Source organism: Hyperolius riggenbachi, chromosome 3 (assembly GCF_040937935.1).
Source record: "Hyperolius riggenbachi isolate aHypRig1 chromosome 3, aHypRig1.pri, whole genome shotgun sequence".
NCBI lineage: Eukaryota > Metazoa > Chordata > Amphibia > Anura > Hyperoliidae > Hyperolius > Hyperolius riggenbachi.
The window spans coordinates 289,147,428-289,219,516 of NC_090648.1; positions in this window are offsets into that span (position 1 = coordinate 289,147,428).

Sequence of the window (72,089 nt, forward strand, 5' to 3'; positions counted from 1 at the left end):
GTGATGGAATAAGAACAATATTAATTTAACCAACACATTCCCTATTTTTGCTGTGCAGGTAAACAAATCATGCACAATTTAACCACTTCTGTGCCAGGGGGTGGTTTGCCTGATCGGTGCTGCGTGGGCTCTCCAGCCCGCAGCAACGATCAGATAGCAGCCAGGGCGATCAGACTACCCCCCTTTTTTCCCCACTAGGGGGATGTCCTGCTGGGGGGGTCTGATCGCCGCCGGCTGTTCGCTCTTCAAAGCCCCCCTCCGCAGCGCTTCCTGGCCTCCTTCCCCTTCCCTCCCTCTCCCTCCCCCTGTGAGCGGCGCAGGACGGAATTCCGTCCTGCGCCGGATAGGACAGGCTTCAGCCTATCAGGTGCCGGCGATCCCCGGCCAATCAGAGGCCGGGGATCGCCGATCTCCGCTACGGCGCTGCTGCCGAACGAGTGGCCGTTTCCATGGAATCCACTTCAGGATTCAGGGGCGTACTTAAGCGTACGCAGAATCCTGAAGTGGTTAAACTTTTTATGAAAGCTCTTAACATGCATACTGTAATCTACATGGTAGTGCAACAATGTTTAAGTTAATTTAATGCAGCAACAATAAACATTGTTTTTCAGGTCTCTGCTTTAAATAGAAGTTAATATTGAACAGTAATTTCCTCCTTATGACACTTTATTAGTATCTTGAATTATTTTACAGTTCTAGCTCTACAGTGTTAATCTTTAAACAGCATTAAGGCCTAGTAAACACCATGTTTAAATGTCCCTAAAATGTTCTGACGTGATACATCCCTTTCATAGCAATGTGCCAGAACACACTAAAGGTGTTTTACAATGCGACATTTGATGGCATCCAAGTAAATGTGGTAAACCTTATCCACGGATCATTAGTCAGAAGAGACTCTGGCCAATATGCAATTAACTTTTTCTCCTTAGTTTTCTCCTAGGTGATATTTTCAAAATTGTCAATAAAATGCCTTTTAAACCACCAGCAAGCAAGAAAATATTCAAAATAGTTTTGGTAGTACTTTCTCAACTACTTTTTGGTACTTTTTCAGTAGCAACATTTTGAAATGTTATTTTAAATAGAGATGAAAAATTATCTTGTAAGAGAAAACTCAGGAGAAAAAGTTAATTGCATATGGGCTTCTGGTTCATATGCAATTAACTTTTTGTCCTGACTTTTCTCCTAGGTGATATTTTCACACCTTATCAATAAAATGCCTTTTAAGCCACCATCAAGCAAGAAAATACTTAATTTTGACAGTACTCTTTCACTTACTTTTAAATATTTTTTTCACTTGTAAAATGTTTAAAAGTTATTTTAAAGAGAAGATGAAAATTATCCCCTATGAGATAACTCGAGAGAAAAGGTGAATTCAATTTATTACCTGAGTTTTCTCCTAGGTAATTTTCCAGAACTTGTTGATAAAATACCTTTTAAGTCAACAGCAAGCAAACAAATACTCAAAATAATTTTGACAGTAATCTTTCACCTACTTTTTAGTACTGTTTTCCTTTGCAAAATACTAAAAAGTTAATCCAAACTGAAGATGAAAAATAATGTCCTGGGAGAAAACTTAGGTGAAAACATGAATTGCATATAGGCCTATGTATCCAAATGTATCCAAATGATCATTTAACCTGAAAAATGAGCAAAAATACATATAAACATGTGTGACAGACAATATGCCCATTAGACCAGAGACTGGTGGGAGTGTCTGAGGGCTGGAACTTGGGAGGGCTAAAGAATCATCAATCAGGAAGCAGGGTAAGGGAGGATATTACATCACAATTGGCTTCATACAAGACAGTCAAACATGGAATCTGCTATGAGCTGTCAGGAGCATCAATCTCTGCAAATACTATATAAAAATTCTGTGAAATCCAAACGTGGACAGTGAAATGCATATGTAATGTAAGTACAGCCAATATTTAGCTACTGATATATGTGGTTTTTTTTTCTCTAAGACCCTATACCTAACAGCTCCTCTTTAAAAAATGCCTGGATAAATGGATACAGAGGAAATAAACATTTATTTACACAATTTAAGAAGCCTTTACAAATTAAGCCTAATTATTTGTGGCCCTAGTAAAATAGTTATTCCATGACAATAGAGATTTACAACTTTATAGAGCATCACCAAAGTTTCAAGTGACTGTCTTTACAAGACAAAAAAAGACTTATTAACTCTTCAGGTTTAGTGTATATTGATAAAGTAGTGAAGTAGATCCATTGACACTGGAAGAAAGCACTTTCTCTTTAACAGAGCTGTCAAATGAAGGCTATGGGGGTCAATAATGTTCTGCAATGGCAAGCAATCAATGATGAATGATCAATGTGATACCAAGTTATCCACTTGATAATAAAATACAGTTTGGCAGAATACATTGCAGTGCAATGCATGCATTGATTAGCCACCAGTCCTCCCCTGCCTGCCAAACTGAGATTTGCCAACATGCCTAAACACCCATTCAATCAATAATCTTCTAAACATCAATCAAACGTTGACTAACTGGGCATTCTGAGGGGCATACATGTCCAGTAAATTCTAAAAAAGTGATTAAATTGAAATGAAAAATGTATCTATGTAAGGCACTAAACATATATAAGATAGTAAATGTTATTTTGTCTTTATAGGAAGTACTGAAGCTGAGACTCTTTTTTTCTAATGGAGGCACTAAACACTATGAGGTTGAAAAGAGGCACTTTCCCTAAGGCCTCTTTCACAGTGGGACGTTGCGTTTGATGCAACGTTAAGGTCGCATAACGTGCCCCTAATGCAACGCATTGAAAGACTATAACTTGGAAGTTATAGGACTTTAGCCCTGCGTCTGGTGCGCCGTTTTCGTCGCACAGTGATGGAATGAAAACGGCGCATGCCCTACATTAAAAAAAAACAGTACTGAGCATGTGCAACACACACAACGCAGCAGATTTATTGCTAAACGCACAGCATGCAGCACTTTCTAAATATTGCTACACGTTACAATGCAACGTGTGCACTGTGAATGTTACACAGACTTAATATTGCTGTGCGTTAGTCCACGTTAAAACATTTTCTAACATGCGACTTTAACGTCGCACTGTGAAAGAGGCCTTAACCATTTACCGCCATCCTAACGTATTAAAACGTCATGCTTACCGCTATTAACAGCAACATGACGTTTTAATACGTCGCGCATTCCCGCCGCTGCTACCGCCGTGTGTCCGCCGCTACCGCCGCCATTACCGTCAGGATCCCGTGCTGGGTGATTGGGGAAGAGGACCGAACAGTCCTCTACCCAATCGCAGTGCCTGGAGTGAATGGACGTGACCGCGAACAGCGGCTACGTCCATTCACATAAACAGGAAATGTAACAGTTTAATAAAGTGTAAAAAAAAAAAAAAAAGTGAACACGTACTATGAGTGTTCACTAGCGCCATCTTGTGGCCAAAAAGTATATTACACCTACAAAATACATACATTTTCAAGTATATACACATCATTAATAAAATTACACTTCCAACCCTCCCCCCCCCAAAAAAAACACTTGTAAAAAAAAAAATCAGCTTAAAAAAAAAAAAAAATAGTTGCCTTAGGGACTCAGCTTTTTTTATTCTATATTTTATGGGGGAAAATTAATTTTAATTTATTACATAGGGGCTTGTAATTATGGCCAGAACAAACAGAAAAATAACCACTTATATTTCAAAATAATATACTGTCGCCATACATTGTGGTAGGGACATAATCTAAACGGTTTAATTATCGGGACCACTGGGCAAATAAAACGTGTTTGTTTTATCCACAGGAGATTGTTTAATTTTAAAACTATAAAGGCTGAACACTGAGAAATAATGATTTTTTTTCTTTTTTTTCTGTTTTTTTCATTAAAATGCATTTAGAATAAAAAAATTCTTAGCAAAATGTACTATCCACAGAAAGCCTAATTGGTGGCGAAAAAAACGAGGTATAGATCATTTTCTTGTGATAAGTAGTAATAAAGTTATTAGGGAATAAAAGGGAGGAGCGCTGACAACTGAAAATTGCTCTGGTCCGTTAGGATAAAAACCCTTGGGGGTGAACTGGTTAATAGATGCACTTCTATATTGGTGGTGATTCCAAGAAGTATATTATTTTATGTGGCACAAAATCATTAGTGGTGCATGACTCTCTGGGCCTGATACAATTCACTTTTTCTCCAAGTTTTCTCCTAGGTGATAATTTTACATCTTATAAATAAGATGCCTTTTAAGCCACCAGCAAGCAATAGCAGTGCAGAAAAGCTTTTTTAACTTTTAAACAGAAGATGGAAAAATATCTCCTAGGAGAAAAAGTCAGTTAGATCAGGCACTATTGGGTTGTGTTTTGCAAGTGAGTATACTATAGTGCTGTATCACACACTTTAAGGGACTCCGAGCTCAGCTTTAATCGCGCATGCGCAGTACTTTCACGCCGGCCGCCGTGATGACGCGAGGCGGCCGGCGTGTGACGTAATCCGCGTCATATGCGGAAGGAGCAGCCCGACACTCGGGAGAGTGTCGCCCGGGCTGCGGCCTGTCAGCCATTCTGGAGCGGGGAGAAGGAGAGGAGCCAGGACGCCGGCTTGGGACCTCCCAACCAGCACTGGGCTGGAGAAAGCCCCAGGTGAGTACAACTTTCATTTTTTTGATGAGCTCGGAGTCACTTTAGGAGCTGATTCAGTTATCAAATTAAAACTTTAGATGGCTGGGTGATTCTAACTCACTTCTTGTAGTAAAATGATTGCCCTGTTGTTCACCCACCCAGATTTTTAATTCTTTGCACAGACTAATAGGAGACTATGCCATTACACAGTTTTCATATTTGATGCATCTGTTCCAGGAAAATTATTTTTGGAAATGTCAGTCGGATGAGCCAGAGATCTGCCAGTAGAGATCTGCCAGTAGAAGTGGGCGATTATTTTGCAGCACGTAGCATCACCTGACCTTGCTCTCCTCCTTCCTCTGATCCCTCTTGTGGACCACAGATGCAGGGTCAGCTCTGTGTTCATAGTAAAAGTCTGTATGGTGCCCTCCCAAAATACTTCATGATTGCCTCATGTGGGTAATGATTGGATTGATAGCAGTTTAGAACACTTTTAGATTGCTTCTTGGTTTAGCCAAACAGCATCTGACATTAGCAAAGTCAGCACTGCAAATCCAGGCAGCCAAGAAATAAAAATAAATAGTGCAAAATGGTTTATGTGTGAGATTACCGTAGTCTTTGAGGATGATGCTAGACCTATTAATACCAGGAATCTAGGGTCTGATTCAATTCACCTTTTCTCCTAAGTTTACTCCAATGTGATATATTCACACCTTATCAATAAAGTGCCTTTTAAGCCACCAGTAAGCAAGAAAATACTCAGAATAATTTTGACAGTAATTTATCACCTGCTTTTTGGCCATTTTTTATTTGCTGAAAAATTACTTTAACCATTACTGGTTAAACTTGTCAGCAGTTAGCATTTGAAAAGTACTACAAACTAACTACATAAAAAGTACTGCCACACTTACTTTGGGTATTTTTTTGTTTGCTGGGGACTGTATTTTATTGATAAGGTGTAAAAATATATTTTGAGAGAAAAATCAGGAGAAAGGTCACACTTATTTTGTGCTTAGAGATTCTGTAGTAACAAAAAAGTCCCCTGGGGGGTACTTACCTCGGGAGGGGGAAGCCTCAGGGTCACAATGAGGCTTCCTCCTCCCCTGTAGCTACAGGCAATTCAGCGCTGGCTCCTCCGAATGCTCCCAGAATCCTCCCCCGACAAGCCTGACAAGGCTTGATATATTTACCTCTCTGGTATCCAGCACAGGTGCAGTAGGGGCTCTTCATTTGGGCTAGGCGGAAGTAGCCGAGTCCAATTGTATTAACTCTATTGTGCAGGCGCAAAAGGAGTCGCAGTCGCGCATTAGAGCGGATCGATCAGGTTCAGCCATTTCCGCCTTAACCCTAACGGAGATCCGCTACTGCGCCTGCACCGGATCTCAGAAGGTAAATATTTACATTGCCGACTTGGGGGGGACTGCAGCTGGACGACGGAGGGAGGGAGGAGAACAGGGGAAGCCTCGTTAGGATCCAGAGGCTTCCCCCTCCCGAGGTAAGTACCCCCCAGGGGACTTTTTTTAATTGCAGGATTTCTTTAATCATTTGCTCCATCTGCAGAGGTGCTGAGTTTAAATGGGGGTCATATTTTTCTCTCTCCCTGGCCAATCTTTACATGGCATTGTCAAAGGACCTCTGTATCTTTGGGAAGAAAAACTCAATCTTTCATTGATTCAATTGTATAGTATTGAAGTTACATCAATCATTTAGAAATCCTTTGGGGGTTTCACGGAAACATGTTGTTCAGTATTCACCACCTACAGAGTAGAATACCAAGATGTAATAGATAGTAATTGGAGATTTTTGCCGCGTACGTTAAAAAAGGGCGCCGGGAAAAAAGGGCGCAGGGTTTTAAAAGATAATCATGAATAATGTTTGAAAAAAATTTGTGTTATATTTCGTTTAAAAATAATGTTTTATAAAGTTATAAATCATTAAATAATGTGTATAAAATCGGCAATTTTAAAAACGTTAATCTTCCCTGTTTAAGAATTGAAATTTATAATAACGTTTTATAAAACATTAATAAGAATTTTACTAAAGCTATACCTAACCCTACTCTCACACAGAACCCTCCCTGTACCTATCCCTAACCCCTAGACCCCCCTGTTGGTGCCTAACCCTAAGACCCCCCTGTTGGTGCCTAAACCTAAGACCCCCCTGTTGGTGCCTAACCCTAAGACCCCCCTGGTGGTGCCTAACCCTAAGACCCCCCTGGTGGTGCCTAAACCTAAGACCCCCCTGTTGGTGCCTAAACCTAAGACCCCCCCTGTTGGTGCCTAAACCTAAGACCCCCCTGTTGGTGCCTAACCCTAAGACCCCCCTGTTGGTGCCTAAACCTAAGACCCCCCTGGTGGTGCCTAAACCTAAGACCCCCCTGTGATAAGCATTAATAACGTTTTAAAAAAAAATATGGTGCGGTTTTTCGTTTAAAAATGTGAAAAAAAAATGTAAGTACGGTTTTTCGTTTAAAAGTAATGTTTTAAAAAATATTGTACTGTTTTTCGTTTAAAAATAATGTTTAAAAAATTATAAATCATTAAATAATGTGTAATTATAAGAAACAGTTATAAAACATTAAAAGTCTCCGGGCGCCGCTTTTAAAACGTTATTTTTCTCCGGCGCCCTTTTTTCCTGTTGGGCGCCGATTAAACGATATTTATTATGGGAGTGAATGGCGGCGCCCTTTTTGTCCACCTGCCTCTTGCGCCCAAATTTCCTGCTTCCATTTTTGCCAGCTCTGGTGGTTGATGACTAATTACAAAAAAGATACAGGTTTATCTGTAGGCAATTTTGGGCCACATGCTCTCCCTCAAGCAGTGGCATAGCTAAGGAGCTGTGGGCCCCGATGCAAGTCTTACATTGGGGCCCCCCAAGCACTCTATACATAATATTTGATAGGGCGCACCAAAACCTGCCAATGGCAACTACAGTGTCAGAGGTGCAAGAAGGGAATGGGGAGCAGTTTGTTAATGATTACCACTATTCAAAGGATCTATAGAAGTGATTATTATGAGCACAGGACCAATAGAGAGCTAATACTGCAATTGAGGGAGGACCCTTTGGGGCCCCTCTGGCCCAAGGGCCCCGATGCGGTGGCAACCTCTGCAATCCCTATTGCTATGCCCCTGCTCTCAAGGGTGACAACTATTTGTTGAGGAAGGTTCTACAGCTGTGGTATAGCTACCTGTAAATATTGAAGTGGTCAGGTGTCTTCTCAGAAGGTTACATCCTTGTAGAGTTGGGCCTTTGTCTGTCATCAACTGGTATATTACCTGTATGTACTGTATGTAATATGGAATGTAATTTTTGTAGATTAGTAGATTACAGTAAATACATTGTACAATTAGGCCATTCAGGCTTAGGTATATCAAAACTCTTCAGGGGTTTGTCCTGGGTGACTACCTATGTGTCCAACATTGCCAAACACTTTTTCTTCAGACCACAAAGGCTATTACTCCTCCTTTACTTCCAGGGCATAACCACTTACAGATCTTTGGTACGTATATATACGCCCCTGTCATGGGCATCCGCAGAAAAGTTTCCAGGGGGGGGCAAAAATGAGTGGGGGGTAAATGGTGCAGCCGCTCCAAAAAGCGGGGGCACGTTGTGCGGCGCGCATAGAGCGCCGTGCCAAAAAATGGGTGTGGTCATTGGTCCGAATGTGGATGTGGTCACGGGTGGAGCCAAATTTACATGAAATTAGCAATGGTGGGATGTTAGACTAGGACAGTGGTGGCGAACCTTTTGGAGGCTGAATGTCCAAACTGCAACCCAAAACTCACTTATCTATTGCAAAGTGCCAACACGGCAATTTAAATTAAATACAAACGTTTTAACTCGTACTCCTAAAAAATGTATTCATCTTTTTATAACCTCCCAGTTTTAATTTTCTGTTTTAAAAAGCTAAAAAAAAGTAGGTTTAATGCTATTGTCTCATATGATGATGATTCAGCTTTTCCCATAGTCTCGCAGTTAGCAATCATGTGACTCCCAAAAAAGACAAATTCACCAATCATGAGACCCTCAACAAGACAAATTCAGCAATCATGAGGCCCCCAACAAGACAAATTCAGCAATCATGAGTCCCCCAACAAGACAAATTCAGCAATCATGAGGCCCCCAACAAGACAAATTCAGCAATCATGAGGCCCCCAACAAATCATGAGGCCCCCAAATAGACAAATCCAGCAATCATGATGTCCCCAACAAATCATAAGGCCCCCAACAATACAAATTCAGCAATCATGAGGCCCCCAACAAGACAAATTCAGTAACCATTAGGCCCCCAACAAGACAAATTCAGCAGTCATGAGGCACATAAATAGACAGCATTTCACATAAATAGGCAGAATCCCCCCTTAATATGGTAGGCACCTCTCACCTGGCTTCTTATTCTGAATTCTCCTCTACTGGCTGCTGTGCTTGGCTGGCCTGGCAATACTGTTTTTGGCTGGCTTGGGGATGATGTGAGGGCCAAAAGGCCTGGCAGTGATGCTGTGGCCTGGCTGGCGGTGATGCTGGACTGGCCTGGCTGGCAGTGATGCTGGGCTGGCCTGGCTGGCGGTGATGCTGGGCTGGCCTAGCTGGCGGTGATGCTGGGCTGGCTGGCCTGGATAGGTTAGGTAGTGACAGGTGCCCTCCAGTTTAGGTAGTGACAGGGCCCCCCAGTTTAGGTAGTGACAGGGCCCCCCAGTTCAGGTATTGACAGGGACCCCACAGTTTAGGAAGTGACAGGAGCCCACCAGTTCAGGTAGTGACAGGGACCCCACAGTTAAGTTAGTGACAGGAGCCCCCCAGTTCAAGTAGTGATAGGGACCCCACAGTTTAGGTAGTGACACGAGCCCCCCAGTTCAGGTAGTGACAGGAGCCCTCTAGTTTAGGTAGTGACAGGAGCCCCCAAGTTCAGGTAGTGACAGGGACCCCACAGTTTAGGTAGTGACAGGAGCCCCCCAGTTCAGGTAGTGACAGGAGCCCCCCAGTTCAGGTAGTGACAGGGACCCCCCAGTTCAGATAGTGACAGGAGCCCACCAGTTCAGGTAGTGACAGGGACCCCCCCAGTTCAGGTAGTGATAGGGACCCCCCAGTTTAGGTAGTGACAGGAGCCCCCCCAGTTCAGGTAGTGACAGGGACCCCCCCAGTTCAGGTAGTGACAGGGACCCCCCAGTTTAGGTAGTGACAGGAGTACTTGCATCAAAGAGCCACATGACACCCAGTACCTGCACCCCTTCACCCTATAGCTGGCTCCCAGTACTCACTCCCATATGGCACAGTGCTAGCACTCAGCCCCAACATGGCACCCACTGCTCACTCACACCTGCACACAGCCTCCACATGGCACCCACTATCTGCACCCACATAACCAGTACTAACACCCAAAGTACCTGCACTCAGAACCCACATGACACACAATGCCCACCCATAGCTAACACCCAGTGCAGGCATGGCACCAAGTATTTGCATCTATGTGATACCCAGTACCTGCACCCAGCACCTACATGTTTGCTCTGCACCCACGCTTTGCCCAGCACCCACACCAAGCACTCACATGACATCCAGTACATGCACCCAGAACTCACAAGGGACTGAGTACCTGCAGTCAACACCCATATTATGCTTGATACCTACCCATACAGCCGGAATCCACATGACACCCTGTGCCAGTACACAGAACCAACATGGCACCCAGCCTCTGCATTTAGCACCCACATGACAACAAATACCACACTACTCAACACCTATCACCCATATGGCAGCATGTACTCACTCTCAGTACCCACTTGGCACTCAGTATTTGGACCTAGGACCCACAAGACACCCTATACCCCCATAATCAACACTCACATGGGACAGTACTCACATGGCACAAATTTCCCAAGCCATTCATGGCCAGCACCCAAATAGCACCCAGTAGTCAGTACCCACCCTTGGTAACCCATATGAGATTCATTACTCTCCCATGGCACACATCCAGACCAAACAGAGCACTCCCTACTCAATCATGTCCTGCCTACTGCACCTACATGCACCCAGTAGCCACTCTTGTCCTGTACCCAGTATTCAAAAGGTACCCTGTACCAATTAGCACTCACATGACACCCACTATTGTTTATCACCATCTGCTACTCATTCAGCACCCAATACTGCTTAGCACACACTGCAAATAAACACCCAATACAAACTGGACCTTGGTACCCACTGCAGCTTGACACAGACTGTACTTTGGCACCTCAGCACCCACTGTAACTTAGCACAAACTGGATCTTTGCATCTTAACACTCACTTTCTAATGCTTAGCAACCACTGCATATTGGCAACCACTTCTTCTTTGCCTGAAAAGCACCACAGCACTGAAACTGCCCTCATCCAAATATGCAACCAGTGGCGTAGCTAAGGAGCTGTGGGCCCCGATGCAAGTTTTACATGGGGCCCCCCCAAGCACTCTATACATAACAATTAATACGGCGCACCAAAATCTGCCAATGGCAACTACAGTGTCAGAGGTGCAAGAAGGGGATGGGGAACAGTCTGTTAATGATTACCACTATTCAATGTATCTATAGAAGTGATTATTATGAGCACAGGACCACTAGAGAGCTAATACTGCAGTTGAGGGAGGGCCCTTCAGGGCCCCTGTGGCCCAAGGGCCCCGATGCGGTCGCAACCTCTGCAACCCCTATTGCTACGCCCCTGTATGCAACCACCTGCTCATGGCAAGAGACAGAGGAGAGTGCTCGATCCTCATACTGCTAGACCTTTCTGCAGCCTTTGACACAGTTGACCATGACATCTTGATAAACAGGCTACAGGAATACTGCGGCATTGATGGCATAGTACTTCAGTGGTTCCAATCAGTGGTGCTCAGCAGAGCTCGAATATTCGAGTAGCTCGAATATTCGAGCTCTTTTCCAGCTATTCGAGCTCGGTATTCGAGCTCCGAATAGCTGTAGCTATTCAAATGGGCTATTCGCGTACACTCGAATAGCCCATTCACTATTCGAGCTATTCGAGCAAACGGCGCTATTCGAGCTCGGTACCGAGCTCGAATAGCGTCATAGCCCAGATTGATGTCCTTAGAGCCAATCAGAGGGCTCCCAGGCCCTCTGACGGCAGCCAATCACAGAGGGGGACCCTGGCCAGCCCCTACCCTATAAATAGCGGCCGCCATGTTACGTTTCTCCGTCCTTGCCTGAGACTTGCATAGAGAGAGAGTTGCTCCTTTGTGCTTTGGCTTAGCAAGAGCTTTATTGTGGTCATTTACCTAGCGTTTTTGCTCACATACACCTCCTATACACACCTATATTGTTGTTAGTTAGTTAGACATTGTATTTTAGTTAGTAGCTTTTGTGTTACATAGAGACAGGCCAGCTGCTGCAGGCTTACAGCTTTAGGCCTCAGGGCCTTGCCTGTGTGGGCAGCTGTCCTCCTGTCCTCTGTTTATTTCTCTCTATTCTATACCAGTATTTCTGCTGTCCTTTACTACTGATTGTATTAGTATTGTAGTTATATATATACTGTAACTGTACTAGGACACTCACTGTCACTGTTCATAGGCTACTAGCTGCTCCTGCGTGTGTGCACTCACTGTCTGTGTACACACTACACACACTCTATTTCCTTCTGATAACTGATTGATTATTGTAATTGAATATTGTAATTATTTAGTTGTACTTACTGTTACTACTTACTGTACTAGGAGTCTAGGACACTCAGTCACTGTTCATAGGCTACTAGCTCCTGCGTGTGTGCACTCACTGTCTGTGTACACACTACACACACTCTATTTCCTTCTGATAACTGATTGATTATTGTAATTAGTTAGTTGTACTTACTGTTACTACTTACTGTACTAGGAGTCTAGGACACTCAGTCACTGTTCATAGGCTACTAGCTCCTGCGTGTGTGCACTCACTGTCTGTGTACACACACTACACACACTCTATTTCCTTCTGATAACTGATTGCTTATTGTAATTAGTTAGTTGTACTTACTGTTACTACTTACTCTTACTGTACTAGGAGTCTAGGACACTCAGTCACTGTTCATAGTCTACTAGCTCCTGCGTGTGTGCACTCACTGTCTGTGTACACACACTACACACACTCTATTTCCTTCTGATAACTGATTGCTTATTGTAATTAGTTAGTTGTACTTACTGTTACTACTTACTCTTACTGTACTAGGAGTCTCTAGGACACTCAGTCACTGTTCATAGGCTACTAGCTCCTGCGTGTGTGCACTCACTGTCTGTGTACACACACTACACACACTCTATTTCCTTCTGATAACTGATTGCTTATTGTAATTAGTTAGTTGTACTTACTGTTACTACTTACTCTTACTGTACTAGGAGTCTAGGACACTCAGTCACTGTTCATAGTCTACTAGCTCCTGCGTGTGTGCACTCACTGTCTGTGTACACACACTACACACACTCTATTTCCTTCTGATAACTGATTGATTATTGTAATTAGTTAGTTGTACTTACTGTTACTACTTACTCTTACTGTACTAGGAGTCTAGGACACTCAGTCACTGTTTATAGTCTACTAGCTCCTGCATGTGTGCACTCACTGTCTGTGTACACACACTACACACACTCTATTTCCTTCTGATAACTGATTGCTTATTGTAATTAGTTAGTTGTACACTTACTGTTACTACTTACTCTTACTGTACTAGGAGTCTAGGACACTCAGTCACTGTTCATAGGCTACTAGCTCCTGCGTGTGTGCACTCACTGTCTGTGTACACACACTACACACACTCTATTTCCTTCTGATAACTGATTGCTTATTGTAATTAGTTAGTTGTACTTACTGTTACTACTTACTCTTACTGTACTAGGAGTCTAGGACACTCAGTCACTGTTCAAAGTCTACTAGCTCCTGCGTGTGTGCACTCACTGTCTGTGTACACACACTACACACACTCTATTTCCTTCTGATAACTGATTGATTATTGTAATTAGTTAGTTGTACTTACTGTTACTACTTACTCTTACTGTACTAGGAGTCTAGGACACTCAGTCACTGTTCATAGGCTACTAGCTCCTGCGTGTGTGCACTCACTGTCTGTGTACACACACTACACACACTCTATTTCCTTCTGATAACTGATTGATTATTGTAATTAGTTAGTTGTACTTACTGACTGTTACTACTTACTTACTTACTGTACTAGGGACACTCACTCAGTCACTGTTCATAGGCTAGCTCCTGCGCGTGTTTGCGCGTGCGTGCACTCACTGTCTGTAGTGTACACACACTAAATTTACTTGTGATTACTACTGATTATTGTAACTGCTAGTTGTACTTCCTGACTGTTACTACTTACTTACTGTACTAGGGACACTCACTCAGTCACCTCACCCACCAACCCACTCCATTAAAGTACCCCACTTTTCACCCGCCCTTTTAAAAAACTTTTGTCTATACGCCCAAAACATCGAAGATGTCTGGAAGTGGCAGCCAGCGCGGTTTGGGCAAGGGGAAGGGCAGCAAGGGAATCAGGAGGAGAGGGAGCAGCATTGTGGCAGGCCGCGGCCGCGCCACCATGCACAGTTCCGCAGCAGCAGCGTCAGTGGCTAACATTCCTCCCATAGCCACTGGCCGTGGACGCCTTGGGCGCCGCCCAGCAGGAGCATCTGCAACTCACGCTGCAGAGACACAGCAGCAGCAGCGTGTAGCACCTGCTCCGATTTTCCTCCAGCCGGGTCGGAAACGTCCCATTGAGGAAAAACATGCAGACACTGTGGTGCAACTCATGACGGAGGATGAGCAGCCCTCCATCAGCTCTGCATCCGAGGCCTCCACCCTCACCACCACCCCTGTTCGCAGCAGCCGCCCAGCAGGGCCTGGGGAGGAGGCCAGTTCACCGTCAGTTGGCGACCTGTCATTCAGCAGTCTTTTGACCCCAGGCATCATGAGTCAATTGTCTGCTGTTGTTGGCGATTTTGAGGAGGAGATGCTGATGGGCACTTTGGGGGATGAGGGATTGGACAGCAAGACTGTGGCGACAGTCAAGCAGCCCATCCATGCATCAGGAGAGGAGTTTTGGGGGTCCTCATCCCAGCAGGACATGTTTCAGGAGGGGGAGGATGATGATGACCTGGTGACAGACAGAGACTGGGTGCCACCACCTCCAGGGGATGTCGTCCTCAGCAGCTCTGAGGAGGAGGATGCTCTTGTGGGCCTTGCAAGGAGGCGCATCATTGATCATTGCAAACATTGGCAGCAGCAGTAGGCAGGTCCCACAGCCTGCTGGTGTCTCAGGCTCAGCAGCAGCAGCAGCAGCATCTGCCAGTACCACCACCAGCCGCACCCAAGCCCCCCAAGCCCCCCCCCAACCACCACAGGGAGACAGGCAGCAGCGCTTCCATGCCGTAGGGGGATGTTTCTGTCACCAATCTGGCGATATTTCACCATGCCCACTGTGTACAGCAAGTACGCCACTTGCAACCACTGTCAGCGGAAGTTGAGCAGAGGTGCAGACCCCTTAAAGTTCAGCACCAGCTCGCTCATCATCCACCTTGCTGCGAAACATTTCCACCAGCATGAGGAGTTCCAGAGGCTGAAGGCATCTGGTGCTGGCAGTGGCACCACACCCATCACTGCACAGCCTTCAGCAGCAGCAGCAACAGCAGCCACCCGCCCTCCTGCTCCTCCAGCAGCACCAGCAGGAGTGCGGAAACGCACTGCTCCTCCCCCCTCTGCAACTCCTGCCGCCGACACTGAGGCCTGTTCTGGCAGCCAGTCCTCAGTGGCCTCCTCCGCTGTGTCTGTTGATACCCGTGCCAGCAAAAGGCCACGCCAGAGCCTTTTGAGCGAGTCCTTCCAGGGGGTGGTTAGGGCTCTGCCTCCCAGCAGCCGTCGCGTGCGGCAGCTGAACGGCTTGCTGGCATGGGCCATGTGCTCCCAACTCCTGCCGTACACGCTCGTGCAGGAGGGGAGCGACATTCGTGCGCTGCTTGCTTGCGCAGCCCCAGACTGGCAGCTCCCCAGCAGACACTTTTTCTCCCGCAAGGCCATTCCTGCACTGCACCGCTTTGTGATGGCCAATGTGGAGCGAGGGCTGGAGCACGCGGTTGGTGAAAGGGTCCACGTCACCATGGACTCCTGGAGCAGCCGCTTCGGGACAGGCCGCTACCTGTCCTTCACTGTCCACTGGGTCAGCTTGGTGGAAGGGGGTGAGGATGGGAGAGCAGCAGCGGGCACAGCAGCAGCAGCAACACAGTGGGTGGTGCCACCCCGCAGGGTCAGGGGAACTGCAGCAGGTTCCTCCGATCCTCTGCCATCCTCCGGCACACCTGGCCAAACCCCCCGCCTCAGCAGCAGCGTGAAGGCCCGCCACTGCCAAGCGCTGCTGCACTTGGTCAGCCTTGGGAAGACCAAGCTGACGGCAACCCATGTGTTGGCCAAACTCCAGGAGCAGGAGAGGATTTGGCTGACCCCCAGAGGCCTCAGAGTCGGAGAGGTGGTGGCCGACAATGGGGCCAATCTGGTTGCCGCAATAGACAGGGGAAACCTGACCCACATCCCCTGTCTTGCCCACGTGCTGAACCTGGTAGTGCAGAAGTTCTTGCGCACCTACCAGGGGATGGGCGAACTGCTGGAAACGGCAAGGAACGTTGTGCGTCACTTCCGGCGCTCGGCTGCAGCCTGTGCGAGCCTGGAAGACGTGCAAAAGGAGCTGGATCTGCCATGCCATCAGCTGATCCTTGACGTTCCGACTCGCTGGAACTCCACCCTGGCGATGTTGGAGCGTCTGGTTGAACAGAAGCACGCTGTCAACCAGTACCTTGCCCTGGCCACTGTTTCCGCCGCTCAGAGAAGGGACAAGACCAGCAACATCCCGTCCATCGTCCCCGATGATGACTGGAGGCACATGCAGCAGGTGTGCTTAGTGCTGGCTCCCTTTCTGCAGGCCACTAACATGGTGAGCAGGGACCATGCTATGGTCTGCGAGTGGGTGCCCCTGGTTTGTCTGCTGAACAGGGCCCTCGATGCTTTGCTGGAACAGGGAGCGGCAGCCTTGGACCAGCAGGAGCGGCAAGCAGCTGCACAGTCCACCTCTGAGGGGGAGGAGGAGGAGGACTTGGTGGAGGTCCCTGACCTTGCTGCTGATGAGGGGGAGCAGCACAGTGCAGCTGAGTTGGTGCAGGGGTGGAGAGAGGATGAGGCTGACGAGGCAGAGGAGGAGGATGAGGACAGCAGCACTGCCGTCGATGTGCCAGCAGACGTGGCCCGCCTCTTCCCAATGGCAGCGCACATGCTGACGTGCCTGCGCAGAGACCCCAGGGTGATCCAGATGAAGCAGAGGGAGGACATCTGGATCAGCATGATGTTGGACCCACGCCTCAAGGGGAAGTTGAGCCAGTTCCTGCCGCCTGCAGGAGGAGACCCAGCGCAACAAATAAGGAGCTTGCAGCAGGCCCTTGTTGAGCGCTTGGAGGAAGCCTTCCCCCAGCCTTCCACCCCCACTGTCCAGCAGCCAGCACAGAGGCAGCAGCAGGTGCCTGCATCCAGCAGCAAGCGCCCCACAGACCTGCTGTCTCTCAGCCACGAGCTCTACAGGACTGTAGAGGCTCCGGCAGCAGTGACTAGAGAGGAGGTGCATGCAGCAGCATCCTCCACCGGTCACAGCCAGCGCCTGACCCGCATGGTGGCTGACTACATGGGGTCCTACAGCGGGCTTGACAGCGATGCCCCTGTTGATCCCATGGAGTATTGGGTCAAGTGCCTGGAGATCTGGAGCGAGCTGGCGCAGTACGCCCTGGAAGTGCTGTCCTGCCCCCCTTCCAGCGTGCTGTCCGAGCGCTGCTTCAGTGCAGCTGGTGGTGTGGTCACCGAGAAACGCTCACGTCTGTCTCACAAGTCTGTGGACAGACTGACGTTTCTCAAGATGAACCAGGCGTGGGTGGAAGGCGAGTTCCTGGCCCCTGTTGTCGGCGAGAGGGGGACATGAACTGGCTAAGAACCATCGTTAATGTGCCTTACCACCCTTTACCACCTCCTGGCTCCTGCTCACTAAGCCAGCCTGGTTCACTTTGACTATTACGTCGCCTGCAGCCACACATTTTACACCTACAGTGGGCTGCTGTGTACTGCCCTTCTGCTGTCCGTCTGTGTTTCCCACTGCCAGGGTACACAGATTTACCTTCTGCTGCCACTCTTCCACCAGCTATTATGTCAAACAATAGCTATATATCTGTGTAATTTGTTTTACAAACAAAACCAAAAAACCATAAAAAAAAATAAAAAAAAGGTTTAATTTTTCTGAGGTGCCCGGGTTGAAAACTGTGTTGTCCCAGTTGTGTATTGGACACGATGTGGGCTGCATGACCGCTGTCTGGGACCTCCTGTTGTGTTCATTTACGGCCTGGTATCACCGCTAGGTACCAGGGCTATTATGCCACGCTGCCTGCCTGCTGCCACACTCACACTACTCCTCCATTCCTCCTGCTGATGCTGCTGTCTGTCTGTGTTTCCCACTGCCAGGGTACACAGATTTACCTTCTGCTGCCACTCTGCCACCAGCTATTACGTCAAAAAATAGCTATATCTGTGTAATTGGTTGTAAAACCAAAACTACAAAACCAAAAAAAAAAAAAAAAGGTTTAATTTTTCTGAGGTGCCCGGGTTGAAAACTGTGTTGTCCCAGTTGTGTATTGGACACAATGTGGGCTACACGACCGCTGTCTGGGACCTCCTGCCTGCTGTGTTTATTTACAGCCCTGGTATCACCGCTAGGTACCAGGGCTATTATGCCACGCTGCCTGCCTGCTGCCACACTCACACTACTCCTCCATTCCTCCTGCTGATGCTGCTGTCTGTCTGTGTTTCCCAACGCCAGGGTACACAGATTTACCTTCTGCTGCCACTCTGCCACCAGCTAATACGTCAAAAAATAGCTATATCTGTGTAATTGGTTGTAAAACCAAAACTACAAAACCATAAAAAAAAAAAAAGGTTTAATTTTTCTGAGGTGCCCGGGTTGAAAACTGTGTTGTCCCAGTTGTGTATTGGACACAATGTGGGCTACACGACCGCTGTCTGGGACCTCCTGCCTGCTGTGTTTATTTACAGCCCTGGTATCACCGCTAGGTACCAGGGCTATTATGTCACGCTGCCTGCCTGCTGCCACACTCACACTACTCCTCCATTCCTCCTGCTGATGCTGCTGTCTGTCTGTGTTTCCCAACGCCAGGGTACACAGATTTACCTTCTGCTGCCACTCTGCCACCAGCTATTACGTCAAAAAATAGCTATATCTGTGTAATTGGTTGTAAAACCAAAACTACAAAACCATAAAAAAAAAAAAAAAGGTTTAATTTTTCTGAGGTGCCCGGGTTGAAAACTGTGTTGTCCCAGTTGTGTATTGGACACAATGTGGGCTACACGACCGCTGTCTGGGACCTCCTGCCTGCTGTGTTTATTTACAGCCCTGGTATCACCGCTAGGTACCAGGGCTATTATGTCACGCTGCCTGCCTGCTGCCACACTCACACTACTCCTCCATTCCTCCTGCTGATGCTGCTGTCTGTCTGTGTTTCCCAACGCCAGGGTACACAGATTTACCTTCTGCTGCCACTCTGCCACCAGCTATTACGTCAAAAAATAGCTATATCTGTGTAATTGGTTGTAAAACCAAAACTACAAAACCATAAAAAAAAAAAAAAGGTTTAATTTTTCTGAGGTGCCCGGGTTGAAAACTGTGTTGTCCCAGTTGTGTATTGGACACAATGTGGGCTACACGACTGCTGTCTGGGACCTCCTGCCTGCTGTGTTTATTTACAGCCCTGGTATCACCGCTAGGTACCAGGGCTATTATGTCACGCTGCCTGCCTGCTGCCACACTCACACTACTCCTCCATTCCTCCTGCTGATGCTGCTGTCTGTCTGTGTTTCCCACTGCCAGGGTACACAGAATTAGCTTCTGCTGCCACTCTGCCACCAGCTATTACGTCAAACAATAGCTGCTCACATTACTCCTCCATTCCTCCTGCTGCTGCTGCTGCTGTCTGTCTGTCTGTGTTTCCCAATGCCAGGGTACACAGATTTACCTTCTGCTGCCACTCTGCCACCAGCTATTACGTCAAAAAATAGCTATATCTGTCTGTGTAATTTGTTGTAAAAACAAAACTACAAAACCATAAAAAAAAAAAAAGGTTTAATTTTTCTGAGGTGCCCGGGTTGAAAACTGTGTTGTCCCAGTTGTGTATTGGACACAATGTGGGCTGCACGACCGCTGTCTGGGACCTCCTGCCTGCTGTGTTTATTTACAGCCCTGGTATCACCGCTAGGTACCAGGGCTATTATGTCACGCTGCCTTCCTGCTGCCACACTCACACTACTCCTCCATTCCTCCTGCTGATGCTGCTGTCTGTCTGTGTTTCCCAACGCCAGGGTACACAGATTTACCTTCTGCTGCCACTCTGCCACCAGCTATTACGTCAAAAAATAGCTATATCTGTGTAATTGGTTGTAAAACCAAAACTACAAAACCATAAAAAAAAAAAAAAGTTTAATTTTTCTGAGGTGCCCGGGTTGAAAACTGTGTTGTCCCAGTTGTGTATTGGACACAATGTGGGCTACACGACCGCTGTCTGGGACCTCCTGCCTGCTGTGTTTATTTACAGCCCTGGTATCACCGCTAGGTACCAGGGCTATTATGTCACGCTGCCTGCCTGCTGCCACACTCACACTACTCCTCCATTCCTCCTGCTGATGCTGCTGTCTGTCTGTGTTTCCCACTGCCAGGGTACACAGAATTAGCTTCTGCTGCCACTCTGCCACCAGCTATTACGTCAAACAATAGCTGCTCACATTACTCCTCCATTCCTCCTGCTGCTGCTGCTGCTGTCTGTCTGTCTGTGTTTCCCAACGCCAGAGTACACAGATTTACCTTCTGCTGCCACTCTGCCACCAGCTATTACGTCAAAAAATAGCTATATCTGTCTGTGTAATTTGTTGTAAAAACAAAACTACAAAACCATAAAAAAAAAAAAAAGGTTTAATTTTTCTGAGGTGCCCGGGTTGAAAACTGTGTTGTCCCAGTTGTGTATTGGACACAATGTGGGCTGCACGACCGCTGTCTGGGACCTCCTGCCTGCTGTGTTTATTTACAGCCCTGGTATCACCGCTAGGTACCAGGGCTATTATGTCACGCTGCCTGCCTCATTGACTGCCTGCTGCCACACACTCATCCTCCTCCTCCTGCTGCTGAATTTACCTCCTGCTGTCTGTGTGTTTCCACTGCCAGGGAGCACATACAATGGCGCTTCCAACATGCGTGCGCCACCAGCTATTTGTTACGCTCAAAAATAGCTGCATTTCTTTAAAAAAAAAATTTGAAAAGAGAAATAAGTGAAGAAGAAGACGATATAGAAGAAGATGAAGAAGATGAAGAAGAAGAAGATGAAGAAGAAGAAGATGAAGAAGAAGAAGAAGAAGAAGAAGAAGAAGAAGAAGAAGAAGAAGAAGAAGGAGAAGAAGATGAAGATGAAGAAGAAGAAGATGAAGAAGAAGAAGATGAAGAAGATGAAGAAGATGAAGATGAAGAAGATGAAGAAGATGAAGAAGAAGAAGATGAAGAAGAAGAAGATGAAGAAGAAGAAGATGAAGATGATGAAGAAGAAGAAGATGAAGAAGAAGATGAAGATGATGAAGAAGAAGAAGATGAAGAAGATGAAGAAGATGAAGATGAAGAAGATGAAGAAGATGAAGAAGAAGAAGATGATGAAGAAGAAGAAGAAGATGAAGAAGAAGATGAAGAAGATGAAGAAGATGATGAAGAAGAAGAAGATGAAGAAGATGAAGATGAAGAAGATGAAGAAGATGAAGAAGAAGAAGATGAAGATGATGAAGAAGAAGAAGATGAAGAAGAAGATGAAGATGATGAAGAAGAAGAAGATGAAGAAGATGAAGAAGATGAAGATGAAGAAGATGAAGAAGATGAAGAAGAAGAAGATGATGAAGAAGAAGAAGAAGATGAAGAAGAAGATGAAGAAGATGAAGAAGATGAAGAAGAAGAAGAAGATGAAGAAGATGAAGATGAAGAAGATGAAGAAGAAGAAGAAGAAGAAGAAGAAGATGAAGAAGATGAAGAAGATGAAGAAGAAGATGAAGAAGATGAAGAAGAAGATGAAGAAGAAGATGAAGAAGATGAAGAAAAAGAAGATGAAGAAGAAGAAGATGATGATGAAGAAGATGAAGAAGAAGAAGAAGAAGACAATATAAAAGAAGAAGAAGATATAGAAGAAGATATAGAAGAAGAAGATATAGAAGAAGAAGATATAGAAGATAAAGAAGAAGAAGAAGTATATACAGTACTGAACAAATTTCTGGACACAACTTCTCTTTTCAACTTTTTTTTTTAAAGGAACATCCCCACATAATCACTTGCTGTTGTTACTTGGAAAAAAAGAGGTTTCTTGCATCATTCACCCTCAAAACAAGTGTTGGAAGCTATTTAAGGCCATTTCGAATAGTCAGCTCGAATAATGAGCTCGAATACCGACTCGAATAGTGAGCTCGAATTCCGAGGTCGAATCGAATAGTAAAAATTATTCGACTCGAATATTCGACTGATCTCGAATAATTTACTATTCGAATTCGACCTAACTCGAATTTTGAAAAGGGGTATTTGAGCATCACTGGTTCCAATCCTTCTTGAGTGGCAGAACCCACAAAGTGTCTATGGGGCCCTTCCTGTCCACCCCTGTAACACTTAAGTATGGGGTGCCCCAGGGCTCAATACTCTCTCCCCTGCTTTTCACGATTTACATGCTACCGTTGGGAAAACTAATCCAAAAACATGGCCTGACATACCACTGCTATGCAGACGACACCCAACTATATCTTTCCTTCAAGCCTGGTGTGACAGACCCAACTCTAACTATAAACGCCTGCTTACGTGAACTACAGCAATGGATGAATGACAACTGGCTGAAACTAAATGCAGACAAAACTGAAGTCCTTCTGATTGGAGGGCAGAGCATGATAACAAAACAACTTAATTTGCAGTCTTCACCACTGGGAATAGGAGGCACGGATCTACGCAGCTCTGATCATGTGCGTAGCCTGGGAGTTCTAATTGATGGGGATTTAAACTTCAGAACTCAAATCTCTGCTGTGGTGAAATCATCCTATTTTCACCTGAAGAACATTGCAAAAATCAAGCACCTCATACCCCCAGAAGATCTGCCAACCTTAGTCCACGCCTTCATCACATCCCGACTGGACTACTGCAATGCTCTCTACACTGGCCTTCCAAAAAAGGCCTTGTACCGCCTACAGCTGATACAGAATACTGCTGCCAGACTGCTAACCAACCAACCCCGTCACTGCCACATAACGCCAGTCCTGCATTCCCTTCACTGGCTACCTATAGAATGGAGGGTCCTATTCAAGATCGGCCTACTGACATTTAAATCCCTGAATAATCTAGGCCCTGGATACATGAAAGATATGTTACAGCTGCGTAGCAATCCCCGCATTCTCAGATCCACAGGTTCTAATAATCTAGTCATACCCAGAGTCCACTTAGAAACTTTTGGTCCCAGAGCCTTCTGTCATGCTGCCCCTACGTTTTGGAACTCTTTACCTCAACAGATCAGGACAGCCCCATCCCTGGACGTGTTTAAATCCAGACTGAAAACCCACCTGTTCAGTCTGGCATTTGCAGAAATGTAACTTTTGTTGTGTGAATACTTCATCCTACTAATTACTGAATCTGAGAGAGCCTAAGCGCTTTGAGTCCTATGGGAGAAAAGCGCTATAGAAATGTTATTGTATTGTATTGTATTGAAAAGAAGCTTGGGTGCTAATCAAAAGGAACAGAGTTCCCAGCAATGAAAGGTGAGTTTGTGCCTACATCAGGCTCCACTGTGCCCACTCTAACAGTGGGCACCTATCACTGCTGATTTGAGGGTGGGGGCGCCACAACACTTGGTTAGAAGGAGACACACTGTTTGCCTGATAATGCTATAAAGGAAAGGAGGGGGAGCTAAGACTGCCGAATACTGCATTCTGGTGAGGAGGTATTACATACACAATTTAGCAAGATTGCTTGATTGATTAGGGGGGCCTCCTTTTTAAATTTGAGCACCACCCCTTGAGGATCCTCTGCATGGCCCTGCTGCACTTTTGAATGACAGAGTGTGGCTTTCCACATTACAATGCACCACTGTGAACGTAGCCAATGGTGCCTATTAATGGTACAAACCCGCAATCGTGGTAATCGTTTGGAAATTATGCGTTAGCCCTACTAAAGGCCACATTTAATGGGGCTAATCAATTGGATCAGATCAATGGAGTCAATCTGTTTTTCTGATAAATTCCATTGATCTGAGCAAATTGATTAGCGGGATTTTGGTAGTTAATGGGCCCAACTGAACGGCCTTCGGATTGTACCGTTAATGGTCATCTTTAAGCTACACAGATCCAGCACAGATCTGAGTTCAGGCAGAGCAGTCCACTTAAATTGTATGGACAGATTCAAAGATTTTTCTAGCTCCACTGCAAAAGGCAAAATGAAAATATATATTTAAAAAAAACATTTCTGTTTTACTCCCCCAAAATACATTTCTAAAATCACAACTGTATTATGTCAGTAGAGTTCAGAAAAAGTCTTCATGAGAGCGCCAGCCTTCCTCTCTCGCCCTTTTCTCTCCTCCTCCCACCTGATTGCTTCTCAAAGACTTAGTACAGGTGCAGATGCAGAAAGAGTTTAGACAAGAGAGAACACTTAGATAAGATGTTAGCAGTGTATCTGTTTGACCTGAACTTATCTGAAGGGGCAAAGGCAGCTGTAGGGGTCAGGCAGCAGGACGGGGAACATTAATACAGCACTGTGAGAATCAAAATTTCAGGACAAACTATTTCAAACAATAACAGGCTAATGACTCCCACTCCCAGCATGGCCATGTAGAAAGCAAAGCTATCCTATTTGTGTGACTAAAGGTAACACTGAGGGCCTTTTTACACTAAGGGCTCTTTTCCACTATGAAATGCGATCGCGATTGCGTTCGCGATTCCAATCGCAATCGCAATCGCGTTTCAATTTCCCCCATGCGATTGCGATTACGATTGAGCTACTATACTCATTATAGTACAGCTCAATCGCCTGGAAAACGCGGCAGAACGACGATTGCGATTTGACCAAAATCGCATCGCAATCGGATCGCACTAATGGAAATTGCTGCTGCAGTTTCCATTAGTTTAATGTACCTTGCAATTTGCGATCAGAATCAAATCGCAAATCGCAGGCTAGTGGAAAAGGCCCTTACTGCATTTTGTCGCGTTGTACAAAAATGCTGCATCCTTTTGCAGAACCAGTGATAGCCCTATGGGTCTACCCACTGAACGCGGTGCGGTGAGTCCCATTGTGATGACTCAAGAGTAACTATGCATTGTGCACGTCTCACCCGGAAGCAAGTCATACTTTCATTGGAAAGTATGACTCAGGGCCCTTTTCCACTAGCAATCACAATCACAAATCACAAACGCCAGTGATTGCGATTTTTCATTCATTTTGTTATGCGATTGCGAATTTTCATTTGCATTGCATTATCCCTCTTAAAAGGGATAATCAAATCACTATAGTGGAAAACACTTTTCATGATTTCCATGATAAAGTAGCAACCCTAGCGATTTAAAAATCACTAGCGATTTGCGATTTTGCGATTCAGCTGTGCAGTGGAAAAGGGCCCTCACTGTATGGTCACACTGCAGGGTTCATCTGTGGTGCAATCTTTTGGAACATTTGCGGTGCACTGCTATGGAATGCATCAAGTGTGAAAGGGGCAGCGTTTTGGGATAGCCGACAATCGCTGTTAATTCCCAAAAATGCTTTGCCATTGAAACTGAGTGAGGGGGAACCCATTAGTGCGATTGTGATTAGAGGTTATCACAATCGCAGGACATGCAGCATTTTGAGCATGTTAGCGCTCGATGCAAAGTATATAAGCACTGCATAAACCGATTATCAAAGCTATTATGCAGCGCTTTGGGGGGCTGACCAATCACGTTTTAAATAAAGCTTTAAATACTTACCCAGTGTCTTGATTTCCTTCTTCTGTTAATAGCTCCGCCCCTAAAGGAAGAGGTAACAGGGGCTTCTCTGATTGGTCCTAAAGAAATACTTATGACCTATTCCTTTAGGGCGGGGCTACAGATGGAAGATAGACACCAGGTAAGTATAATAAAATTTTATTAAAAAAAGAACCGCAAATCAGAAGCAATGTACAATTTAATGTAGATTGTAGATCAGATTATCTGATGATGCCTGCACAGTGTGTAACTGTGTAAGTGCACCTAGTATCAGACCCTTAAATACGGAGACAGTGAGGAGTAGGGGGTCCTCAAAAGGAACAGAGATAATTAAGAGGTGCTCATATAATATATACAGTGCTACCTAACCCTCAGCACAGTTACACACTGTGCAGGCATCATCAGGTAATCTGTCGACCCATACGGCTGATGCAAGTTCTGTTTAGGTGTGTGGGACCTATATGGGGATAGCCACACCACGCTCAATCAGTTACTAGTGTGCGTTGGGGGATGGGCAAAGACCCCCAATTGGTAAATAGGCTCAACACTATTAGATTCACTCAGTAACGAACAGTGACCTGTTTGCTATTTTATATGATTACAGTGGGCTCTCTATAGAGTGTAGTTCCTGTACTTACATTTTAATTTATCTAATAAAAGTACCTCTTTTATCTTCTTACATATGTACTTATGGGGCCTGTCTTTAATTAGACAACAGTGTATGAATTGTTTCCCCGGTACCCATTCGGAAAGTGTATATTTATAATTTTAAACTTGTCAATAAAATGACAATTGACCTACCAGAAAGCAAGACAATACTTAAAATAATTTTGATAGTACTTTTTCACCTACTTTTCAGTACTTTTTCAGTTGAAAAGTTCTGGAAAGTTATTTAAAATAGGAGATGAAACTTTATAGGAGAAAACTCAGCAGAAGTTAATTGCATATGGCCCCATGTGTGTCTGTATGTGTGAAAATAAGCACGTTTTATCCCAGAAGCTAGTGTAATTGATAGAGAAAATGTGTGCAGTCTGTCTGTTTTTTATGTTTTTATCTGCATGGGGATAACACATTCAAGTGTGCACTGGGCAATTGGGCAATTGAATAACATTGGTCCTGGTTCTCAGTTTACCTCAGTTTTGGGGGACCCAAAATTTTGCAGTGGGGCCCAGTGATTTCTAGTTACGCCGCTGTATGTTGACTATTGAATATGATATGCAATCATGATTGTTCAATCTTAAACCACATAAATTATATTTACCCAGTTTACCTTTCTACTACTGCATAGATTGGTAAGATAATCGATTGTACAATGACTACTGTACCACTGATGGGCAATTTAAAGAGTACCTCAAGTGAGATAAAAAAAAAGGAATAGATACTTATCTCCGTAGTGGGAAGCCTCTGCATATTCCAGAAGCCAGCCTGATCCTGTTGCATCCCACCATTTCCAGTGCTGTGTCTCGCCAGACATATTTGAAAAGACCTTGATGAATATGTTGCTTGTGACTGATAGGGTTGATCAGAACAGCCGAATTCCAATTCTGTTAGAGCTCTGTGTTCCACTGGCAAAGTTCCGTGTTCCGCATGCATTTTCTATCAATGGCGGCGATTTATGTGGTTAATAGCAAAGCCCCCATGCATTCTATATATATATACAGTATATGAGGCTCCCTTTGCTGAATCTGTCATTTAGTTTGGCACTGTTATTGGCCTGAGGAAGCGGGCTCTGACCCGCGAAACGCGTTGCCTGTGCTACTAATAAAAACCTTTGTAAAATACAAAGATTTTTTCGTCACTGAGGTAAGCTACCTCAAATTTATTTCCTGTTTTTAAACTGTTTTTAGATGCTTTTATTACACCAGGGCGCCTCTTATACCCTTATTGTATATATAGTATGTAGTTGCAGTTGTGCACCCTGACTTATAATGCAGCGACGTGCCAGGCAATAGGATAACCAATCCCACAAGTCTTGAGTGAAGTAGCTGGCACCGTCTTATCAATGCTTTGATTCAGCTTTGTCATCAAAATACAACGTTTCAGAGCATAGCTCCTTTCTCAAGTAATGACAGTCTGACAAAAAGTCTTACCATATCCCATTCTTATATAACAACCACCCCTCTTTCATAACCAGTCACGTTATAGGATATGAATAAACCAATCACCGCTTCTTCCATGGAGCGGACTTGATGGAGAACTAGTTTGCTATAAGGAGAACCAATGGCGTGAGCGCCTACACCCCATGTGATGCGAGGTGGGGTGGGCGGGAATGTCAAGGCGCACCACCTGACTGGGGATGCGCCCTTCCTCCGCCTGTCCACGTCACTGACTCCACCTACAGGTCGACGGACTTGATGGGGAACAGGACTCCTCTGTGTCACACCTGGCATAGTGCCAGCGTGACGTTGCCCATCGCACACACCCCTCGCCGGCAAACCACTTGCCATCACCGCCCACCTCCTCTGCCGTCACCACGCAGCCATGGCCACCCACAAACAGTCAGCGATGTAAACATTGCACTGCATGACAGGCTCAACAAATATAGCATGCTTATGTGATGACAGATGTACTTTGAACTTAGTTGTCGTCTGACCCACATAGGCTAGTGCACATGGACATTTAAGTAAATACACAATATACTGTGAGTCAATGTATAGTGTCCTCTGATTTCTATTTTTTTTACCCGAACGGGCATGAGTAAACTGACTACCCCTCACTATAGAGTTACAGTGCAAACAATTTGGGCACGGGAAGGTGCCTTTTCTTGAAATCTCTGGTGGACGCACTAGGGTCCCCATTTCACCATGACATAACCGGCCTTTAAAGAGAACCCGAGGCGGGGTTCTCACAACAAAATCCCCATACAGAGGCTGGCTCTGCCTATCGAGACCAGCCTCTGTTACTAATCAGATCCCCCCTAAATCCCCCCTGCACTCAGCCAGACCCCATAAATTACAGCCGCGCTGCCGACACGCAGTGCGTCAGCAGCGGCTGTGTTTAGCTTCCGAACGTCAGTCTCCGCTCTCCCCCGCCTCCTGTATCGCTCTGGTCCCCACCCACGTCCCTTCCCTCCATGCTGATTGGAGGGAAGGGACGCGGGCGGCGAACGGAGCTCTGCAGGAGGCGGGGGAGTGCTGAGACTGATGTTTGGAAGGTAAACCGCGCTGCTGACACGCTGCGTGTCAGCAGCGCGGCTGTAATTTATGGGGTCTGGCTGAGTTCAGGGGGGATTTAGGGGGGAGCTGATTAGCAACAGAGGCTGGGCTCGATAGGCAAAACCAGCCTCTGTATGGGGATTTTGTTGTGAGAACCCCGCCTCGGGTTCTCTTTAAGAGTAGGTGGTCTTTTATAGGACATCAGTGGTGCGTTCTGGAACTCGACCACCGAGAGGAAGGAACGCGTCAAAATGGACCAGTGTTTTTTAATAATATTACTTATACCATTACTGAACGTACTGTATTGTGACACAAACGGTATACGTTGGTCATTGGTCCTGCCCCTTGCTGGCCGAGCACTGCCCACATCACTGATGTCCTTTTGAGCAGTCATGATTAACTCTCTCGGATATGACCTAGCCAAAAATTTGTCTGTCATTTCTTGAAATCTCAGTCTTCTGTTCTCCTTTCTGGTCACTATTCTACTCACTCTCTGAAATTGACTCTTAACCTCCTGAGCGATAATCCCGAGCTGAGCTCGGGGTATGTTGCGCAAGAGGAGTTCTCAGGCCCTGGTGGGCCGATTTGCATACATTTTTTTCGTTACATGCAGCTAGCACTTTGCTAGCTGCGTGTAACTTCCGATCGCCGCCACTCACCGCTGATCCGCCGCTACCCGCCTTGCCGCTCAGCCCCCCCCTCCCCGACCCCTTGCGCAGCCTGGCCAAATAGTGCCAGGCAGCGCTGAGGGGTGGATCGGAACTCCCTCTGATGTCACAACGTCCATGACGTCGGTGACGTCATCCCTCCCCGTCGCCATGGCGACCGGGGAAGCCCAGCAGGAAATCCCATTCTGAATGGGATTTCCTGCTTACTCGGAGTGGGTGGGGGGATGCCACTGCGCTGCGGCTATCATGTAGCGAGCCCTGGGCTCGCTACATGAATTAAAAAATAAAAAATAAAAAAAATAGTGCTGCGCCACCTCATGGGCGATATAATTGTATCGCCCAGAGGGTTAAGGATAGATCGTCTGGTGTTCAGAGGCTGGAAGCTATAATTTGCAAGTATGGCATTTCGGTCTGTCGGTTTAACAAAAAAAAGGTCTGTAATTAGTTTGCTTTCTTGGAGACAAACCATAGTGTCCAAAAAGTTAACTTGCATTTTATCATAATGCAATGTGAGACGTGTAGCCTCACACTGCATATGAACACATTGAATTAATTCTTCCAGAGCTGAAAGTGGCCCCGCCTACACGCAAAATACATAATCTATATAACATAGCCAAAGTTTGGCATACTTTTGAAAAATCTTATTACTGTACACAAAGGTCTCTTCATAAATATACATATAGATGTTTGTGTAGGACGGGGCCACGTTTGACCCCATAGCTGTACCCTGGAGCTGCAGATAAAAATTGTCTTCAAATGAAAAATAGTTAGACATGAAAACCAACTTCAATAACTCAATCAAAAAGTCAACCTATCGTGTTGAGAAGTCAGAACACGTTGTCAGGGTGTGGGATACCGCCTCTACACCCCCATCAGGTCAGGTGGTGCGCCTTGACATTCCCACCCACCCCACCTCGCATCACATGGGGTGTAGGTGCTCACACCATTGTTTCTCCTTATAGCAAACTAGTTCTCCATCAAGTCCGATCCATGGAAGGAGCGGTGATTGGTTTATTCATATCCTGTAACGTGATTGGTTATGAAAGAGGGGTGGTTGGTATATAAGAATGGGATATGGTAAGACTTATTGTCAGACTGTCATTACTTGAGAAAGGAGCTATGCTCCGAAACATTGTATTTGTATATGACAAAGCTGAATAAAATGAAGATTTAAGTATTGATAAGACGGTGCCGGCTACTTCACTCAAGATGTGCTATATACAGTATGTTAGAGTGGCCATTAGGAACATGGTGAAGAAAAAGATTTGTGAAAAGACCATTGCTTTTTGAGATAATCGATTTTCACACACATGTATGCTTCCCCACCTGCGTCACCAGCCAGACTGAACACCCACTCGAACACTCCTTCGGCCAACGGCTTGCTCATCAGTTTAAGATATACTTGCTCCAGTGTTGCTTCGGGTCTCCTCTGTTCTTCCAGTCAGCCACACACTTTATGCCTCTGGCTCCAAATGCATGTCACGTGATCAGGAGGTGTAGTTATACAGCACAAAGCTTGCAAATGCCAGGAAGAACAAAAGGAGATCCGATGCAGCGCTGGAGAAGATCAATGTTACAATAATTCCTGCACTACTGTGCATTTCGGGGAAATAGTTACAGGAGGTGTGTGTGTTGTGTGTTTGTTGTGTGCGTGTATGTGTGTGTGTTTACCCAGCAACAAGGGGGATGTGGACCCAAGGAGGGGGCACCATGCTAATATCAATGAGGGGTCCTGTTGGTTGTTGCTGCAACCCGGCTCAAACTGATAATGTTTAAATTAGAAACACTGTCACTGGTGTTTTACTCTGGATGGGAAGGCAGTGTGCAGTTACTGCTTACAATAATGCACATTTGAAGATCTCAAGGACACATAAAATGGTGAGAAGGGCCGGATTCAGACCACAAGCTTTAAAGAGGAACGCCAGTGAAAATAATTTAATAAAAAAAAGTGCTTCATTTTTACCATAATTATGTATAAATGATTTAGTCAGTGTTTGCTCATTGTAAAATCTTTCTTCTCCCAGATTCACATTCTGACATGTATTACATGGTGACATTGTTACTGTGGGCATGTTATGTAGCTGTTTCTAGCTGTTCTGGCTGTTAGACAGCTCTAAACAGCCATTTCCTGTCTGTGAACATTGTTACATTGTGGCAGTTTGCCCAAAGTACCGTATGGTACCAGAGCCTCTTGTGGGAGGGGTTTCAGCACAAAATTAGTCACACAGCGCCCCCTGATGGTCTGTTTGTGAAAATCATTCTATTTCTCATGTAAAAGGGGGTATCAGCTACTGATTGGGATAAAGTTCAATTCTTGGTTGGAGTTTCTCTTTAAGTTTAACGCCTGTGTATTAAGGTATCATCAATCACACATTCTTGTAAAATGATTGGCTACTTTCACACTATGCACATTGCATTTCAGTTCTGAAAAGTTGCATCATTTGTTAGGAATGCAATGTGACGCGTGTCTTGAAAGTATGCTTTACTGCCACTGTAAATGTGCACTTCTATTCACAAGCTATATACTTACATAAGATAATTTGTTTCAAGTGTTTTTATGTGACTCTATTTTCCGTCCCCTTTTTCTTTTTCTCTGTTTGAAATCAATTTTATATCATTATGTGGCTGGCTAGAGACATTTTCTCTTTTTGATATGGTTCTTTTATTGTGCAATGACTATAACATACATTTGTATTGTATTGTGTGCTTGTCTCTTTAAGACAGGTGTGACACCCATTGTAGATGTTTCTTTATATTTTAGCTTTGTCCATGTTGTACTTTGGCTATAATGACAGAGCTATGCTTGCTCCGATACGCGTGAGCTAACTTCTTATGATGCTGATGTACATGTTTTCTACAATAAAGATTGGACTTATAAACTGTACAGTGAAGTGGAGTTTCCCTACATCTTTTTAAAAAGATTTTACTCACTTTCTGCCCAATTAACAAAGTTATTGAGAACAGGACGTAAGGATGAATTAACAAAAAAAGAAACCGAACCAGATTCTAACATTTGTTTACTTCTGCACTGTAGGTGAATTGTTGGACAGCACTTGCTCCTGTACTGATTTTTCAAATATTTGTTTTTCTTATATTCAAAGAGTAAAGAAAGTAAACAGAAATATAAGATATGTAATACCAATGCTTTTTACAAAGAATATCACATGTCTAACTTTGATAACAGCACCTAATGTGTTACCTAGTGTAATTTTACTATAGATATTACCAAAAATATAAAATGTACATTGTGTAGGTAAAAATAAACTTGATGCTGAATTTGAGTGTTCTATATCCGTTCGTTTTTTTTAAATCTCAGGAACTGTTTTCTGACAGTCCAAGTTGCAACATGTCTACAGCTTCCATCTCCCAGCTTAATAGGAATAGTTGCTTTCTTTCCTACTTCTGAATCATCACTGGAAATATGTCAAGCCAAACTGTCAAAAGACTCTGTATCCATTACATATAGGATTCATTTAAAAAGTGAATAATATTGTTTGACATGAATTTTGCTAATAATTAGTGTGAGAGAATAAAATTAAACTTTGTTGATGACTAGTGCAAATGTGATGCAAAATCTGTTTTCTGCTGCTAGGAATAAAAAGTACATTGAAATAAAAGGGGTCCTATTCATGAAAGTGTCGAATGGCATTTTTAACAAAAATGGATAACACATTTTCCTGCAGCTGATGAAAAGTAAAAAAAAATGTCATTCTTTGAGCAATTTGTCATTTTTAAATTATAAAAATGTATATGACTTACTCCTCATCTCATGATTTTTCAATGTAAAACTTAAGATATGTACACACTTGTGATAACCGTGGGCCAAAGCCACCATTGACGACCATTTCAACTGTTGATTTTTCTGCATGTTCATCGGTCTCAGATCGATCCTGCTTGGGCATTGGACGATTTTACAGAACCATTCTGTCGGATCCTTAACAACCCCCAATGTCGAAGAACGAACGATCACAATGTTATTATCAAACCCTCCGACCAGTGAAAGCCTCTCCGTTGTGCGCCGGTCGTTATTCCTCCGCCCCCCTCTGTACAACAGAACACTTCGCTAGCCTCAAGGCTAAGAATGTGTCTTTACAACACTTCCCCCCAAATTCTCGCCTAAGGGATAATTTCTCGATCCCCGACTGGTAACAATTATTGTATGTGTGCACTTAGCTTTATAAAGAAGGTTTGTCATCAATACCATAAGCAAAAACCCAATCAACTATTTTATTCATTTCAAATGTGCTGAGAACATGCCAAAAAACAGGTTGCATGCAATGAAGCATTCTTTTATATTGATGATCTCATCGGTCTCTAGTAACTGCGAGAATTTTGCTCCAGTCAGCATTTCCTACATAAAAATAAAAGGAATGGAGAATTGTTTGCATAGACTGTTGAAATGCTTCTGTTATCATATGCAGAAAGAGTATAAAAGTCCAGCATTGTAGTGCAATTATACATTTATTCACCATACAGCAATACGTGCTTCAATTGCGTGACTGCATATAGCAGAAAAGGTCCTACTGTTAGATGAGGTAGACGTTAGGCTACCCTTTTTCACCCTGCACCCACTGCCATCTACCTCGCCTAATGGTAGGACCTTTTCTGCAGTCATGTAGTTGGAGCATGCAGAGCTTCCATAGGTGAGAAGTGTCACCCTGACTCATCCCTCAGATTACCTATATACCCCAAGTGTGTTAACCAATCCAGCAGCATCGCAGTGCTGGCTAGCCCTCTCTTGATGATTGCTTATGTTATTATACTGGTACTTAACCTTTCTTGCTAAGCGTCCAAGCTCATATGTCTTCAGTTTGTTAAAGTGTACCAGAGTTGACATGTGGCATGGTGAGATAGACATCTGTATATACAGTGGCAAGCATACAGACACTTATGCTGTGCTTATTTTCTTTTTTCCCTGCCTGAAACAGTTTATAATTAGCTATGGAACTGACAGTTTTTCTCCAGTCTGGACCCAGTCAGCTCACTGATAACAAATTACAGCTATAAAACACTTTCCTAAGCAGATACCTGCTTTTTTTTTTACTGAGGAAAAGATCAGATAAAGATAAAAATGTCACTGCAATTGAGCAGAGACTACGAAACATTAAATCTGCTTTGTAAATGTTTATACATAAATTAAAACCTTGAGATATCTAAAAGAGTCATTTTTAGGAGTAATGTGCAAACTTGCACTAATGTACGGTGACCATACGTCCCACTTTACCCGAGACGCGTCCCGCCTTCGGGGGGTGCTGTCCCAGGCTGCATGAGGTCCCGGGAAATGTCCCGCTTTAAGCAGTGGGACGTCCCGGCCTCGGGACTCTGGCCATCGTACAATGAACTAGCCGCAGCGTCTCATAAATGTTTGCCCCCATTGCGTTTATTTTGTGCTGAAATGTTGCCCGCAATGCGTTTATTTTGTGCTGAAATGTTTGCCCCCATTGCGTTTATTTTGTGCTGAAATGTTGCCCTCAATGTGTTTATTTTGTGCTGACATGTTGCCCCCATTGCGTTTATTTTGTGCTGAAATGTTGCCCTCAATGTGTTTATTTTGTGCTGAAATGTTGCCCGCAATGCGTTTATTTTGTGCTGAAATGTTTGCCCCCATTGCGTTTATTTTGTGCTGAAATGTTGCCCTCAATGTGTTTATTTTGTGCTGACATGTTGCCCGCAATGCGTTTATTTTGTGCTGACATGTTGCCCGCAATGTGTTTATTCTGTGCTGAAATGTTGCCCGCAATGCGTTTATTTTGTGCTGAAATGTTGCCCGCAATGCTTTTATTTTGTGCTGACATGTTGCCCACAATGCGTTTATTTTGTGCTGTAATGTTGCCCGCAATGCGTTTATTTTGTGCTGACATGTTTGCCCCCATTGCGTTTATTTTGTGCTAACATGTTTGCCCCCATTGCGTTTATTTTGTGCTGACATGTTGCCCGCAATGCGTTTATTTTGTGCTGACATGTTGGCCGCAATGCGTTTATTTTGTGCTGACATGTTGCCCGCAATACGTTTATTTTGTGCTGACATGTTGCCCGCAATACGTTTATTTTGTGCTGACATGTTGCCTGCAATACGTTTATTTTGTGCTGACATGTTGCCCATTGCGTTTATTTTGTGATGTCTGGGGTAACTGTTGCTGCATTTATTATTTAATGGTCATAGTTGGCTGTGTTTGCTGCTTTGGGGTTATGGTATACTATTAAATAGCATCACACAGTTTCTGCACACCTATGATGCGAATCCTTGTTTGACCACATCAGGGCGTAAACACTGCTTTCTTATGCCTCGCTGTTACATCATTACGTTAGCTCCGCCCATAGAATGTCATGGCCACGCCCATTTTTCTCTGCAGCCACCACATTTTTCGGCACCTCCCCTCCCCCCGCCCCCTCCCCCGCCCTGTCCCAGGTTGAGCCTACAAAAATCTGGTCACTGTAACTAATGAAACACAGCGTTGGTAGTTGATTAATATAGAAACTAGCGGCTCCTCTACCCCGGCTGAAGGGTTTGACTGTGGCAACAAAAAGAAAGGAAGAAGAAGGAGCGCTCCATAGTGTATTAAAACTTTTTAATAAAAAACACGCAATGATTAAAAACACCTACTCAAAAGTAGTGAAAACAGGCATATCTTGGGTAAGATCCTAAACAATTGACCCTGAGTGGCAACCTGTTCCTCCTCTGTGGCCAGCAGTGGTGGTTGTCCTCGGTGTTGGTGGACAAAGAGAGCCTTCCCTCTGGTCAATGTGTGCAGTGACCTCTTGACGCATTTCGGCATATCCATGCCTTTGTCAAGTGAGTCACTGCTGTGCACACGTGGGTATATATGCACAATGGTGGCAGGAAATTGACTGAGTGAACCTTTCTGTAACCGTAGCAACCAATGGTTACACTTCCGGTTCACTAAAGGAATTGTTATAAAAAGATGCTTATTCAGTTGACAAATGCTGTTCACTGGAACCTGGAATGGATTAATTACCTTTCACAAAGTTTCCAAATGGTTGCCCGCTAGGATAACAAATGAATATTGGTTCCCTCTTTGTATCATGCGGGGAAGCGCTGCATCCCTTGCTGCCCTTGTGACGTCAGGTCTGTGAGTAGAAGGACAATTCCAATAGCTTATCTCATTAGTTTATTTTCATCTCTGGTTCACTTTAACCACTTAAAGCGGAATATAACCCTGCATTTCAACTTTGCTCTAAAACATTATTTACAGTATATTATATGCAACCAGCATTTTTTTTAATAGACCAGCATTGGAAGGGTTACACAGGGCTTTAAAGTTCCTGGAGATTTCTGCAGACGCATTCGAAGCTGAAATAGATACATTTTGTTTACATAAATGTATCTAAGTGTTGAATGTTACACACTTTGGCTGTCCTCCAGCTCAGTCAGAGAGATGAGTCACATTCAACACTTAGATACATTTATGTAAACAAAATGTAACTATCTGAGCTTCGGATGCGTCTGCAGAAATCTCCAGGAACTTTAAAGCCTTGTGTAACCCTTCCAATGCTGGTCTAGTAAAAAAAAAATGCTGGTTGCATATAATATACTGTAAATAATGTTTTAGAGCAAAGTTGAAATGCAGGGTTATATTCCGCTTTAAAGTGAGCCTAAAGGCATAAAAAAAAATGAGAGGAACTCACCTGGGGCTTCCCTCAGACCCCTGCAGCCGATCGGTGCCCTCGCAGCTCCGCTCCGATGTCTCTGGACCCACCGGCGACGACTTCTGTTTTTGCCGTCACCAGCCGACAGGCATGGGAACGCGAGTGATTGTTCGCGTTCCCAGCCTGTACATCGCCCCCTATGCTGCTATTGCGGCTCCTGGCCGCAATAGCAGCATAGGGGGCGATATACAGGCTGGGAACGCGAACAATCACTCGCGTTCCCATGCCTGTCGGCCGGTGACGGCGAAACCGGAAGTTGTCGCCAGCGGTAGTGTTGGGCGAACAGTGTTCGCTACTGTTCGGGTTCTGCAGAACATCACCCTGTTCGGGTGATGTTCGAGTTCGGCCGAACACCTGATGGTGTTCGGCCAAACCGTTCTGCCACATGGCCAAACTAAGAGCGCATGGCCGAACGTTCCCCGAATGTTCGGCTAGCGCTGTGATTGGCCGAACGGGTCACGTGGTTTGGACCCGAACGCGCTCTGATTGGCCGAACTGTCACGTGGTTCGGGTAAATAAATACCCGAAGCACGTCATATCTCCGCCATTTGTCTGTGGGTTTAGCTTTGGGTAGGCAGGCAGGGTAGTTCGCGCTCCAGCCACGCTAGCCAGGGTCCCCCCAGTCATTGTGTCGCTGCTGGGAATAGTAGTACACCGCTCGCTCAGCCACACTATATAGCATTCTGTTTACTGCCACTCTGTGTACCTCGCTCAGCCACACTATATAGCATTCTGTTTACTGCCACTCTGTGTCTGCTGGGAATAGTAGTACACCGCTCGCTCAGCCACACTATATAGCATTCTGTTTACTGCCACTCTGTGTACCTCGCTCAGCCACACTATATAGCATTCTGTTTACTGCCACTCTGTGTCTGCTGGGAATAGTAGTACACCGCTCGCTCAGCCACACTATATAGCATTCTGTTTACTGCCACTCTGTGTACCTCGCTCAGCCACACTATATAGCATTCTGTTTACTGCCACTCTGTGTCTGCTGGGAATAGTAGTACACCGCTCGCTCAGCCACACTATATAGCATTCTGTTTACTGCCACTCTGTGTACCTCGCTCAGCCACACTATATAGCATTCTGTTTACTGCCACTCTGTGTCTGCTGGGAATAGTAGTACACCGCTCGCTCAGCCACACTATATAGCATTCTGTTTACTGCCACTCTGTGTACCTCGCTCAGCCACACTATATAGCATTCTGTTTACTGCCACTCTGTGTCTGCTGGGAATAGTAGTACACCGCTCGCTCAGCCACACAATATAGCATTCTGTTTACTGCCACTCTGTGTACCTCGCTCAGCCACACTATATAGCATTCTGTGGCCTTCTCCTCCTGCGCCTCCTCCTGTTCCATCACGTCTGCTGCTGCTGGGTTAGCGTTGCCGGTCCCTGTTTATGGAACCTCTCATCTTTATTACATTTATGACTGCATGGCGGTAAAAAGCATGCTATCCGCACGCTTCTTGTCTTCATGCAAGGCCTGGGTTGTTGTGTCTCAAAGCGTGGCCTTCTCCTCCTGCGCCTCCTCCTGTTCCATCACGTGTGCTGCTGCTGCTGCTGGGTTAGCGTTGCCGGTCCCTGTTTATGGAACCTCTCATCTTTATTACATTTATGACTGCATGGCGGTAAAAAGCATGCTATCCGCACGCTTCTTGTCCTCCTGCAAGGCCTGGGTTGTTGTGTCTCAAAGCGTGGCCTTCTCCTCCTGCGCCTCCTCCTGTTCCATCACGTCTGCTGCTGCTGGGCTAGCGTTGCTGGTCCCTGTTTATGGAACCTCTCATCTTTATTACATTTATGACTGCATGGCGGTAAAAAGCATGCTATCCGCACGCTTCTTGTCCTCATGCAAGGCCTGGGTTGTTGTGTCTCAAAGCGTGGCCTTCTCCTCCTGCGCCTCCTCCTGTTCCATCACGTGTGCTGCTGCTGGGTTAGCGTTTCCGGTCCCTGTTTATGGAACCTCTTATCTTTATTACATTTATGACTGCATGGCGGTACAAAGCATGCTATCCGCACGCTTCTTGTCCTCATGCAAGGCCTGGGTTGTTGTGTCTCAAAAAGCGTGGCCTTCTCCTCCTGCGCCTCCTCCTATTCCATCACGTGTGCTGCTGCTGGTGCTGGGTTAGCGTTACCGGTCCCTTTTCCTGGAACCTCTTCTCTGTGTTACATTTATGACTGCATGGCGACAAAAAGCATGTTACCTGTGCAAAGAAACATGACATTTTCCACATTTAAAAGACAGTTTTTCCTTTGAAACTTTACAATCAATTTTCTCAAAAACTATAAGCTCTTTTTCAAATATTTGTTTTCCTCTTGTACCCACTCCCAAGGTGCACATACCCTGCAAATTTGGGGTATGTAGCATGTAAGGAAGCTTTACAAAGCACGAAAGTTCGGGTCCCCATTGACTTCCATTATGTTCGGAGTTCGGCGCGAACACCTGAACATCGCGGCGATGTTCGGCGAACGTTCGCGAACCCGAACATCTAGGTGTTCGCCCAACACTAGCCAGCGGGTCCAGAGGCATCAGAGCGGAGCTGCGAGGGCACCGATCGGATGCAGGGGGCTGAGGGAAGCCCCAGGTGAGTTCATCTCATTTTTTTTTATCTTTAAGGACCAGGGGATTTTCTAATGATCGGTGCTGCGTGGGCTCTACAGCCTGCAGCACCGATCAGGATTGAGGCCGGGCGATCAGACTTCCCCCCTTTTTTCCCCACTAGGGGGATGTCCTGCTGTGGGGGTCTGATCGCCGCTGGCTATCTACGCTTTGCGGGGGGGGCTCTTCAAAGCCCCCCTCCGCAGCGATTTCTGCCCTCTCTGCCCATACCTGCTTCTCCCCCAGGCTATGGGCTGCGCAGGGCGGATAGTCGTCCTGCGCTGGATAGGATAGGCTTTAGCCTATCAGATGCCGGTGATCCCCGGCCAATAAGAGGCCTGGGATCGCCGATCTCCGTTATGGCGCTGCTGCGCAGCAGCGCCGTATTGATGTAAACAGCTGGGATTTCTTACCCGCGTGTTAACATTATGCGTGCGAGCCACGACCGGCGGCTCGCACACTGTTCACGAAGATAGCCTCCATGAACTGGCATGGAAAGGCCGTTCGAGCGGCCGTTTCCATGTTATACCACTAACGACCTGCCGACCCCTAGGGATGGAAGGATTTTCGACTTAAGGGTTTAATAGCAAAGCCCCCATACATGCTAGAATCACCAAATTTGCAGGGTATATTAAGGAGAATTTTTCAAAAGACCTTGTAGTTTTCAAGAAAATTGATTTTAAAATTATGATAAGAAAAAAAAAACAGATTAATTGCACTTAAATCCCAGATTAGGTATCATCCTATAAGTAGTGCAAATTTACATATCTCAAAAGAGAGAGCAGCGCATTTCCTGCTGGGGTTTCCAGGTGGTCAGTATGCAGTGTGTAATGACCTCCTGGAAACCAGTTGATACTTGCAATGCTTTGGCCAGAGGTCACTTTACAGCCGCAATATTGCTGTATAAAGATCCCTAGCAAATTTATGGAAATCCAGTAGTTGGACTTCCTTCTGGGGTCACTGTAAAATGCTCATCTGACCTCGACACTGACAACCACTTCAGAAACAGTATTGCAACTCTCCCAGCAGTAACAAGTGTCATGCCAGTCTCCTGGATATTATTATTTTATTTCAGCTATGATCCCATAGTTAACTGCCACTTAGAAGTCATACTATAACTGTGGGTTGTGCTTTGGCACAGAAATATATACAAACCAACGATGTAATGTTTTACTGACTTGCTGGCTCAATCAGGGACCTGAATTATGATTATTATTATATGTTGCCATCATCTTCTGTGACACTGTTTTGACTCTGTATGGTTTGGAGACACTCTCCCCCTCCCCCTTTTCTGAGACATTATTCAAACCAGTGATGACAAGTACCTTTATATCAAGTTTTAGTGGTCAGCATTTTACTTTCTTAAAAATTAACCAGGACAGGGTAAGTCAAAGTTTGCAGCTGACAATTACAGGAAACAATGGGTAATCTTTAGGTTGTCGTGATTTCTACCATCACTACTACAACCACCTCTACAGTTGACCTTATACCTATGTAAAAATGCCAATATTTTACATACAGAAAAACCATTACTGCTGCTGCTATTGGTAGCTATAGCTACATACCTATAGTAACCAACCGCTAACATCAAACACCCCCCCCCCCCCAAAAAAAAAAGAAAGAGAGAAAAACACATTTTCACTCATCAGTAATAATAATGATGTTCCTGATATGATCCCATAAGTTCATGTGAAAATAGGACAAATAGTTGTGTGCTATGTTCTATTCAATAAGTACAAAACGTTTTCATTTGGAGGCATAGATTAATTGAAAGTAGTTCTGTGACCTTTGCTATACTGGCAAAGGTTGGGTTCACTGTAGTCAATTTCCAATCAATCTAGTGGGGTTAACTACACATGCCACAGTAGGAAATGAAACAATTACTAACAAATTTTATAGGCATAGTCTATCAAATGTAAAAGGCAATAAGAAGAGTAAATGGAAATCATGTCTAAAGAGAGAATAAAACAGGAATAAAACTGGAAAATTGGTATACTCTATGATGGGTTTGCTGTGATTGAAACAGTATTTCTTTTTTTTATTTTTTTCAACTTTTAAAATTTGTATTAAAATAAAACATTTTCCATTGATTTGCACCATACATTATGATTTACAAAACATGTTTTATGTTTAAGGTTCATGATAATCTCATGAATTAACAAAGTGATTATTTTACGTATCGTTCATAAACTGTTAATTGACTTTGATAATTAACACACATTGCCTTGAATGATATAGCTAATGATGCATTAATGGCTACTGAAAATTCCTACTGTACTTATGAAGGTTTTTTTAGGGTCAATTCAATAAAACTACTATGAGCTGCTGCACATATTGCGTTCATTACTATAGATGCTTTTAACAGACAAGGAGAAACCTCCTAACAAAGCATCAAATCCCTTACATATTTGTCCAAACTGTGTAAAAGTTAGAGTCAATAAACCACACAGTGGTTGTAACCGTTTTTTTTTCAATCTGTAAATTGTTAAAAACCTTAAAGGTTCTTCTTCAGTTATGCAGACTTCACTCCTCACTTGATTGCAGTCTGGCATCTTTCAAGTTGATTGTTGTCTTGTATCTCGATTGTAAAGTCTACCCTCCTCAAGCTCATCCACACAACTTACTTCCTGCAGCCATGCTCACCTATTTTTATAAATTTAACTGGCGCTTGTAACATCAGCTGCAGCAGGAAATTCGAATAGGCTCAATAAGGCTGATGCAGCCATCCGCATAAGTGGCATTATCCACCAGAAGCAAATACTGAGTAAGTAAATACACTGTAGGTGAGGCTAGTATCAGGAAGCCAGTTGAGTAAAAGAGCTGGAAGAGGACAGACCTCGCATCAGAGACTCCACAATCAAGGTGCAAGACTGAAGTGAACATTAAAGGTGCCAGACTGTAGTCAAGAGGTAGATCAAGTTGATTGTCCCAGAGAAGAAGCCCAGCATTTCAGTAAGTTGCAGATAAAAAATGTTACACACTTTACATACTCTGGACCACTATCGTATCTTTGGGGCTACATCCGGTTCCCTTGGTCAAGGCCCTGGGTTTGTCTCCTGTCCTGTGTCTTGACAAAAGAGACCTGTTGTGGCCCCAAAATTATCATTGGTGATTGGTCAGAGAAGCTTCTCCACATGGTGGAACAATAAACAGTTGGCGCCTGGATAACAATGTTTAGACCTTCATTAGGGCAGCACAGTTGTGTAGTGGAGGGCACTCTAGCCTTGCAGCACTGGGTCACCAATCTGAGTTCCAGCCAGGGAACTGTCTGCAAGGAGTTGGTATGTTCTCCCTGTGTCTGTGTGGGTTTTCTCCTACACCCCAAAAACATACAGATAAGTTAATTGGCTTTACCCTAAAAATTGGCCCTAGACTATGGTGTACATATGACTATTATAGGGATTAGATTATGAGCCTCTCTAAGGGACAGTTAGTGATATGACTATGTACTCTGTAAAGTGATGCAGAAGATGTCGGCAATATATAAAATGCTAAATAATAATAATTAGGAATTTTGACTGTAACACAGGTTTTCTGAAGCATTGCAGATCCCATTAGGCATGGTTGAGATAATTTCAAGGGGGGGGGTCTCCCCGAATTGCAATCCTTCCTCAATTGATGATCGCTTAACTCATTGGTGAATAGAAGGGCCCTTCTAAATAAAAAACAAAAAATTTTCAATTAAGTTAGATTGAAATTGATTGAGGGTACGAGGATCCTGCTATAAAAAGCTTGTCACAGTAATCTCATGTAGAGAGCCTCACATTGAGGCGGGGTCCGTCCTATTAGACCTCTCAGGACAACGTTCCATATTTTGGAAGTTCCTAAACAAACATAGGGGCAAGTTGCATGCCAGGGAGTTAGTTTACTCACAGTTCACCACAACTGTCTCCGTGCAATCTTTAAGTTCCTGTCAGTACTCCTGGCTTCCACCACAATAGCGGGACCTTACACTGTCAGCCGCTCACTCGATTAGTCCACGCTGGCTCCCAAGTGCGGTATACGTCACTTCCGTGTACAGCAGCCAGTGACCCACTCGCCGCACTTCCGCTCAGCCTGTTCTAGTTCGTATTGGTTGATGTAGGTGACATCACCACTTTAAAGGACCTCTGGAACTTTGTTTATAGGTGCCCGCTCAGCGCTTCCATGGTGCACCTTTCGTCCACGGCCTTCACCATATACCGATGTTCAATAAAGAAGAGAAACCTCAACGCGTTTCTGCCATTAAACGATGGCCTTCTTCAGGAGGATTTTTTCGCTGATCTAGTGTTGCAATCTTGTTCACTTCCTATATACTCATCCCCGGAACGTCCATCCCCCATATTCATGGGGTCATAGGTCATATTCCATAGGGCAATGTCTCATTTCAATTAAAAATAGGACTGTGTATTAGTAATATCTCAATTTTCCCTGTATCCATTCAATCTATCTAGTAGAAATCCATATGAGGACAATTAATATACAAAATAGAGCACAAGTTAAAAATCGAAATAAAATTACAAATTAGATATTTGCATTGAGCCCTATCCTCCCTTCAGACATACATACACCCATACTCCCACTATCCATTCACACATAGATATTTCCCCCCAATATTAACAATAATGATTCAACTCCAGTACTCATAACCTTGGAGAGGGGGGCAATCGATCTCCATACCCTCATGATGTCACACTCCAAGTCCCAGAACCCAGATTTTATAGTCCCCGTTCTCTACATTTATCTCTAGTTTCATTCAAAAAAAAAGTGAACATCTCCATTTCGCTATTCAGACCCTTGGGGATAATGGTGTCCAACTGAAAAATCCACTTTGATTCATTGCGTGACATTTTCTTTATGTAATCCCCCCTCTCCCACAATGTCTAATAACTTCAAGGCCAAAAAATATTGTCCCCCTTATATTCCCCCCATGTTCCTCCTTGTAATGTTTAGACAACGGGTGTCCCACACATTTCTTCTTTATATTATTAAAGTGTTCCCCCACCCTACTTTGGAGAGACCTCTTTGTTCTCCCGATGTATCTCTTCTGACAGGGGCACTGGATGCAGTAAATGACCCCCCTCGTGGTACATGTTATAGGGTCCTTAATTCTATATTTCGCTGCATCCAGTGCCTGGCTTCCACCAAAAATTCATAAAGGTCTGAATAATCCCCCTGGTAGACCTATAGTATCTGGAGTGGACTCGCTGACAGCGAACCTCTCCAGATACGTATATATGTTCCTACAAAGATCAGTGAAGAACACAAGAGCTTATATTGCAGATACTAAGCAGGTTATTAATACCTTGGATGGTCTACAGTGGGAGGAGGGATGGATTATGTGTACATTGGATGTGGCATCCTTATACACCATAATTGACCATGAAAGAGGATTGGGCTCTTTAATGGTCAAATGGCAACATCCACCGCAGAGACTGCATAGCCACTATGTGCTGATAAATCTAATATAAAATGAAATGAAATATCCACTGCATTTTGCCAGCTTTCGCTGTTTCCACCAGGCACCACGTGGAGGTAGCAGCAATGCTCTTTTTTTTTTTTTTTTTTTGTCTTTTTACTTTTCTTTTACACTTTTTTTTTATTGTTTGATATTCATTTATGTGTATAACTGCAACATAAAAAAACCATGAACAAAATACAGTCATAAACAATGACCAACTGTAAAAATAAGAATATAATGTGGTGGCCCGCTGGGAATGGTGGCCCTTAATTAATGGCACATGCCTTAGGCTGCCCCTGGTCTATTTTCTTTATTTTTGGAAAAGTTTTTTTTTTTTTTCAAATAGAGCTGGTGGCTACAGAAATTTTTTTTTGGGAGATAGGCATAGTTCTAATAATTGGTGACCGTATGGTATATTTTATAACACGGAGTAAAGCAGAGGCCTGGGAGGGACAATCTGGACAGTAATATCTTGTGTCCTTTCTTATTTGATGTTTGGCACACACTTTGCACCTCTTCTGAGGATATTTTTTTCAGGGGATTAGGAGGGAGTGCTTCCATAAAGTGCCTGTCGCAGAGTCTGATGATGTCTTCGCACTGGGATTGGTCACTGCGTACTGGTGTTGTGCCAGATCCAAAAAGGAAAGATGCAATGATCTGTTCCTGGAACTGCAGGTATGACCCGGTATTGCCTGCTTTTCTGTATGCCACATGGGCGTTGAACATTGCCATTTGTAGCAAATAAATCCCTACCTTCTTGTACCAGGATTTAGTTTTTCTAGCTACCAAATATGGGGCCAACATCTGGTCGGACAGATCCACTGCTCCCATATGCTTGTTGTAGTCATCAATTGCAATAGGCTTGACAGTCTCTGATCGGCGAAACCGCCACTAACACTGTGCCCTCTGTGTGCATGGTGGAAAGCATAAGCAAATCTTTTTTGTCCTTGTATTTTAGTGCCAGGACTTCATTGCTGCGCAGACTACAAGTCTCCCCCCTTTTCAATTTTTTTTTCAGGACTTCTTGCGGAAAGCCTTTTCGGTTTGCCCTGATGGTACCACAGGCAACGGTGTCAGCCGAAAAAAGAAATTTAAAAAGTGGGAAGCTGGTGTAGAAATTGTCTACAAATAGATGATACCCCTTATTTAGTAAGGGGGTCATAAGGTCCACCACAATTTTTCCATTGGCTCCCATATCTGCTGGGCACCCCTCTGGCTGTAGCATGCTATCTCGCCCCTCATAGATGCGAAATGCAAAGGTGTACCCTGATCCGCTTTCGCAAAGCTTATAGAGCTTTACCCTATACCTGGCTCGTTTACTGGGGATGAATTGTTTGAATCCAAGCCAGCCATGAAATGGCATTAGAGATTCGTCAATTGCAATTTCTCTTCCAGGCACACAAATTTCACTGAATTTTAAATTCAGGTGATTTATAAGCGGCCTTAATTTAAAAAGCCGGTCTCTGCCTGCATTGTCTGGACTCTTGTTTTGACTATTGTCATTGAAATGCAGAAATCTCATGATCATCTGATAACGCAGCTTTGGCATAGTTGATGAGTACAGAGAGGTGTGGTGTATGGGATTTGTACTCCAGCACATTGCGAGCTGCGATTTTTTTGTTAGCCCCATGTTGAAAGTTAGGCCTAGAAACACTTTCAACTCCGACAAGTTTGTTGGTGTCCATTTCCGGGTATAAGTGGACCTGGGGTGGGACTCAATGAATTGAGAGGCATACAAATTTGTCTGTTCGACAATAAATTGCAAAAAATCGTCATTGACGAATAGCTGGAAAAAATCGACTGGTGACATATTCCCTGTCATGTCAACCATTAAGCCACTGTTTGCAATGAAAGGAGGGATTTGGGGTGCTTGCATGTTTGGCGGTACCCACAGTAGGTGTGACATGTCCAGTGGTACCTGCTGACTTTGCTGCTGGCTGCTAGCCCCTGGAGCACTAGTGCCATCTAAAATGTCCATGGGTTCCTGAGGACTTTGCTGCTGGCTGCCTGCCCCTGGAGCACTAGTGCCTGCTGTGCTCCCTCCTCTGCGATCTGATGACGCCTGTGTCTCAGAGTCGCTGCCACTGGAAACTGATGCAGTGACAACAGGATGCACAGTAGCAACTCTTGCCTGCTCTGATGGCTCTTCACCTTCATCAGAGCTGGAGTCGCCGTCTGACAGCGGGTCGGAATGTTCAACCGGCAGCCATTCTTCGCCGCCAGATTCGCAGTCAGATTCTTCGTCGCTGCCGCTGATTTCCATCAAGGCAACGATCTCCTGTTCTGTGTATCGCCTCTTTGCCATTTTTTATAAATAGGGTACAGAACAAGATAAAGAGATAATAGATAGAAAGATTTTTTTTTATTTTTTTTATGAATGAGGATGAGGAAAGTGCTGGGAATGGAAGTAGAAGAGAGCACGGTGATGTGAGAGGGAGAGAGATGAGATAAGAAGGTCAGATGATCAGATGACGATCAACTGATCAATAAGGGGTCAGCAAACTAAAACACTAAAGGGGGGGGGGGGAGGGGGGCAGTATAAAAAGGGCCTAGGACAGCTAGATCAGCTAGATTAGTACAGTGTGATCAGTACAGTGTACTGATCACACAAGGGATAGTTAGGCTGGGAAGGGGTTAAAAACAGCAATCAGATATAATTTATTTCACTAGTGGATCACACAGCTCACACAGCTCTGCATACAAGCTGCTCCACCTCAGATCTCACACTGACGAGAGATCTGAGGCTTCAGCAGCTTTAGGTGGCAACAATGTAATGTTTACATTGTCACAGTGTGAATGAGAGCTGCCATTGGCTATGGCAGCTGTCATTCACAGTAAAAACGATCTCATTGGTTCTGTGAACTTCTGTTCACATGCACCAATGAGAGGATCGCGCGGACTCGCGGGCGCACGCATGCGCGCGCACGTACACGCGTGCGGGCGCGCACAGCGCTGCTTAGACTGCAGGACGTGAGTTTCACGTCTGGGAATGCAGGCAGGGACAGAGCATGACGTGAAACTCACGTCCAGGAATGCTAATTGGTTAAACTTTGTACTGAGTGTTAAAGGGACACCTCAATCTCACACGCTGCTCAATAGGCAGGGAAATACTCTTAGCGCCTGGTGACAGAAATATATATTCATTGGTGAATAGAGCTGAGGTGGGACCCCACTCTTGTGGAGCTTTTCAGTGCTTGCTAAGAACTGGAGGAATGTTTGTTTTGCACACCAAAAGCACCCCCTGCTATTTGTTGCCACTTGACAATGAATACCTTCTGTCTGCTGGTCTTAACCAGTTTACTTCTGGTAGTACAAAAACCGCCAGGATCAGACCATTCAACTCTTTTAGTTGTTTGCCACTTCCTAGATATTTAGTGATTTATCTAGATAATTCTAGTATCATTGTTTTTGAACAATCGTTTTCCAATGATGCTAAATATTTAATTTCATACATTAAACAAAAATGCAGAAAATGCATACAAACAAAGTAACATTTTGAGGATTTTTTTCCCTCCATTTGATGTGATGAAAAATATTTATAAAAGGAGAAACTTGGTTTTTTCCCCCACAAAACTCTCTTTTAACACAGCTTGAGTTGGGGGGGGGGGGGGGTGTTCAATACTCTATGCATTATTTTTACATGTGCATTTACTGATGTCCATAATTATGTATTAAATAAAAGCATAATTCCTCTTGTAACTTTTAACGGTAGCAGGAAAAAGGGGCGCCAGCTGAGGGTGGACGAAAAGGGCGCCGCCATAGACTTTAATGCAATTATCATTAAAAGGACGAAAAAAGCAGAAAAAATGGTGCAACAAAATTTTTTGTAAATAACATTACAGCATTATAGTTTTTGTGGTAGTTATCGTTTTAGAAGTTTACAACGTTATAATTTTTGTCATATTATTTTGTTAATAAATACAGATTTTATGTTTTTAATGGTATTATCGTCAATATATGTAAAAGGGTGTTTCTGCAGAGGGAGTGGTTAAGGTTAGGTACTATCAGGGGGGTGGGTAAGGTTAGGTACCACTGGGGCGGTCAGGGTTAGGAACCACCGGAGGGGGGGGTTAGGGTTAGGCACCACTGGGGGGGCAGTTAGTTTTAGGCACCACCAGGGGAAAGTTCTGTGTGAGGGTAGGGTTGGGTTAAGCAGTATTGATGGAAAATGCAACGACATTTAACGTTAATATTTATTCGTTATTATATCTCATTTGTTTTTTGCAACAGTAAATATCGTTAATACAGCTTGACAATGATGGTTCTCGTTATCAAATTTTGTTAATACCTGGAGGCAAATTCGTCAATAAGTCGGGCCCTTTTTTCATGGCACGCCTTTTAACTGTTTGTGAATCATAAGATGAAGCTCAGTAAAATCCTAGAAAAATGAATTAGATAACATAGAAATGTAAAATGCAATAAAAGTGTGTAGTATTAACTCCTTAGTGTCAAATTAGAATGCATAACTGCTGAATAAATATATATCAAGTAACAGGTTATTCTTTTTATATTGCAGATCCAGTACTTCTTGGCTACTTAACTTCCCTGCACTGCTTTCTTCTTGTTTATGCGGGGAGGAAGGAAAGCATGGAATCCCAGGTGTGCAGAACCTTTGCATCAGGAAATAGAGTTTTTCAATGTGAGTGGGTAATTGCTAGGGTGATTGCTGAACAGTAAATAGTAAAAACCCTGTTTAAGAAAGGTTACAACCAGATGTGGTTGTCTAAACTGGAACTTGATGTACTATAGACTGGACTGATTCTCAATGAGCAAATATGCATTATTACTCATCAGTCTGCATGGCTACTGATCCTTTCATCAGGACTGAGACCAGGGAGACTGTGCTCTGTCACAGACACTTTAGCAAGGTCTTGTCTTACCTACAGGGTCAGATTCTGCAAGGACCTCAAAGATTGTTGCCTAGAGGTATGCTTTATATGAGGGAGACAACTGCACATAAAAAGAAGGCCTTCAAATGGAATAAGACAGATGCACATAAAGGATTGCACAAGAAAGAGATGAGACATGGCAGCTGCAGTACTTGGAAGAGAAGCCAGAGATTGAAGAGGGGCAGGCCAAGATAGTTGGCCAGGAAGGAATGGGGGAAGAAAGTGGTGGGGAGAAGCAATAAATAAATTATTATTATTATTATTATTATTATTGTCATTATGGGAATGGATTTTTTTAGGTGTAAAAGATGCTTTAAGTGTACACATTGTATTACTAATCCTAAAAAACATGAGTTTTTTTTAAAGCATTACCGGTCAGCAATATAGGATTGAGAAATTTTATAACTGTAAAAGTATGTTTGTGGTCTGCCTTCTTGAATGTACATGTGGTCTCCAATATGGGGGGAAGACAGAGCGAGAATACAAACGCAGTCTATACGAACATGTCCATAATATAATCAAAGGTGAAGTTGACCACTTCATTCCTCGGTCCCCTCGGAACTGAAATTCTGTATTATTGATCAACTTATAAGTGACTGGTGGAAGCAAAACAAAATTAGAGATTTGTACAAACTGGAGGCAAAATGATGTTTTAACTTAAAAACCAATTAAACCCAATGGCTTGGATGGTGATTTTAATCTGAATTGTTTTATTGATGATTTTTTATTCCCCCGAAACTTTTTGCCCTTATGTTTTATATTTAATTTCAGACAATGGGCTCTATTCACAAAGCGGTACTAGCCCAGTTAGAGACTTTAGGCGTGATAACCATTGCACCACACTGGTGAAAAGCCAGTTTAGGCGTGATAAGTTTAGGCATGATAAGTTTAGGCATGCTAAATTTAGGCATGCTAAGTTTAGGCATGCTAACTTTAGATATGTTTAGATCGCGCGCAAAGTCCTGCACGCAAAGCAGCGTCATTAAACTCTATGCGAAGTGCACCGGACTTTGCTAGCGCAAAACTTTTGATCAGCTGTGCACTGCGGTGCTAACCCAGTTGGTGCTTAAACTTATCACGCCTAAACTTATCACACCTAAACTTATCATGCCTAAACTTATCACACCTAAACTTATCACAACTAAACTTATCATGCCTAAACTGAGTTTAGGCGTGATAAAGGGCATTTCACCAGCGTGCTAACTGTTAGCACCGCTTTGTGAATCAGGCCCATTGTGTGTTTCCCCCACAAGATGGCATGGGGACTTTTGTTCAAATACATACGTACAGAGGGCAACAGATCATTTTGGGTATCATTTATAAAAGAGCTGTCGGTAAGGAGAATCAATGCGGGAAAACACCGCTGCCGGTATTTTAGAGTTCTGGGTGGTCATTCACAAAAAAGTGTTCAGGTGAGATAGCACTGCGGAGATTCCCCGAACTAGGCTGGCGGCAGGCAGGCGGTAGGCTTGCGGAGACACAGGAAGCTGCCGAGTTGATACATTTCTCCGTGTTCCGCTCTACTGCAGCTGCCTGGGAGGTCTGTGTCTCCATTAACTTTACATTGTTATCGCCACATGAGAGGGAGCGGTATTTCCCACCCTCATACCGCTTGCGGTAATCTTTATGAATTACCATTTTCTTTTTCTATTTTTACGAAAATCCCCGCACAAGGCGGTGATTTATCGCTCTGCTCGGTAGTGTCAGCTTTGCATGCGGAAAGAGGCTTTATGAATGCCGAACTTGCTAAGTGTTCGGTAAAGTCAGCTGTTTTAAGCATTTCCGCATGCGGAAATGCTTTATGAATGATAGCCTTTATGTGTTATTATATTTATAATTAATGTCTTTGCTGAAATGTTTTAGCTATTTTTATTGTTTTTATTTCATATTTATTATTCATAATATTTTCTTTGCATTACTGCGGCGCTTTTAAGGCTTGCTGTTGTGGTTGCAGTGTAAATTATGCATACTGCTATTTTCTACATAGAATATTTACCATTTATTACAGTTTTTATGCAAATTTAGCTTTTTTGTGCTGGAGTTTAAATTATGCACAATGTTGAATTTATTTTAGATGCTCTTCTAAACTTCTCTTTATGCCACTTTAAATGTGTTGCTATCTACGCATCTCCACACCACTGTTTACCAGTACTTGCTAAATATAGCTTGCAATCAGAGATACGGCAGCACAGCCCTACATTTCCTATAATGCTGTGGCCCATTCTGACTCTCCATGTCACACGGGCCAATGAATCAGGGCAGCACATCTCTGAGCATAAAGACAGCCTCTTCTCAATGGCATACCTACCACAGGGCTGCAGGTGCTCACAGCACCGCGTGTAGCAATGGCTAGGGGTGCAGCCGTGGTGCTCAGACACTGTGTTCTTCCCCCTGGGACCTTTTTTCATAGTTCGGGCAACATTCTGCAAATAGCAGCAGGCAGTGCATGGGACTGTACTATTTCCTGCACTAGATGTAGCACCCCTCCCCTTCCTGTCCCACAGGCAATGTGTTTCCTTGCTCTCTACACAAAGTCTGCAGTCAGTGAATGTGCAGAGCAGCAGGGCGAGTAGAGAGAATGATTGCTGTGCTGCTGCTGGGACATTAGCAGTGAGAGGTGGCAGGATGTGTTTAGTGCTTCAGAAGTTGTGTGTCATTAGTTGCCATGTGCACTGGATGCTGTAATACCAGAGTGCCCTAGGCTATTGATTATTTATCGTGATCCAAGTAATTAATCAATAATGCAGGGCAGTCTGCTGTTGCATAAACAAGAGTTACAGATGCTGACAGCCGACTTGTGTAGTGAACAGAGAAGCAAGCTCCAAGCAATTTAGAAATATATCTGCGCTCCCAAGTTATTATGTAAGTGTATAAGTTGCAGCTGAAAGTCCAGTGCTTCAGCTCACCTTTTCAAACATATAATCTGCAGGTAATCTTATCTCTTTTTCCAGCTCTCCCCTCCCACCTTGTTGTCTTCCCCATGACCCTTTCCTCTTTTCAGATTTCAGTGGCTTCTTTTAACAGCATGTCCCTACCAAACAGCACTGGTGATGTCTGCAGTCCTGATGAGAGTTCTTCATGCCATTTCTCCTCTCCCACCAGGCTTTGTCTTGTGCCACTACCTCTTTACCCCCCCCCCCCACATGCATTCCACTCTTTTGTACGCCCCCCTTTTCTGAATCTCCACAGAGGAGCTTCACAATCTAATTATCCCATAGTCATAGTCTAATGTCCTACCATATTATTATTGTGTATTTATATAGCGCTGACACCTCCTGCAGCACTTTACAGAGTACATAGTCATGTCACTGACTGTCCTCAGAGGAACTTAGAATCTAATCAAACCATAGTCATAATATAATGTCCTACCATATTATTATTATGTATTTATTATGCACATCTTCACCACCTGACCGGCCGCAACAGCCGGTAGTGCGCCGCAATGTATGCGGGGAGATGTCATATGTGGCAACAGCCGGTAGTGCGCTGCAATGCATGTAGGGAGATGTCATGTGTGGATGCAAGTGCAGAGTTCTAATAACACCCACAGACTATATCTCCTTGCATACATTATGGTGTCTGGTGTGCACTACCTGGAACTAAAAAATCTGTCAATTGCTGCCGGTCAGGTGGAGAAGATGGTGCATCCTGTATGGGCCCAGGGGCTAGACGACCAGCATTCTGTAGGTAAGTAGTGAGGTTCACCCCAGACCCTGTCCCCCCAAGGGCACACACCATTATAAACCTCCCTTATGTAGAGGTTCATATAAAAAAAAATCTGATGCTCAGGTTGCTTAAAGATGGTAAAGGCCACTTGGAAGCCTATAGCTGACCTCTAAACAGTTAACAAACTTCATAGGATAACCTTGCAGATGCCGCTCTTTCTCAAATAACCTCTTTTTTTAACCTGCTACCTGTACAGAGCCTCAAACAATTTTTTAAGCATCTTGCTCATTTAAACACACCTAAAGTGAAAGGGATATGGAGGCTGACATTTTATCTCCTTTTAAGTAATGCAAATTGCCTGGCTGTCCTGCTGATACTCTTTCTCTAATGGACCCTGAACAGGTATGCAGATCAGATGTTTCTGACTGGAGTCTGACTGGATCAGCTACATGCTTGTTTGAGGTGTGTGATTCAGACACTACTACAGCCAGAAAGATGAGTGGGACTGCTAGCAAATAGTTTAAAATGAAATTAACATTAATGCCCCCATATCCCTCTCACTTCATTTATCCTTTAATTTGCACTTAGATAGCCTATCTTTATTCCTATGCGGAAACATGGAAGAGTCAGCTCTTTTCACATCCACAATGGCTTCAAGGTTAAGAGGAAAATGATGGGGAGAGGGTGCCATCTGTATTTTTGAAGGGATAAGAAAAAATTCCATTAAGCTTAACTTTCACAATGGAATTTCTGCATACAACATACATTCCAAATGGAACACCAGTTCATTAAACTCGTAATAAAGGGGGTACCTTACATAGGAGGATTATAAATCCATCTTTTTTGTAAAACAACATTGTCCAGTATTATCAACCTCCCTGAAAAGGAAGCGTGATTGTCTTGGTGGCGACTAATTCCCCACCTGAGTTATGTTGTTTGAGATACCTTGGGACAGGGAGCTGGCTATTCTCAGGCTGCCTAATGCAGCCTTGCCAGCCTAATGGAGAGCAGGTGCAGGAAACAATTTGATATTTACTTGCTCTGGACACTTTTGTCCGCACCAAGCTGTGCTGTACTACTGCCATCCTCCTCCAGGTCACAATCACATGATATGACGTATGATCAGGACCCGAAGGAGGATTTCAGCATTAGAGCCCTGCTTGGTGGGGGTAAGAAGAAAGCAGATCCTGCTTCCAGAGCAGGTAAATATCAAATTGCTCCCTGCACCCACTCTGCATTAGGCTGGTAGGCTGCAAGGGACACACAGGGTGATGGGGAGGAAGGGAAAAATATGCCAAAAGGTTAAAAAGGTGGTCTCTCCAGGCATCTCCCTGCACCAGCGAGATATGTACAGGGTACATTATTACCTTTCACCCATTTCCAATGAACACAGGGGTTTAAAGAAACAATGTGGTGATCTCCCCTTTGGTGGTGAAGAGGGAGTGAGGTGGGACTACCTTTTAATATTAGACTCTCTTTTTCCAGTTTAACTAAATTGGTCATGAATAAAATAAGGATGACAGCAGCAGGAAATTATACTAATATCACTAATAAAATAAGGTGCCCACCCACAGCCACCATAGCTATTTTTTCTGACAATAGCATGTTTAGGAACCTTACAATTATGTTGGAAAAATGGCTATCCAGTTGTTGTTCTGTCAACTTTTGTGATATATAAAGTAAACGCAATTTTACATGAAATCCAGGTGATGTCCCGGGATTTTTTTTCATTTGTCCTAACTTGGCTTTGCCACACTGTTTTCTTTGAATGTTTGGCACTTAGACCTAATAATTCACTAACACAGATAATTCCGTTGCCTAATCATTAAATTCTAAATTACTCATATTATGGAAATATGAAAACCCTATCTTCGTAATTACTTGCTATGGACTTCTCAGTATCTCACTGAGGTGTAATAGTCTTGAGTACACTCTGTACGTGGCTACATAGTACAACGGCTAGATGAGTTATTTGGATTCCAGCGGTATTCCTCTTTTTTCTCTATTTCTCCCTACTCCTACCTTTCCTCTTCCTTCACTTCTTGATCAATCTTGATCTTTTTCTTTTCATTGTAGGTGCTGTCTTTTTTCTGACCTACCGATTTATATGTACTAAGATATCTTGCTATCTTCTCAGTTATTGGGTGATAGGTGTCTTTGGTATCTAATGCCCTGTTTATAGAGACCACAGGGCCGGATTTACAACTAAGGAGCCTGTAGACACCGGCTTTCTTGTGCTCTAAACTCCCCCCCTCAACACAGGCCACACCCCCAAGAAAAATATTCTATACTGTAATCCCTGCGCTTCTAGACAGCTTGGGTTCACTTTAAATCCCATATCTGAAGCTTCATACACATGCAAAACGGATCTTGGCTGAGGTGGTTACTGAAGGCCATCTCGGCAGATATTCTACTGTTAAAACAGCTGTCCCAAAGCTTGCTCAAAGTGTACCAGAGATGAGTAATTAAAAAAGACTTATACATACCTGAGGCTTCCTTCAGACCCATGGGCACGGATCGATCCCACGCCGCAGTCCTCTACGCAATAGGAGGTGCGCTCTTTACGTATCTCTCCAGCAGCCGCTGGAGAGATACGTAAAGAGCCCACTTCCTATTGTGTAGACTGGCCCCAACTGGCTGAACTAACGGGACCCTGTACCGGAGCTGGAGAAGATGGAGGCGTAGGAGTGATCTGTGCGCATGGGGCTGAAGGAAGCTGCAGGTATGTATAAATCTTTTTTAATTACTCATCTCTGGTTTCCTTTAAAGAACTGGATCCATGAGACAATGACAACTGAGGGATTTGATTCCCACCTTACACAGCCCATCCGAAGCCACTCCATCATGCATGCCCTGCACGATTGTCCTTCCTCCGCAACAGAGCATGTAGATTGGCTATAAATAAGGGAGACACCTGTATGCCCACATCTCCAACAGGATCAAGTTTGATCCCAACAGATGACACATAGTGAAGGTGTGTACACACCTTGTCTGCCTGCCCTTTCAAAAACAATTTCCAGAGGAAATAACCCAGGCTTGCCAAGTCACTGTAAGAACATTACTGATGACAGTCCGCTAAACATGTACTCTTGATCTAAAGATGAGACTGCTGCTAGGGGAGTTATTTGTTATTTGCAGAACGGACGGAACGGACGCACGGCATAGCAATGAAAGCCTATGCGTCCGTTTACATGCGTCCGTTTCGTCCGGACCGGATCCGGACCGGATCCGGACTCCGGCATAAGACCCAACATGTGCTATTTTTTGGTCCGGCTCCTCCGGCAGCCGTATCCGGAGCGGAGCCGGACTGCACCATCCGGCCAATACAAACCAATGAGAACCTGAGAGCGCACAACACACTGGCTAAAAATCCGGATGTTCTACCCCACTTCCTATGCGTATTGAAGCGGCGATTTTGGATGGGGACACATGGGCAAGCATTTTGGAGTGGAGCAGCAGTGATTTTAAACGTGCTGGAGATGTTGGCAGTATGTCGGAGGTGGAGGTGAGTGCTAAACAGCGGAGGGCCTGATTCCACAGGTCCACCTTCTGCTGACCTCCCAGACCCCAACATTTTTATTCCTTTTCTACTATCTTTTGCCAAACAGATCCGGATCGCATCCTGATGAACACCTGATGCAAACTGACCGGATCCGTATCGGATCCGGATCAGAACCGTACGGTTCCGATCCGGATCCGGTCCGGATCCGGTCAGGTCATCCGGTCCGTTTGGCAGAGAACCGCAAGTGTGAACGGGGCCTTAGGCTTAGTATTTTATAATTTCCATTTTGGGTTTAATGTCCCAGTGCCAAACACAATTCTCATCCAACAACAGTCTTCTCCTCCCATTCAGAAACATGGCAGTCTACAGTGTAACCAAGCTTTATCAATGAAAACATATTCCCCAAAGGTTCCGTTCACTGAAATATTACAACTGTAACTGTAAAGATTCATACTTAGTTATTACTGTGATTGTTATGTTACAATACAAAAAGTTAGTGATAATCATATGCTAATTGCAAACAGATGTCTGCAAGTAGTCTTGCATATGGAGCTACAAGCAGGTGCACCCCTAAGTATCTGAGCTTATGTTGTGGTGTTGTTTTCACATAAATTAAGAAAGCACAATTATCAGAGTTATAGTGAACAAACAGTATTTTATGAAATGGTAATAAAGATTTTCCTTTACAGGTTTCCTAGGCACAAAACAAAAACAAGGTTAAAAAACATTTCTACAAAGACACGTTTCATTTTTTTTCCTCATTAGGAATAAGATTAAAAATAAATAACTTACAACATTAATAAAGTGCTATTACATTTCAAAAAACATAACGAACTGATTTTCTAAAAACGTAATTTTCACCCTACCTTGTGTTCATTGCTCAGTTATAATCAGAGCAGATAGTTATGCTTTCAGAAATTTCCATGAACAAAGCTCATTATTTCTGTATTGTATCCATTAACATGCATTCTGCCTAACTGCATTTGACAGTTTAGTTAAATAGGTGACTACCCATTTCTAGGTATGCATGAAAACATCTATGATTACTCCATGTTTCATTTTTCTTTTTTACAACACAGTCCTCAGATACACATTCCTCGAATCTTGAATTTGTTTTAAGGGAACAAGCGAATGCATTTTTTCTTTATAAAATGCTTTCAAATGTAGCAGGGGCGTAACTTGACTTAATAGGGCCCCCCTGCAAAAATGATAGCATGGGACCCCTTTGGTCCCTGAATCCCATTTGGGTCAAATGATTGGGAGCCGGCGAATGGCAGCAGAGAGTGTTCTGCTGTGAAGCAGCACCTGGAAGCAGGAAGAAAATTACACACTCTCCTGCACGTTTTTTTTTTTTTGAGCGAACTGAGGGTTTTTTGCTAATTGGCTACACTTGCAGCTGGAGAAAAGGAGGAGGGGCCCCCAAAGCCTCTGGGCCCCCCTGCGATGGCAGGGGTCACAGGGCTGATTGCTACGCCCATGAGATGTAGCAATAGGTAATTATAAATAAAGCAGAATAAGCTGAAAAAGAGGTGTAATTATGCTCTATACACTTATAGAACCGGACGTAAAAAACATTTAAAAAAGATAAAGTCTTAACTAAGCAGAGGGAAGCCTCTGCATAGTCCTGAGGCTTTCTGCATCCTTCTCGAGCCCACTGATCTAGTGCTAGGTCCTACTAAGCATATTCACCAAAGACTTGTCAAATATGCTCCCATGGCCACGCTTCCCTCTGAGTTCCAGCTTCTCTGTACTGGACCTGCAGAAGCATGGTCTGCTTATGCCCAGTAGTTCGAAGCTGCTTGTGCCCTGAATTTTCTTCTATGTACCAGTTCTTTAGTTTTACTGGACATCCATTCACACACATGCACAGTATGGAGAAGCTTGTACTTGAAGTAGAGTGCAGCCATGAAAAAAGGGGGCCTGGACATCAGTGATGAGCTCACAGAGGACCGGGGTAGCCTCTGGAGCATCTAGAGGATTTCCACTTATTAGGTAAGCATCTAACTTTAAAAAATAAACAGGCTTGCTTTAAAGGGAACCTAAAGCGAGATGGATATAGAGGTCACCATATTTATTTCCTTTTAAACAATGCATATTGCCTGCCTGGCCTGCTGATCCACTGCTTTTTTTTATACTTTTAGCCATAGACCCTGAACAAGCATGCAGATCAGGTGCTCTGACTGAAGTCTGACTGGATTGGCCACATGCTTGTTTCAGGTGTATGATTCAGGCACTATTGCAGCCACAGAGATCAGCAGCACTGCCAGGCATGGCAACTGGTATTGCGCAAAAGGAGATAAATATGGAAGCCTTACTTTAGGTTCCCTTTAAAGAGAACCAGAGCTCTGAATGAAAAAAATGTTATACATACCTGGGGCTTCCTCCAGCCCCATATGCCTGGATCGCTCCCACGCCGCCGTCCTCCGCTTCCTCTATCCGCCAGTACCGAATCCCGTAGTTTCGGCCAGTCGGGCCAGTCAACGTAAGCGTAGTGCGTCACTGCCGGCGGACGCGGCCAATTTTACGTATCACAGGGGCTCCCTCCATATACTTACGCATGCGCCTCCATACTACGCAGGCGCATGCGTAAGGATATGGAGGGAGCCCCTGTTCATGCGGAAAATTGGCTGCGTCCGCTGGAAGTGACGGGATCCGTTACGGGCAATAGAGGCAGCGGAGGATGGCGGCGTGGGAGTGATCCAGGCTTATGGGGCTGGAGGAAGCCCCAGGTATGTATAAAAGCTAATCCTTTTTTTACATATAGGTCATCTCTGGTTCCCTTTAAAGACCACAAGGACCTGTGGATCAGCTTGGTCTATCATCAGAGAAAATCAGAAGGAACCTTCTGTACTGCTTGTAATATCTATTGGGAAAGAACATCCTGCCCTCCTCACCCAATCGTAACAATCTCACAAAACATTTCTACTTGAATCAGAGGTAAATATTCTGTAGGTTTGGCAGAGAGACTTTTGTTCATGGTGATATAATTGTAAAGAATATGGAACATGAGGAGGTAGAGGAAATATCCCAACATGTGGTCTTCTGTCCAATCCCATTTTTTGCAAGTAGAAATGTGCTATATACATACCTGTAAATTAGTGGCTGGCTGTATAGGCATGGCCTCTTCTTCCACAAAGTTTGTCAAAAAGCAAAACTTCTTTACCTAAAAACTGACCATACACTTATAGATTGCCACCTAGGTTGATGCCTCTTTGATTGGAATTGGACTCCTACCACACAAACTACATCAACTTTCAAAATATTCCAGTAAGGAATCTATTAACAATTGATTGACCTGCAGCCTTGTACTGTTTGATGTAGTGCAACACTTTGGGCCATCGATCTACTGCTGCTCTTACCCCACTCCCCACCAACCTAGATTTTTCCATCATGTCCAATCAATACTTTCTATTGGTTTCTAGTAAAAATTCATTTTGGGGGATTTAAATCCCAGCAGATTCAATAAGAGTGATGTAATCTGCCAGTAAATGAACAGGAAAATCGATAAGTGTATGGTCAACTTAAAAGTTCTTATTAATGTCCCTCATAATATACTTGGTCAGGATGAGAATACCAAATTAGTACAACTTACAGCTTTAAGCACTTCCGGATCCTTGCTACACATATTTACACCCTTGAAACTTCACTAGATGTTCAGGGTTGTATCTGTCTTTTTACCTGCACGCACATGCGTGCCCCCATCGACATTCCACCAATCAGTAAATAGAAACCTGTTCCCATAGCCAATCAAAGTGCCTGTTATGAATGACCAGTAATCCACTGATTATTTTCAACTATCGATCCTCCCCACCCCCTTCCCCGCAGTGCACACACAGCTGCCTGCAGCAGAGCTGCCAGCCATGTGCATGACCATCCTTTGTGCACCTGCTCGCCTCACTCACACACATGACCACCATGTGCCTTTGTGACACTCCATTCCCTCTCCTTCACTGTGGTGAGTGAGCAGCAACTTGTGCTTTGCATGGAAAGGACTGCCAAGCAGCTGCTTGTGTGCACACCTGCATCCACACTATGTATTACAATTGTCTTTTAGTAATACAGATCACTGTCATCACTGAATTGCCTGTGGTCATTCATAAAATGAATGTAAAAACACACATACACATCACTTACTGTGTACTGTTCTCTGTACACAGGATAACGTGTGGGGACATCTAGTACACACAAAGTAATAATATATTCAAAATACATTAAAAATAAATCCTTCATTAGTTATTAACCCCTTCTAACCCCCTCCCCCAATCCCCTATAGTTGCCAAAATAAAAAACTTGTAGAAAAATAAAAAAGGGACAACATTTAATACATTACCACAGAAACTCGGCTTTTTTTAATATGTATGTCATGAGAGTATATTACTGCTATTTTTGCAAATAAGGGCTTGTAATTATTAAAATAGTATAAAGAAATACAAAATGGAAAAAAACACCTTTTCCAAATAAAATATTGTCATCATGCATTTTACTAGGTACATAATTTAAATGTTGTAATAGCCTGGGCTGATGGAGAACTAAAAGGTGTGGGTTTTATCTATGGTAGTATTTTTTATTTTTAAACCATAATTGTTGAAAACTGAGAAATAATGACTTTTTCATTTTTGTTTCTTATTCTCTTTAAAATGCAAAGGAAATAAAATAATTCATAGCAAAAACAACCACCTAAAAAAAAGTCTAGCTTTTCCTGCAAAAAAAACAATATTTACTGTAGATCATTTTGGCGTGATAAGTAGCAATAAAGTTATTAGCGAATGACTTGTACTGGTTGAACTCGATGGACGTATGTCTTTTTTCAACCAAAGTAACTATGTAACTATGACTTGGAGGAGTGTGATATGTGAAAATTGCGATGGTTTATAAGGAGAAACAACCTGTGGTAGGGAAGTGCTTTTAATACACTATGAGGCTGAATATTGTAATTCACAATAAAATAGTGTACATGTATTGTTGTCTGGCTTTCCAAGCCATGTCTTTGATCTTATTTATCCCATTAAACAGCCCTCTCATCATGCACTTTTTAGTTTATTCACTTTTATTTGTACTATGAAATAATCCAACACAGTGTTAACTTGACAGTATACAATGTATTTACTAACTATCCCAAGTCTCTATTTGTGGTGACTGGATGTCTAGCTGAAGTCCTTTCAGAGATGTTTTATGAACTATAGCCCCATAAAAATTTGTGATATTTTAATGTACAGAGGTTTATATAATGTTATTGTTTCTACACATTTGTCTCTAATAGTTTGCTAGGTGGATTACAAGCACACACAACGTTTCTATCTTGGATTTGGTGTGTTGGTAATCCAATCTTAGGAGGATCCACAATGTAATACAAGTGGTGTCTTTGCTAAGTCTTCATAGATTTGCCCTTGAGCAAATGCTCACCTAATAAACATCCCCATTAATTTGAGTGGAGTTCAGATTTGCGGTCTGATTATAGTTTGCCCAGTTCGGGTGAACTACTTTGAAACCAAACCTAGCGACTAGTATTGAAAAAAACCTGTACCTGGAATCACCTGTGACTGCTTATGGAGACAGAATAACGGAAGACAGAAAATAGTGAATTAAATACTGCTTTCAAGTCTTTATTTGTTCATTAATACCTTTGTCATCTGTATACTTCTTTTTTACTGATCTGTAAATTTACTCTTTCTGGCATATTCATTAATAATCCGATAATAATAATTCAAACATTTGTATAGCGCTTTTCTCCTATCGGACTCAAAGCACTCAAGAGCTACAGCCACTGGGATGTGCTCAAGAGGCCACCCTGCAGTGGTATGGAGTCTTGCTTTGAACTCCTTACTGAATAGCTACTGACCCTAGCCAGGATTTGAACTCTGGTCTCCAATGTCAAAGGCGGAAGTGACTCATTAGTAAACTTATTTTTTCTTCTATTCTCAGAGATCTTTTATTCTTGTTTTCTATTTGTCTTTATTTCTGTACATCTGGCAATGTGCATTGCCCCCCCCCCCCCTTTCTCCCCATATATAGATAGAATAGGATAAAAATATAGATGAATGTTAACTTAAAGAGGAGCTGTTAGGTATAAGGTCTCAGAGAAAATAAACACATATATCAGTATCTAAAGATTGGCTGTACTTACATTACATATGCATTTCACTGTCCACGTTTGGATTTCACAGAATTTGTATATAGTATATGCAGAGATAGATGCTCCTGACAGCTCATGGCAGGCTCCATGTTTTTCTGTCAAATGTGTCGTCATGTCCTACCTGCTTCCTGATCACAGATAAGCTTGTACTTGAACAACACAGTGTGCAGTGAATATTAATGAGCCATGTGGCTAGGAACAATAGCTGACTCCTGCAGTGTACTCTGCCCGAGATTTATCAGTGCTACGCGATTACAAGCTGCTGTAACGTCTCATTAGCAGCCGAGGGGAGAGCCCCAGAATGCTTTGCAGTATGGTATGCGGCTTGCGTCTTCTTAAGAATAACAGCCTTGCTGATAAGCACACATCAAAGGTAACTGAGATTTTTATCTTCACTAATTGCTTTTGGGCTTCCTTCTAAACTGTTTAACACAGGAGAATAGAGGTTTAAATTAGCTTCTGCAGCCTGACAGTTACTCTTTAAGTATTTTTTTACATGGTAACACAACTGAAGTGCTTTAAAGTGTACCAGAGAAAAACAATATTAAAAGATTTATACATACCTTGGGCATCCTCCAGCCCCATCCGCATGGATCGCTCCTATGCCACCGTCCTCAGTCTTCTCCGTCTTCTGTACCGGGTCCCATAACTTCAGCCAATCGAAGCCATGCAATACTATTCTCTGCCAGAGAGAAACGAAGAGACTGCACAGAAGACGGAAAAGACTGAGGACAGTGGCGTGGGGCTGGAGGAAGACCCAGGTATGTATAAATCTTTTAATATTGTTTTTCTCTGGTACACTTTAAAGCACTTCAGTTGTGTTACCATGCTAAAAAATTACTTCAGTTAACGTTCATATATATTTTTATCCTTTAATATTGTATTTTTCTGTTTTTTTTGTAAGCTTCTCTGACACTCAATACAAAGAAAGTATGATGAACAGTACACACTAGTTAGGACTATGTAAGGTGCTGAGCACACCAGTCCAGGAGTACTGTTTTATGCTTGGTGTCATGTAATATATGCTACACTTACGGTAATAGTAATCTATTACAAGCCCCAAAGCTAGACAGTAGAAGGTAGTGTAGTTAAACATATTTAGTTAAGGCTATTTAGGGCTTGATTCACTAACCGGCGCTAAGCGTTAGTGCCAGAGTGAAAAGTCACTTAGTGCCCCATAAGTAGCTTTGCGTGCACTAACGGCCACGCAAGCTACTTCGCGCATAGCCCCGCTCAGTGCGCGAGCAGGGCGGTGCGCCAGTAATAGTGCGCGGCCACTACACTAATTTTTCTGGTGCGTGTACATGCCGGGCTGTGGTAGCTCAATGTTAGAACAACACTGACCGTCCAGCTGATCAAATTTGGTCTGACCACAATGAAGCAACGACCTTATTATCTATTGTGTCCCACCCCCGCCCGAGACACTCAAATAGCCGGCGGTCATTGCTTCATTGTGATACGCAAGCCCCTTCACCGCGGCAAGGTAATGATCACGAAGGGGGATGAGCACATGTACATGCCTTTTGTTTTTTTGTTGCAGCCGCCCGCAGTGCAGCTAGAAAAATTAGCCAGGCATGTACACGCACCAGAAAAATTAGTGTAGTGGCCGCTGCTAGCAGCGGCCTTAAAAATTCAGGAATCCGCCTAGAGTCCAGGACCCTGTTGGTGGTGGCGGAGAAGGCAAGCGGCCTGCAGGCAGAGATGCTGTGTGTAGGGACTGACTTAGTCTTCGGTCGTGCAGTAGCCCTCCGTGATCCATTCCTCATTCATTTTGATAAAGGTCAGGTACTGAACACTGTCGTGACTTAGGCGACTTCTCTTCTCAGTAACTATGCCTCCAGCTGCACTGAAGGTCCTTTCTGACAGGACGCTTGCGGCAGGGCAAGAGAGAGGTTGTATGGCAAATTGGGACAGCTCTGGCCACAGGTCAAGCCTGCGCAACCAGTAGTCCAAGGGTTCATTGTCGCTTTCGCAGTGTCTACATCCACACTCAAGGCCAGGTAGTCGGCTAACTGCCGGTCCAGGCATTGGTGGAGGGTGGATCCGGAAGGACTATGGCGAGGAGTTGGACTAAAGAACGTCCGCATGTCTGACATCACCCTGAGATCGCTGGAGCATCCTGTCCTTGCCTCCGTGGACTTGGGAGGAGGAGGGTTACTGCCAGTGGTACCTTGATTGCATTTGTGCAGCCACTTCACCCTTAAACGCATTGTAAAGCATCATCGACAGCTTGTTCTGTAAGTGCTGCATCCTTTCCGTCTTGTGTTGAGTTGGTAACAGGTCCGCCACTTTGTGCCTGTACCGAGGGTCTAGTAGCGTGGCCACCCAGTACAGGTCATTCGCCTTGAGTTTTTTGATACGGGGGTCCCTCAACAGGCTGGACAACATGAAAGAGGACATCTGCACAAAGCTGGATGCAGACGTACTCTCCATCTCCTCTTGCTCTTCCTCAGTGACGGGATGCAACTCCTCTTCCTCCACCCAGCCATGAACAATACCACGGGAATGTGGAGCAGCAGAAGCCCCCTGTGACGGCTGCCGCGGTTGTTCTTCTTCCGCCGCCTGTTCCTGCTCCACAGAAAAACCTTCCTCATCATCACCATCATCAGAGTCTGACTCCTCTCCTTCCCCACACGACTCCTCTACTTCCTCCTCCTCCTCCTCCCCCCTCTGTGCTGCCGCAGGTGTTGTGGGAACATCGGGTTCGGGTGTAAATGGCTCCCACGACTCCTGCTGCCTAAACTCTTCTCGTTCACGCTCCTCCACAGCTGTATCCACCACTCTACGCACGGCACACTCCAGGAAGTAGGCGTAGGGGATCAAGTCGCTGATGGTGCCCTCATCGCGACTCACCAGTTAAGTCACCTCCTCAAAGGGCTCCATGACCCTGCATGCATTTCGCATCAATGTCCAGTTGTTGGGCCACAACATCCCCATCCTCCCAGATTGTGTCCTTGTACTGTAATGATACAGGTACTAGGTGACGGCTTTCTCCTGGTCTAGCAGGCGAGAGAACATCAGCAGGGTGGAATTCCAATGAGTCGGGCTATCGCAAATCAGGCGTCTCACCGGCAAGTTGTTTCTACGCTGAATGTCCGCAAAGCATGCCATGGCCTTGTAAGAGCACCTGAAATGCCCACACAACTTCCTGGCCTGCTTCAGGATGTCCTCTAAGCCTGGGTACTTGGACACAAATCTTTGCATGACCAGATTCAGCACATGTGCCATGCAGGGTATGTGTGTCAACTTTCCCAAATTCAACGCAGCAATGAGATTGCTGCCGTTGTCACACACCACGTTGCCGATCTCAAGCTTGTGCGGGGTCAGCCATTGCTTCACCTGTTTGTTAAGAGCAGCCAGGAGAGCTGCTCCAGTGTGACTCTCCGCTTTCAGGCAAGACATGTCTAACACTGCGTGACACCGTCGTACCTGGCATGCAGCATAGGCCCTGGGGTGCTGGGGCTGTGTAGCTGGAGAGGAGATCGCGGCACCAGCCAAGGAGGAGGAGGAGGATGACAACAGCGAAGCGGTGGTAGCAGGTGGAGAGGAGGTGGCTGGAGGCCTGCCTGCAAGCCGTGGAGATGTGACAAGTCGGTCCGCTGCGCAGCCACGTACTCCCTGCTTGCTGCCATCGGTCACTAGGTTGACCCAATGGGCTGTGTATGTAATGTAGTGGCCCTGCCCGTGCTTGGCAGACCAGACATCCGTGATCAGGTGGACCCTTGACCCAACGCTGTGTGCCAGAGATGACACCACTTGCCTCTCAACTGCATGGTACAGTTTGGGTATGGCCTTTTGTGAAAAATAATTGCGGCCTGGTATCTTCCACTGCGGTGTACCAATGGCCACAAACTTACGGAAAGCCTCAGACTCCACCAGCTTGTATAGTAATAGCTGGCGAGCTAATAGTTCTGCCACGCCAGCTGTCAGACGCCGGGCAAGAGGGTGACTGGCAGACATTTGCTTCTTACGCTCAAATACTTCCTTCACGGACAGCTGGGTACTGCTGTGGGCAGAGGAGAAGGAACCGCTGAAGGGAAGAGGCGGTGTGGAGGAGGGTGGCTGTGAAGGTGCAAGGGAGAAAGTGGATGAAGACGATGCACCTGAAGGAGAAAGAGGAGAAGGAGGGTGGCTTGTCTTTTGAGGGGTGCTGCTTTTCCTCAGGTGTTCTTGCCATAGCTGTTTGTGCCTTCTCTCCAGGTGCCTTCGTAAGGCACTTGTCCCTACGTGAGAGTTGGCCTTTCCATGGCTCAATTTTTGCTGGCAGAGACAACAGATGTCTTTGCTCCGATCTGAGACACACACGTGAAAAAAATTCCAAACCGCTGAGCCCCCCTGGGGTGATGGCTCTACGGTGGCATCAGCAGCTGACGTTGAAGGGCATGTTGGCTGGCTGGCCATAGCTGGTGATATATGGCGCCGGACACTGCCCCCAGCTGTTTCTGAGGACGAGCTCCCTCTGCTTCTATCATGGATTCATCTCCTCCTACTCCTCTCTGACTCCTCCTCTGAACTGTCCCCATGGTCATCTCCTCTACCGGGAACATATGTGGTATCCGTATAATCGTCATCATAATCCTCCTGACCAGCTTCGCTTTCCTCAGACACCTCCTCAACTGCACCAACTTCAGGTGGTTCATCATCCCCCTCCTCACACATTACGTCTATACTATCGCCACCTAACTCAGACGTATGAGGTGGTGTACCTGCGCCTTCTTCTTGTTGTTGCAGTAGTGGCTGGGAATCAGTGATTTCACCACCACCACCAAATAATTCCTGCGAAGTGTCAAATGCAGCAGATGTGGTACTTGTTGTAGCGTTGGTGGCTGCGGGAGATGGGGTGTTCTGTGTTAAATAGTCAAGCACGTCCTGATCTTGGGAAGTGGTGGCACGTGTCTTCTTCTGAGCACTGTATTTTGGGCCAGGTCCGCACGAAATCACAGCAACACCACCTCACACAGACCTGCCGGTGCCTGGTGGCCTTCCTCTGGGTCTGCCTCTACCTCTTCCTCTACCTGGTTTGTCCATTTTGTCCATCTCGGGAGGATGCTAGGTATATGCAGTGAGCTGGGTTCACTCAACACAACAGGTAGTTAGATGCAGTGAGCTGGGTTCACTGAACAGTAAAGGTACTTAGATGCAGTGAGCTGGGTTCACTGAACAATAAAGGTACTTAGATGCAGTGAGGTGGGTTCACTGAACAATAAAGGTACTTAGATGCAGTGAGCTGGGTTCACTGAACACAACAGGTAGTAAGATGCAGTGAGCTGGGTTCACTGAACAATAAAGGTACTTAGATGCAGTGAGCTGGGTTCACTGAACACAACAGGTAGTAAGATGCAGTGAGTTGGGTTCACTGAACAATAAAGGTACTTAGATGCAGTGAGCTGGGTTCACTGAATACAACAGGTAGTAAGATGCAGTGAGCTGGGTTCACTGAACAGTAAAGGTACTTAGATGCAGTGAGGTGGGTTCACTGAATACAACAGGTAGTAAGATGCAGTGAGCTGGGTTCACTGAACAGTAAAGGTACTTAGATGCAGTGAGCTGGGTTCACTGAACAGTAAAGGTACTTAGATGCAGTGAGCTGGGTTCACTTAATACAACAGGTAGTAAGAGACAGTGAGCTGGGTTTACTGAACAGTAAAGGTACTTAGATGCAGTGAGCTGGGTTCACTGAATACAACAGGTAGTAAGATGCAGTGAGCTGGGTTCACTGAACAATAAAGGTACTTAGATGCAGTGAGCTGGGTTCACTGAATACAACAGGTAGTAAGATGCAGTGAGCTGGGTTCACTGAACAATAAAGGTACTTAGATGCAGTGAGCTGGGTTCACTGAACACAACAGGTAGTAAGATGCAGTGAGCTAGGTTCACTGAACAGTAAAGGTACTTAGATGCAGTGAGCTGGGTTCACTGAATAAAACAGGTAGTAAGATGCAGTGAGCTGGGTTCACTGAACAATAAAGGTACTTAGATGCAGTGAGCTGGGTTCACTGAATACAACAGGTAGTAAGATGCAGTGAGCTGGGTTCACTGAACAATAAAGGTACTTAGATGCAGTGAGCTGGGTTCACTGAATACAACAGGTAGTAAGATGCAGTGAGCTGGGTTCACTGAACAATAAAGGTACTTAGATGCAGTGAGCTGGGTTCACTGAACACAACAGGTAGTAAGATGCAGTGAGCTGCGTTCACTCAACACAAAGCTAGGTATATGCAGTGATGAGGTGGGTTAAGTAAACACAACAGGTACTGGGTATATGCAGTACTGGGCAGTACAATGTGCAGCTCCCTGTCACACACACAGGTAGTCACTGAATGTGCTGGGCTGCTGGCAGTGGCACACACACTGGATGAGCTCTGAAAAGAGCTATTGAGGCGTGCTATAAAAGCAATAACAATCAGCCAGGAGCAAGCTAAGCAGCCAAGAACCTAACTAATCTGTCCCTAGAAGAACAAGTCTGCAGCAGCTGTCCCTAGTCTGTCTCTAGAAGGCACACAAGTGAGGCTAATGGCCACCGCAGCCTGCCTTATATAAGGGGGAGTGGGGCTCCAGGGCTTAGTGTAGCCTGAATGGCTACAATGTGCCTGCTGACTGTGATGCAGAGGGTCAAAGTTGACCCTCATAGTGCATTATGAGGCGAATCGAACTTCTGAAAAAGTTCGCCTGGTGCAGGCGAACACGAACCCTCAAAGTTCGCCTGGAACCGTTCGCCGGCGAACCAATCGGTACATCTCTAATCCCATCTATGAGTCTACTAATGTTCAACATCCAATAATGAGTTCTGTACATATGAGATTCCATAGAAAATGGCAGAATAACATACCTTGCATCCAATACAAAGCAATAAAATACTAATACTACTGCAGGCACATCAGTGTGCAGAGACATTATTATTATTTATTATTTACTATTTATATAAAGCCGACATCTTCCACAGCGCTGTACAGAGTATATTGTCTTGTCACTTAACTGTCCCTCAGAGGGGCTCACAATCTGAACCCTACCATAGTAATATGTCTATGTACAGTATGTATCATGTAGTGTAGTGTACGTATCGTAGTCTAGGGCCAATTTAGGGTGAAGCCAACTAACCTTATGTTTTTTGTTTTTTTGGGATGTGGGAGAAAATCGGAGTGCCCAGAGGAAACCCACGCATAATCAATAAGGCAAGTAAAAAGAGAGCAGTTATTAGATATTAGTCCTACAGTTGCAGATTTAGATGTATGATATATACAGAGATAATTTGCATTCCTTGGTATCTGTCATACCAGATCTTCAATGGATGGATTATAATAGCCAATATTTTCTTCTTTTGCCTTAGGCTCAGTGCTCAGTTACGTTGCGTCATAACTGAGGTTTTTTAATGGAGAATATCACACAGCAATGAAAAGTAAATCTGACATTCCCAGTGCATGCGGTGCGATGAGCACCATCGGGGTACATAGAAATAACCCAGATCCTGCTCTGCATTTATGCAAACATAAGCGTTGAAGCACTCAATGTTAGTCTATGGTAATGCTGGCATGTTTGAATATTTGCATCGCGTCGCACTACGTTATAGGCATTGCACATGCACAAATCTGTGTTTTTAAAAAGGTGGAGCATTATAGTCTTAAATGTGCAACACAATTGGTGCATTCTATGATGCAATTCTGATTGTTATGCCTCTGTTACATCGCATGCCACCGTAACCACATTACTTGCTCCTTTACGTTGCATTTTATCTGCATTGTGTAGCAATGTAACGCGCATTTGCATTGTGAACCTAGCCTTAGGTTACGTTCAAAGTGCTCCGTTGCATTGCATCATGACGTAAGTTTTTTAACGGTGGACATCGTACAGCAATGAAAAGTCAATGCGACGTTCACAGTGCATGCGGTGCGATGCGCGTCAATGGAGTCTGTAAAAATAATGCAGATCCTGCTCTGCATTTATACAAATCATGTGTTGACGTGTTCAACGTAATTCTATGGTAGCGCTTACATGTTTTACTTGTTGCATTGCGTTACACTACGTTATAACTATTGCACATGCGCACATCTGTTTGCAGTTGGCTGATGGTGTAATGATTAAGGGCTCTGCCTCTGACACAGGAGACCAGGGTTCGAATCTTGGCTCTGCCTGTTCAGTAAGCCAGCACTAATTCAGTAGGAGACCTTTGGCAAGTCTCCCTTACACTGCTACTGCCAATAGAGCGCGCCCTAGTGGCTGCTGCTCTGCTCTGGCGCTTTGAGTCCGCAAGAAGAAAAGCGCAATATAAATGTTATTTGTCTTGTCTTGTCTTGTTTAAAAAGGCGGGGCTTTGTACTCTCAAATGTGCGACACAAACGTCGCAAACGTACGATGCAATTTTCATTCTTTTGTCTCCGTTACATTGCATGCCACCGCAACCACATTAATTACTACTTTGCGTTGCATTTTATCTTCATTGTGTAGCAACGCAATGCACGTTGGCACTGTGAACTTAGCCTAAGGCTCTGTTCACAGTGGTTAATTGCATTGCAGAACAATGCTGCATGTTAACGCACTGCCCATATAATTGCATGGGCCTATTCACAGTAATGGATCTCATTATTCTAACTCGCTGCATGCAGACTTTGTATTGAAGTCTATGTCCAGTCTCCATTATGCAACTGACCACTGTGAACCTAGCCTGAAGGTGGTGGTAGCCATCTTTTCCCTGTATAAAGTGTCCCATAATAA